Source organism: Amblyomma americanum, chromosome 11 (assembly GCF_052857255.1).
Source record: "Amblyomma americanum isolate KBUSLIRL-KWMA chromosome 11, ASM5285725v1, whole genome shotgun sequence".
Taxonomy (NCBI): Eukaryota; Metazoa; Arthropoda; class Arachnida; order Ixodida; family Ixodidae; genus Amblyomma; species Amblyomma americanum.
The window spans coordinates 57,806,819-57,878,907 of NC_135507.1; the positions used below are offsets into that span (position 1 = coordinate 57,806,819).

The 72,089-nt window shown below is 49.4% G+C and overlaps 2 protein-coding genes across 2 annotated transcripts; both read right to left on the reverse strand.

Annotated features, from left to right (window-relative positions):
- Positions 1-18,045: 18,045 nt before the first annotated feature.
- On the reverse strand, positions 18,046-36,968 carry LOC144109652 (piwi-like protein 1). The gene is made up of 6 exons (XM_077642463.1): positions 36,765-36,968; positions 32,502-33,347; positions 31,991-32,131; positions 27,824-28,396; positions 26,637-27,020; positions 18,046-18,501 (listed from the first exon to the last, which is right to left on the reverse strand). Exons 1-6 carry the CDS (start codon positions 36,966-36,968, stop codon positions 18,046-18,048), a joined length of 2,604 nt encoding a protein of 867 aa, XP_077498589.1.
- Positions 36,969-48,447: 11,479 nt separating this feature from the next.
- On the reverse strand, positions 48,448-56,519 carry LOC144110261 (uncharacterized). The gene is made up of 3 exons (XM_077643104.1): positions 56,178-56,519; positions 50,473-50,694; positions 48,448-49,466 (listed from the first exon to the last, which is right to left on the reverse strand). Exons 1-3 carry the CDS (start codon positions 56,406-56,408, stop codon positions 49,278-49,280), a joined length of 642 nt encoding a protein of 213 aa, XP_077499230.1. The 5' UTR covers positions 56,409-56,519; the 3' UTR covers positions 48,448-49,277.
- Positions 56,520-72,089: the final 15,570 nt, after the last annotated feature.

Here is a 72,089-nt window from a genome sequence, read left to right on the forward strand (position 1 = left end):
GTATCGCCATTTACCTCAAAAACTGGACGCAGCACTCTCAAACGGCTTCTTGGTCTAGTGAAATTTTATTTATTTATTATTTATTTATAAATACTGCGGTGTAAACGAGACCAAGCAGGTGGGCATGTCGTACAACATTTTCTCCCGATTAACATAGGTTATATAAATAAGCTGTTGCGTTTAACATGTGAAAGAAAACAAAACATGGGAAGAGAACAAAAGTGAACAAGCACGCATTTCAGTTATGTAGAATGATTTTTATGTAATCTCACAGAAATGAACTTGCATACTCTACACCTTAGAATAATGATAACCTGATAAAATTACAAAAAAAAAGTCACAGAATGTCACGACGCAAAATACAGCAGCAGCGCCTGGTCAAAATTATCAGTGGAAAAAATTTCAGAGGTGAGACCATTCCACTGACTAACTGTACGAGGAAAAAAAAATTTTACAAGTTAGTACGGGCATGCAAAGGCAGCAAATTGTGAGAGTGACGGTGCCTTGACACGCGTGGCAGGTCACGTTGAATGTATGGCCGTCCATTAAATTCTAGCGACTTGTCATACATCGTGAAAAGAAATTTATGTCGTGCTATAGTTCTTCGCAATTCTAAGGTAGGGATATGGTTGTCAACCATGAGTTGTGACGGGGAATCAGTGGACCTGAACTTGTTGAAAATGAACGTCACTGCTGGCCTCTGAACCATTTCAAGTTTATGTTTATGCTTTAGATGAAAGGGATCCCATACTATGGCTGCGTACTCTGATTTCGGCAATACGTAAGTTCTGTAGGATAGCATTTTCAAATCAGAAGGTGCTGTTTTCAGCTTATGACGCAGAAAGCAGAGTTTTCGAGATGCGGATCCGCAAATGTTATCAATATGTTTGCATCACGAAAGAGTGTTTGTAAACGTTACGCCCAGGTATTTGTTTTCTGTGACTTCCTTTATTTCAGTATTATTGATGAAATATGAAAATAAAATTGCCTGTTTTTGTTCGTGACGCGAAGTAAGACCGTTTTTTTAGTGTTTAGGGTCATAGACCAAGCCGTGCACCATTCATTAAGCGTGGCTAAACTATTGCGCAAGTGAAGTTGATCTTCACGGCCTGTAACTTTTTGAAAGAGCAGACAATCGTCCACGAACAAACTGATGTTAACATGAGGATGACCGGCAATAGTTATATCATTAACATAGATTAAGAAAAGAATTGCTCCCAGCACGCTTCCTTGAAGGACTCCGGACGAAACCAGAAACACATTGGAGGCATGGCCATTGACATCCACGAACTGAGTGCGGTTCGCAAGGTACGCTCTTATCCAGTTTATGATGAATGCAGGAAGACCAAAATTAGTAAGTTTTTCAAGAATTTTGCCGTGAGGAATGCGCTCAAACGCTTTGCTAAACTCAAGGAAGATAAGATCAACCTGCCCAGAAGGATCAAGTGTTAGAGTGATTTCGTCAACAGTTGTTAAAACTGGGGTACATGTCGACAAAACCCTCCACAATCCAAGCTGAAATGAAGAGAGTAAGTTGTTAGCTTCAAGAAAATTTGTTATGTAGTGAGCGATGATGTGTTCTAGTGTTTTGCAGCTCGTAGATGTCAGTGAAATTGGGCGGTATTTTCCACAAGCTGCCGGTCACCATTTTTGTGGACTGCTATGACAGGGGCCACACGCCAATCTTGAATTAAAGTTGCCGTGCTAATAGATAAAGAAAAGATAGCTGTTAAAATGTGTGCAATAGGCTCGGCGTAACGATGATGGAAGGAATTCGGTATGCCATCTGGGGCTTCAGATGATTTTTGTTTAACCTTTAGCAATAATGAAAACACGCCTTCAAAAGACATGAAGTCTGACACGTGGTAGCAAGAAGACGAAGCCTCTGTGACACTATCTACCTGGTTGAATACAGAATGAAAATATTCATTATGTTGGAAATTTTCTGTTGATCAGAAATCACATTTTCGTGCTGCCTTATTTCTTGCAAGTGTGTGCTCTTATTTCCAAGGTACCGCCAAAATTTATCAGGGCTAGTTTTTATGTAGTTCGGCAAGTTACTCGAAAAATATTTCTCTCGGGCTAGCAATAATGCATCAGAAAAGTTGGTTTGCAGTTGGCGAATATCTACGGAGTTTCTCTTCTTCCGCTTTTTTGCGCGTTTTAGCCTACGCTTGAAATGTATATTTTTTCTGTCAACCCATGGGTTTGTTCGCTGTGCTTTAATGCATTTGGTCGGAACAAAGGCACCGATGCAGTATTTACAGCAAGTTACAAACGCCTGCCATAATGAAGTAATGACAGTTTTTGGTAAGTTGTCAACCAGCTTCCATAGTTCATCAAGGACGGATTGATCATTGACATGACTGAAGTGTTTAATAGTTTTACAACCTGTAATGTATTTTGTCGTGCAGTTATCAAGGCTGCAACTGAAGAGCACAAGCTTGTGGTCCGATATTCTCTCCTCCACGCAAACCTCGAACTCTGTAATATTCTTGCTAACAAATACAAGATCCAATATTGAGCCAGTGTCACCATTATCGCGCGTGTTTTCAAGTATGATTTGTTTTAAGTCGCATGCAAGCATTATGTCGAAAACAGGGCTATCAAGCTGTATTTCAGGCCTATGTAGCCAGTTCACTGCATTCAGGTTAAAATCACCCGCCATAATTGCCGGTTTTGCAGCGCAAGCATGTAGTCACGTAGTGAAATCAAGAACTCGGGAGGGTATGGCGGTGGCGTACAAATTGCACATACCACAACTACGTGTCCTCAACAGTTAATCTTAACAAATAGATTTTCATGGTTATCAATCTGAGGAAGTATTTCGGACGTAATTGTGCTTTTTAAATGATAGCAATACCACTGCCCTTGATTCACGATCCCGGCGAAATATCTTATGCGATGGTGATACCAATATTTCGTCACTAAAACCATCGTTCAGCCATGTTTCTGTGACTATTGTAATGCGTGGGTAATAGTAAAGAAGGAATTCAAGCTGTTCAGCCTTATTTGCTTTACTTCCAGCTTTGAAATTTAGAACTCTCAGAGTTTTAGAAACGACGCAGGTGTTGCGTCATTCTTTATCACAAGTTTGGCGTTCGCGGCTGATGGCAATTCGTTGATTTAGATTATCATCCCAAGCATAGAAGCAGCCATCAATTTTCAGTTTATTATAGATAAGAAAAGCACGTTCCCCGCTGTCGACATCTGGTTTAGCAGTTTCCCATAGAAGTTTACGCTTTCTCAATTTCTTTGCTGTAGTCATTCTGAATAGATATACCGCTACCATTTAGCTTACGCACGTTGCGAAAAACAGCCTCTTTTTCTAAATAGTCCTGAAAATGTACAATAACAGGCCTTTTTCCTCCATGTCTTCCAAGGCGGTGAATACATGCGACAGACCTGCAGGACTGTTGCAGTTTTTCTAAAAATATGTCACTGATGACAGCTTTACGCAACGCCTCATCATCTTCGTGATTTTGCTCTTTGACACCGAAGACAACTAAGCTTGATCGGTCTTCGAGATGAGTCAGTATTTGTACTGTTTGCTAACTTTCTCATTTAAGGCTATAACTTTGTCTTCTAATGTTTGGATTTGGGAGGTTTTCACGCGAATTTCTAGCAGCAACTTGTCAGTTAGATTCCGTCGAGTGTTAACAGTGGTAATAGCTGGTTCATTTGATGTAAGACGCTCCCGAATACCAGCTAGCTCAGTTAATATGTTTGCCTGCCCCATCTGAAGGTTAGCAAACATCTCTTCAAATGTGGGTCCAGGATGTTCTTCGATGTCACCACAAACGAGCAATTTACACCTACATAAACAATCGTAAGCAATTGACATGCATACCTTTGGTCACGGCAGAACTAACAATGTAACATCATTACTGCGGATAGTAGAGAAAGGCAAACTGACCTGGGGAAGCAACACAAATTGTTTGGTGAGCGACATGGTTCCTCTGGTTACGCCGTGCCCACTGGAGAACTGTTCTAGACAGTCTTTTATAGAGCATCCCGATGCGGTGGCTGATTTCACGTGCGCATCGTAGCGCACTTTGTGGTCGGCAGGTGGCAGAAGGCGAGGAAAATGGGGCGGTAGTCTTCCACGTCACGCACGAAGAGCACTGTCGATGAGCATGCTTTGTACGATGAAGCGACGCTTGCAAGCACAAAAACCTGGGGAAGCAACACAAATTGTTTGGTGAGCGACATGATCTCTCTGGTTTCGCAGTGCCCACTGGCGAAGAACTGTTGTGGGCGGTCTTTTAGAGGGCATCCTGATATGGTGGCTGATTTCATGTGCGCATCGTAGCGCACTTTGTGGTCGGCAGGTGGCAGAAGGCGAGGAAAATGTGGCGGTAGTCTTCCACGTCACGCACGAAGAGCACTGTCGATGAGCATGCTTTGTACAATGAAGTGACGCTTGCAAGCAGAAAAACCTGGGGAAGCAACACAAATTGTTTGGTGAGTGACATGATCCCTCTGGTTTCGCAGTGCCCACTGGCGAAGAACTGTTGTGGACGGTCTTTTCTAGGGCATCCCGATATGGTAGCTGATTTCACGTGCGCATCGTAGCGCACTTTGTGGTCGGCAGGTGGCAGAAGGCGAGGAAAATGGGGCGGTAGTCTTCCACGTCACGCACGAAGAGCACTGTCGATGAGCATGCTTTGTACGATGAAGTGACGCTTGCAAGCAGAAAAACCTGGGGAAGCAACACAAATTGTTTGCTGAGCGACATGATCTCTCTGGTTTCGCAGTGCCCACTGGCGAAGAACTGTTGTGGGCGGTCTTTTAGAGGGCATCCTGATATGGTGGCTGATTTCATGTGCGCATCGTAGCGCACTTTATGGTCGGCAGGTGGCAGAAGGCGAGGAAAATGGGGCGGTAGTCTTCCACGTCACGCACGAAGAGCACTGTCGATGAGCGTGCTTTGTACGATGAAGTGACGCTTGCAAGCAGAAAAACCTGGGGAAGCAACACAAATTGTTTGGTGAGCGACATGATCTCTCTGGTTTCGCAGTGCCCACTGGCGAAGAACTGTTGTGGGCGGTCTTTTAGAGGGCATCCTGATATGGTGGCTGATTTCATGTGCGCATCATAGCGCACTTTGTGGTCGGCAGGTGGCAGAAGGCGAGGAAAATGGGGCGGTAGTCTTCCACGTCACACACGAAGAGCACTGTCGATGAGCATGTTTTGTACGATGAAGCGACGCTTAATAAATAATAATAATTGGTTTTTTTGGGGGGAAAGGAAATGGCGCAGTATCTGTCTCATATATCGTTGGACACCTGAACCGCGCCGTAAGGGAAGGGATTAGAGAGGGAGTGAAAGAATAAAGGAAGAATTAGGTACCGTAGTGGAGGGCTCCGGAATAATTTCGACCACCTGGGGATCTTTAACGTGCACTGACATCGCACAGCACACGGGCGCCTTAGCGTTTTTCCTCCATAAAAACGCAGCCGCCGCGGTCGGGTTCGAACCCGGGAACTCCGGATCAGTAGTCGAGCGCCCTAACCACTGAGCCACCGCGGCGGGTGAGCGACGCTTGCAAGCACAAAAACGCTTGCAAGCACAAAAACCTGGGGAAGCAACACAAATTGTTTGGTGAGCGACATGATCTCTCTGGTTTCGCAGTGCCCACTGGCGAAGAACTGTTGTGGGCGGTCTTTTAGAGGGCATCCTGATATGGTGGCTGATTTCATGTGCGCATCGTAGCGCACTTAGTGGTCGGCAGGTGGCAGAAGGCGAGGAAAATGTGGCGGTAGTCTTCCACGTCACGCATGAAGAGCACTGTCGATGAGCATGCTTTGTACAATGAAGTGACGCTTGCAAGCAGAAAAACCTGGGGAAGCAACACAAATTGTTTGGTGAGCGACATGATCCCTCTGGTTTCGCAGTGCCCACTGGCGAAGAACTGTTGTGGACGGTCTTTTCTAGGGCATCCCGATATGGTGGTTGATTTCACGTGCGCATTGTAGCGCACTTTGTGGTCGGCAGGTGGCAGAAGGCGAGGAAAATGGGGCGGTAGTCTTCCACGTCACGCACGAAGAGCACTGTCGATGAGCATGCTTTGTACAATGAAGTGACGCTTGCAAGCAGAAAAACCTGGGGAAGCAACACAAATTGTTTGGTGAGCGACATGATCCCTCTGGTTTCGCAGTGCCCACTGGCGAAGAACTGTTGTGGACGGTCTTTTCTAGGGCATCCCGATATGGTAGCTGATTTCACGTGCGCATCGTAGCGCACTTTGTGGTCGGCAGGTGGCAGAAGGCGAGGAAAATGGGGCGGTAGTCTTCCACGTCACGCACGAAGAGCACTGTCGATGAGCATGCTTTGTACGATGAAGTGACGCTTGCAAGCAGAAAAACCTGGGGAAGCAACACAAATTGTTTGGTGAGCGACATGATCTCTCTGGTTTCGCAGTGCTCACTGGCGAAGAATTGTTGTGGGCGGTCTTTTAGAGGGCATCCTGATACGGTGGCTGATTTCATGTGCGCATCGTAGCGCACTTTGTGGTCGGCAGGTGGCAGAAGGCGAGGAAAATGGGGCGGTAGTCTTCCACGTCACGCACGAAGAGCACTGTCGATGAGCATGCTTTGTACGATGAAGCGACGCTTAATAAAAAATAATAATTGGTTTTTTTGGTGGGAAAGGAAATGGCGCAGTATCTGTCTCATATATCGTTGGACACCTGAACCGCGCCGTAAGGGAAGGGATAAGAGAGGGAGTGAAAGAAGAAAGGAAGAATTAGGTACCGTAGTTGAGGGCTCCGGAATAATTTCGATCACCTGGGGATCTTTAACGTGCACTGACATCGCACAGCACACGGGCGCCTTAGCGTTTTTCCTCCATAACGCAGCCGCCGCGGTCGGGTTCGAACCCGGGAACTCAGGATCAGTAGTCGAGCGCCCTAACCACTGAGCCACCGCGGCGGGTGAGCGACGCTTGCAAGCACAAAAACGCTTGCAAGCACAAAAACCTGGGGAAGCAACACAAATTGTTTGGTGAGCGACATGATCTCTCTGGTTTCGCAGTGCCCACTGGCGAAGAACTGTTGTGGGCGGTCTTTTAGAGGGCATCCTGATATGGTGGCTGATTTCATGTGCGCATCGTAGCGCACTTTGTGGTCGGCAGGTGGCAGAAGGCGAGGAAAATGTGGCGGTAGTCTTCCACGTCACGCACGAAGAGCACTGTCGATGAGCATGCTTTGTACAATGAAGTGACGCTTGCAAGCAGAAAAACCTGGGGAAGCAACACAAATTGTTTGGTGAGCGACATGATCCCTCTGGTTTCGCAGTGCCCACTGGCGAAGAACTGTTGTGGGCGGTCTTTTAGAGGGCATCCTGATATGGTGGCTGATTTCATGTGCGCATCGTAGCGCACTTTGTGGTCGGCAGGTGGCAGAAGGCGAGGAAAATGTGGCGGTAGTCTTCCACGTCACGCACGAAGAGCACTGTCGATGAGCATGCTTTGTACAATGAAGTGTCGCTTGCAAGCAGAAAAACCTGGGGAAGCAACACAAATTGTTTGGTGAGCGACATGATCCCTCTGGTTTCGCAGTGCCCACTGGCGAAGAACTGTTGTGGACGGTCTTTTCTAGGGTATCCCGATATGGTGGCTGATTTCACGTGCGCATCGTAGCGCACTTTGTGGTCGGCAGGTGGCAGAAGGCGAGGAAAATGGGGCGGTAGTCTTCCACGTCACGCACGAAGAGCACTGTCGATGAGCATGCTTTGTACAATGAAGTGAGGCTTGGAAGCAGAAAAACCTGGGGAAGCAACACAAATTGTTTGGTGAGCGACATGATCTCTCTGGTTTCGCAGTGCCCACTGGCGAAGAACTGTTGTGGGCGGTCTTTTAGAGGGCATCCTGATATGGTGGCTGATTTCATGTGCGCATCGTAGCGCACTTTGTGGTCGGCAGGTGGCAGAAGGCGAGGAAAATGTGGCGGTAGTCTTTCACGTCACGCACGAAGAGCACTGTCGATGAGCTTGCTTTGTACGATGAAGCGATGCTTGCAAGCAGCAAAACCTGGGGAAGCAACACAAATTGTTTGGTGAGCGACATGATCCCTCTGGTTTCGCCATGCCCATTATTCTTTCTCAAGATGTCGCCTTCTTTAGAGTCGCGCTGCGCAGGCGTGTAAGCTCCCTAACTCCCTAGGATCCCTAATCGCCCCACTCTCGACTGCGGTGACGGTGCGATTAAAAAATGTGGCCAGTAAATGTGCCAAAATAGAATTGAAGAGTAGCCACAAAGAAGCCAGGAAGCCAAATTAAGCATTTAATTTCTAGGCAGGGTTTTAATTCACCAATTTTTTGGCGTGCTCCTCCGAAAAGAGCCACATTTACTTCCCTTTTTCCTGAAAATAAAGCTTAAAATATGCATGGCACACATGAGACACATGGCTACATGGAACTCACCGTGCTTGGAGTGGGTCTGCTCTGATAAGCGCCTTCTATATTTTCGAGTGTTACACTGAAGTTCCCTTTGCAGAGGCAATGTAATGCTTAGTCTCCTCACTTGCTGCTGCATGCACAATGCTCGAACAATTAAAGTTTCGCCGTTTTCCTTGTGTCTAGATGACGGAGCGCTTGTTGAGCGACATAGGGGGCTCGCATTTTTATGACATTTCAAAACTATTTATACACCGAGTTCTACTCCACGGAATATTCAAGATTCAATAGGACTAACACTATCGGATTTTAGTAGCGTTTTAACGTGGTTAAACCGTGTAGACGTGCAAAACCCGGTATTCATTCTCGAAAAGGAGGGGACACTTAAGCTCTGCCTTGAGGGTACGATGCGATATCTACAGCGTAAATACAGAATTGGTAATCATCTACCTGACGTTCATAGATGGCGGCGAGCCTTCCTGCCACTATCAGTGCTTTGCCACAGCGCTTTAGCGATGCGCCACATCACTGGCAGGTGGCTGTTCCTGGTACAGCCACCATAGGTTTATGGTTTATGGGGGTTTAACGTCCCAAAGAGACTCAGGCTATGGTAGACGCCGTAGTGAAGGGCTCCGGGAATTTCGACCACCTGTTCTTCTTTAACGTGTACTGACATCGCACAATACACGGGCCTATAGCATTTTGCCTCCATCGAAAAGCGACCGCCGCTTCCGGGATCGAATCCACGTCTGTCGGGCCAGCAGCCGAGTGCCATAACCACTTAGCCACCGCGGCGGCTCTAGACACCATAGTGATTGTGCAACCAATGTTTCTCTTCCCGAAAAACTCGCGCAGCTGGTGTTACGCTCCTCCCAACTTACCGGAGCTTGGGTAGTAACTCCTCTTTCTAGGCAACGGCACAAGAAACGAACGGGCAGATGCCCACAAAAGTTTTCGGAACGCCGAAATTAAGAATAACGTCAATTTCCTTTCTGACTAGAAGCGCAGCCAGGCAATGAGTAATGCGTTGTGCAGTTCACGCTGGGAAAATCAATGCACACCCTTAAATTCAATGCTGCATATTCTTAGGCTGCCCAGTAATTATGCTTAATTGTAATTTTCGTGTTCCGAAAAATTTTGCGGCTACCTATACGTACGTACGGTGACACGATTCTTGGCTTATGTGAGGGGTTGAGTGCTTTCTGACTAATACTATGCGGAACATTCTTCGGGTCCACACAGAACTTACCATTTTTGCAAACTATAAGGCAGCACTGCACCCTTTACGTGTTGTTCTGAGCCCACTGGTTTCATGCCACTCTCACGGCAGTTGCAGACCGAATGCGTTCACAGTGCAACTCCTCACTCTGTGAAACTCTCTCGCTCGCAGGACATGAAGAGTCGCCACGACATTGCCTATTTCGTCGAGCGCTTCTCGGAGACCACCGGCCTCCGCTGGGACACGCTCATCGCCAAGAGGAGCCCCCAAGAACTGGTCGACGTGATGGTCGCCATGAGCGCACGATTCTCCGTCTCAGTGGTAATCAGGGTGGTCACGCTCGAGCTGAAGTACAGCTTCGTCGTGTCTCCGCTCGAAGACGACAAGCTGATCAACCCGTCGAGGCTGACCACACTGCTTGAGACGGTGGTCGTCCTGGTGAACCGCTCTCTGGAAGGAGATCCACAAGGAATCACGAACCGAACGCAGGAACTCCACCGGAAGGTCCTGGAAGCATACAGCAGCCGCGACCGCAACGAGTCCAGGCTCCTCGGCGACGCCAAGACTGCCCTGCCCCACCTCGGACTCGGCGACACTGAGAGCTGGCTGCAAGCCGTGGAAAGACACACTCGCTTGAACGTCACCAATGACTCGACGGTGGCCTTGGACGCTCCCAAGCTGCTGAAGACAAGCTTGCAGCTGTTCGCCCTCGCTGACGACACGGCCCGCTCGATGTACCTGTTCGCGCACGTCGTGAATGCTGTCTCAGCCGTGTACGACCTCAACGTGAAGGTAGACGGCCGGCCCGATGTCGCGAGTGAGACGTGTCTGCTGCGGCTCAACGCCAAGGAACTGTCCGCTGCTCGGCGCTCCTTCGAAATATCTACACTGGCTCCGCAGCGGACCGTGATCGCCATCAGGGAGATGATGACCTTGGTCACGCTTCAGCTCGTCAAGCGGGTCTCTCAACCGGCGTGTCGAGACCTCGGCGCGGATTCTGCTCAGCCACAGCCTGCGCTCGTACTCTTACAAGAGCGTCTTCTCGGGACCTTACCTCAACATGAGCCGTCTGGAGAGCGCCTACAAAGCGTTTCCAGCCATGCCTACCCTCTACCAGGAGAGCATGTGGCACGCACACTTTCTGGTGCCCGAAGAACTGCTCGACACCTGCGTGGATGGCAAGCTGCTCGACGACGTGAGTCAGGAGATGTGCCTGTCCCTCTACGTCCTGCTCCCGCCCATGGCGTACGGGGAGGCGGACAAGTTCTTCAACTACGCCTCCCTCGGCTTCTTCATGGCCACCAGAATAGTGCACGCCTTCCTCTCGCCCAAGACGAGAACCGAAGAGGAAGAGCGCGCCGTCACCTCTCTATTGGAGACTGCGACCGAGTGCCACAAGCAGGCGGGTGACGCCAAGCACGCGTCGGACGTGGTGGACGCCCTGAGCTTCGCCTTGGGGCTCCGCGCCACCCTAGAAGCGTACCGCACTTGGTCGACATCGGCGGTAAAGTCGGGGGAGAAGACCTCCATGCTCCGGACGTTCTTCCGAAGGGCCTGCCTCACGGTCTGCTCACAGTCGCCGTCGGGACACCGACCACACGGGGGCAGCTATGGACGCTTCAGCTCCAGACAGGCGTGCAACGTCGCCGTCAGGAGCATGCCCGAATTCTTCGTCGCGTTCCAGTGCAGGATCGTCCACAATATGAGCAGGAACGGCATCTGCACGTTATTTTAGTTTTTAGTAACATATTCTTCCGCACACGTGCCGTCTAGGTTCGCTTTGAGAAAAGTTACGCGGAAACAATCGGCCATATTTAGTTGAAAGCGTACCGTGTAAAATATATACCTCGAGTACATTCTCGCTAACATCTAAATTAAAATAATCTTTGCGTGAAAAGGAGTATTCAAAAACCGATACAAACTGGCTCTATGGGCATCCAATACTCTTTTCTACACCGTCCGTCGCCAAAGTGACCAGGGCTCTGTAGTGAACTACGAACCAGCGGCAATGCGTTTCATAGGTTTCTTTAAGCACGGAGAAAAGTAACCTCCGAACAGACTGGCTTATAGCCGAGCTCTTGAACGCTCGTGCTTTTGTTTTCTGTCTACGTGCTTGAATTCTGCTTTGTTTAACGAATGCGGGACTGTCGACGCATTCATAAAATACGCCGGCACTTGCGAGCGATCAACTGGATAAAATGCGGTCATTTAAACACGTTAGTTGCAAATGCTACAGTTGGTGCTATCATTAGGCGACGATAACATGTAACTTTTGTCTTTCAGCAACTGATCTTTATCGATTGGAGTCCAGCGCCCGTCCTGTCTACTGTCTATTTGTGCGTGTTTTTTAGCGCTGTATAACTTTTAAGTTTATTTAAGATGGCTTGGAACTGGGAGCAGAAATCATTGTATGATCACGATTTCGAACGATAAATGGATTCGATAATAGAATTCGGTTATTACCTGACAACAAGAAACTGCCAAATTATAACGATACGGAATAACTTGGAGCAGGAAAAGCAGATGTCATGTCAGCGATGATATCTTTCGTCATTCGGAACGTATATGGCTGGTCCACCGTAACGGCTGTCATCTCGGAGGCAAAATTTCGCGTGATATTGCGGAATATTCTACCTGTGCAAACCATTATAAGACAGGTTTCGAAGAGACGTAGAGTCACTGTTAAGTGGTTCTGGAGAAATACCACAAAGGATGCAAGGCCACAAATTGGCAGGCTTGAGGCGAACGGCTGAGCGTCGGCTTCCTCGCCTGGCGTGGAGGTTACTGACTTGGACTGAAGATCAATAACTGCGGCATTTTCTGTTAAAAAATTCATGCCAAGGTTGACGTCACGGGAACTCTGGTCGAGTACTGTGAATGTTGCCAGGGACGTCTCTTGTCGAAACGTTACCTTGGACCTGCTTGTGCAAGTCGGAGTGATCAAGTGACCTCCGGCAGCAGAAATATGCGGGCTCGTACAAGGCGTAGTTACATCTTCGAGTTGTGGCGAATGGCCCACTTAGAACAGAGTACTCGGCACCGGTGTCTGTAGCAGTTACAACGGTCATGCCCGAGTTTCTCGGGCAGATTAGGCCCACACAGCGAGGGCGACTCACGTGCTATACTCAAACGGCTGCGACTTGGCGATTGCCTAGCCGGTTTATTATTCGAAATTATTCCGGAGCCGTCCACTACGGCACCTCTTTCTTCCTTCAATCTCTCTGTTCCTCCTTTATCTCTCCCCTCAAGGCACGATTCAGGTGTCCGTCAAGATGTGACAGATACTGCGCCATTTCCTTCTCCCAAATAACTATTCAAGCGAAAGCTTTACACTGTCCGCGAACTTGTGGTTACGCCGTGGCTGTGCTCAGAGGAGGCACGTGACGTCACAACGCGCGCCTCGCGACGGATATTTCTCCCTCTCTCCCGCTCCCTAGACACTACTGCTCATACGCCACTAGTAACACCGAGCCACAGGTGTTCCGCCGCTGCGCAGCGCCGCGCCTCTCAATTTTCAGTTTTTTCTTTCTTCTTTCCCTCCCTCCTTTATCCGTTACTTTACTGCGCGGTTCGGGTGTCCGCCGAGATATGTGAGACGGTTACTGTGCCATATTTCCTCAAAAACCAAACAAATCAAGTGAGCCAACGGCGTTCATAGAGTTCATTAGCGTTGACAACTTAGCCAAGGCCGTTCATTTTCGCGAAAGCAAAGGCGCACAACCGGCTCCATGGGTCAGTGGAGACCTCAATATCGCTTTCATGTGCGTGGCATTGGTGTTCAACTGCAAAAACCTGCTTTGATTGTGTTGCGCACACTGGATAGGCAGCGCACCCTCCCTGTCACCATGGGAGGGGCCATGCAGTTAATGGTTGATCGCGAGAGATAGATCACCAAATGAACGCTGCGGCCCAGCTATAGCTGCAGTGCCGCCTATCAGCCACAACGCTGTCAGCGCTAATGCATATAGGCCACATTTCTCTCTCACCACTGCCACATGTATCAAAGCACGAATGACGCATCCGTATATCCAGGTAGCCACATATGCGCCGTTCTTTTGCTCAAAGCCATCGCCGTCTAGAACATTCTCAACACCAATGAACAGAGCGAACGCCGACATTTTTCGCTTTGTGTATCCTGGATTAGCTGAGCTAGACTGCACTAATTTTTTTTCTGGTTGCAGTGGAACAGCCACTCCTCAAATGTTGCCGCTTCTGGTTTTCCCTACGGGGTCTAGGCCACCTTCTCCGCTTCAGACCGCCGTATATAGGAAAGTACGCGGAAAAGGCGAGCGGGAATAGTTATATGCTAACGGATGCGGCCGCTGACTGCGCAGCGCTCTTGGCGCGTTGGGACAAATTCCTAGCGGAGCCATTCGTCGGTAAAGGCAGTTGTGGTACTCGTGAACAGCCCCTCAGCAATGGCAGCACAGAGGTCGATGATCGGCAATGTGTCAGACACCGCTTTTGCGTGGGCCGACACGACAAACGGCTGCGGCGTATGCCACTGAGAACTGAAAATTGGTTTTGAAGAATAGAAATGACGCCGCAACGCTGTCATGTTTTGGTGGACACCCAAACCGCGCCTTAAGGAAAGGGATAGAGGAGGGGTAAAAAGAAGAAAGGAATAAACAGGTGCCGTAGTGGAGGGCTGCGGAATAATTTCGACCACCTGGGCATCTTTAACGAGCACTGGCATCGCACAGCACACGGGCGCCTTTTGCGTTTCACCTCCATCGAAACGCGGCCGCCGCGGTGGTTCGAACCCGGGTTCTCCGGCTCTGTAGACGAGCACCCTATCGAGTCAGCCGCCGCGGCGGGTATACCATGACCTGTGGCGATTTCGGTTGGAGAAGTTCGGGTTGCGTGAGCGCCTTCTGCAGATCTTTACGAATAAAGTACAAGGATGAAAACTGCGGCGGCCAGCTGTGTCATCGAAAAGAGCTCCTCGCGTGCTACGCCCGTAAGACAACGAAGATTTTGCTCTTGATGCCCATTGTCAGATAACGGAATTGCAGTGCGAAATCACTAGTTCAGACGTCAAACTAGCTTACCGGTATTGTGTGAAGCTTGACCTTTTGCAAACCTTAAATAAATGAAATAAACATTGCTCCACTGCGATTCGAACTCTCGAGGGCGCGAAAAGATCGGCGCAGCTGGTGCAGTGCACGAAAGCACTGTAATATCACCGCAGCCGATCAAGCCTAAAGAAAAAGTTGAGGTGCGATCACACACACATGTGATCAACACACACACGCGCGCACACACACGCACACACGCATGCATGTCCGCACGCACGCGCGCACACACGCGCACGCGCGGACGCGTGCACGCACACACGCACGCACACGCACGCAAACAGAGACAGAGGGAGAGAGAGCCTTGCAGCACAGTCTCGGGCTGAGAATTTCACATCATTATCTTCGTCAATGCTAATGTCAAACTGATGTTCCTATAGTGACATATGTGCGCAGCATGCGATAGCGTGGACAGTGTTGTAGCAGGAACACGGCACATGGACCATGCGGGTTGGCGTAGACATTGCTGCGTAAACGCTGTTTTTTTTTATAATTGGTAAATTGGCACGATGGTGAAAAAGCTCAAGACGCGCATAACTTGCTCCATAGGTCAGTGGACACCTCAATCGTGCTTTCACGTACGTGACGGTGGGGCCCACCTGCAAAGAACCATGCTTTCCCAATGTTCCGTATGCTAATGTTCCCAATGCTTCCCACAATGTTTCGTACTTAGCAATACTAAACCACCAAATTACGTGTAATTTGTTGTCTAAATTTGCAGGATTGTTTAAATTCAGCTATCACGCACTTTTATTTCCCAAAAATCCGGTTTCCACAGCTTCGTTTCCTGCCAGGCTGCACACCGTCGGAACCAAGCTGGCCGTAGGGTGCCTCAAGGCACCCAAGCTGACGACTGGGGTATTCAGAATGATCGCACCGACTGTGCGCCAATGAGCCAAATTTCTTGGAAGCAGGTCGCAGTAGGTCTGCGACGACAGCGACGCGAATTGGTGTCGCAAAACGGCTCATATACACTGCGCTGCGTTGACAATCGCGCTATGTGAAGCGGGCTTTAGGTATCGAAAATGAAAATTTGTTTTTGAGGAAAGGAAATGACGCCGTAACTGTCGCACCTATCACGGTGGGCACCTGAACCGCGCTGTAAGGGAACGAATAAAAGAGGAAGAGACAGAAGAAAGGTAGAGGTGCCTTAGTGAAGGTCTCCTGAATAATTTCGACCACCTGGGTATCTTTAACGCATGGCAGTCTTTCTCGTTTCACCTCCCTGCAGAATGGGAGTTTTGACCTAGAATACCGACCCGGCATGAAAAACACGCAGGGCAGCTAACACAAGCGGTCATGCATCTTTCTTGGTGTTCCAAATTTTGGTACGAACAAATGAAAATTTCAGCGTGGGTAAGTTTCACGCAGCTTTTGAACACTTCACATTCCTATCTCTTTAAGCACCAGAGCTACAAGTATCATGCAATACCGTAACACTACACAACACGAAGCGAAGAACCCAGCCACGTAATATTTGCATAGACAGCAGCCATGAAGCCAGAGTACTTGTCCGATACCAATGCTACGTCAATGAAGCGCAAGTGTTCAAGCGGGAAACCTAGTATGAATTTTATTGAACACACTGCAAATTATATCCTAAAGAATCTGTTTGTCCAAATCACCAGAAGTGCACAAAAGTAATTTCAAGCTAGGCAACTGCTACATATGTATGATATCCCAAATAAGAAAATAGCATTATGCAAGAAGCATTTCACTGACATGAAGCCGAACATCTCGATACCATTTAAACAACCTTCAATGCTTTGACTGAGAAAGTGGAAGCTACACACCTGACCTCCCATGTTACACACCGCATCCGATATAACACAAACTCGGTTAACTGCCAAGTTTGTTGAAACATCGGAGAAATATGAAACGTTACGCTATACATCGTTCAATGAAATAATGCACACGTTGTATAAATCACATAACTGCACTTTTGGCATATCCCAATTCCACTTAACACCCTTCTTTCTGAAGCAATTAGCATTTTTAAGTCCTTTATAATTTGAGAATTTTATTCCGCATACAATGCGTGCGACTCAGGTTGGTTGCTTAGTTTCTAATTTTGATAATTTATGCTAAGAAAAGGCCTCTAAGCCAAGAATTTAAAGATCCCTATGCTACATAGTAAACCTTCCATTGCCATCTGCCTGCTCCTACTGACATACTTAGCCCTTTTCAGGCATGAGCGTTGAAACCCATATCGTAAACTATGATGTTAAGGTAAAAGATCGGGGAAATGTCATAACATTCGACATGTAGAAATCTGGAAGCACTCGGGGGGCTTTCCTGAGCATACAATACTGAAATTACGCGCCTATCCTAGCCAGACCAGTACTACTGTTTTTCATAAAGTGTTTGCACTCGCAATTCAAATCAAAATATCTAAAGACATCATAAATTTATGCCGGATAATAATTCCATGCCCAGATGCTACATGGAAAAAACTTCAATTTCAGATCCTTACACTGCTTGGTGTAGCACCATTCTTCCGTTTTGAAGACCTAGCTTCCCCTGCCCTCTGCCTATTTACTCTCACACAAGAAGTTAACCCCTCTTGAGCGCATGAGTGTTCCAAATGGTCCCTTCAACTATGAGACCCAGCAAAGCAGCAAGCAGAGGAATGGGGTTGGTCATCAACTTCTCATGTAGGAACCTCGCAGGCTTCAGGGGGCTTTTTTACCAAATGGTAACGGCACAACTTCCCCAACCAAATCAGTTTCAGTGAAGTTTTTGTGACAACATTTACAAACTATAAGTTTCAATACAAATTTAAAGGAAACCATCATGTAAACACAACAGAACCAAAAAAATTGCTTCAACAACTTTTAAAACCAGACCATAGAACAACATTTACGAACAAAAAGTTTCAGTACAAAATCAAAGCAAACCAACTTGTCAAGACAACACAAACACAAAAACTTCTTGCACAACTTTTGAAAGCAAACCAACCATCTGACAACATTCACACACAAAAACTTTCAATACAAATTCAAAGCAAACCAATATGTAATGACCACACAACAAACAAAAAGTTGCTTCAAGAACTTTTGAAAGTAAAGCAACTGACAGCATTTACAGGCAAAAATTTATGGTGGGTGAACAGTGCAACAGAGGCGGGACAAAGGCACAAAAGGACCAAGGCACAAAGGCCCTCCCTGCTTCTGCCGGCGCTTGGTTCATGAAAAGCCATGGCAACATGCGGTGGTCGATCACACACACCTGCTTAACCCCTTTCCGTACTCCTTTGATGCTGTGCGCAGGAGTGCAGAAGAAAGCAGAGGGCACAAGCCTCCCTTCCCACCTTCCTCACACCAGCGAACGTCGGCAAACCCCGAACGCCAGCAGTTTAGAGGTAATACAGAGTAGAGGAGAGGCGCGGGTTGTGCTCCGCGTGCATCGATTGGCCGGCGAGGAAGGCCAGCTTGTGGGCGTACTGGCACGGGGCCGGCACGCGGATGGTGCCCGGCCAGTTGAAGTACAGGTGGGTCAGTTTATAGGCCAGGCGCTGCATGTGGTCGGGCTTGAGGCCCGTCGTGTCGTAGATGACGTTGTAGAGGGTCGGGGCAACGGTGCCCTGGCGCACGCTCTGCGACACCAGGAAGAAGTCGTACCGCTCGGGGCGCGTCACCTCGCTGTTGACCACGGTGCCCGGCAGTGGGTTGGTCATCACGTGCTCACGGCCCGGGAGGAAGAAACGCGTGGAGATGTGTTTGGTCACCACCACGAAGGCCAGCTTGTGCTGCACGCCCGGGAAGAGCGCTTGCAGCGAGGCCACGATCTGATTGATCTCCCACTCTTTCACCTGCGCCGCGCACACCCGAGACACGCTTCAGTCGCGCCCGCTGCCGCCACCAGCACCACCTGCCAGTGCATTGCTGCTGACACCAGAGGACATTGGAAGTTGCGAGAAAGTGACTGAACGATTGGTGGCTCAAAACCAGATAGGTGGAATAAGGTGAAAAGTGCAGAACTGAAAACGGAGAATTTTGAGACCAATTTATAACAGTTAAACAAGATTATGAGATCACTGCAGCACCAGCATTGGAGGAATTCATAAGCATTGACGCCTCTTCGCCCTCTTTCCCACTCTTTGGCTAAATTAAATTCTATCATTGCAAACTTTGATTTTATTAACTTGGTTCCACGCTTCGTTTCCAAATCTGGCGCCATGCTTCGCTCCGTCTTCACTTCCGGTTTTTTCGGATTTGGCGGCACGCATTAGCTCCGTCCACTTGCTGTGATTTCGAATTTTGCGCCACTTTTGCCCCGACCCCGCCCACTTTCGGGATATTTTTGGCTCTAATAAATTACCCTACATGCACCTCATTACTTCCCCTGCGAGATTTTTTAATGCTGAACGTTGTCAAGAAAAAAAAGGTCGCCCTTTTTCACGATAAGCTAAAAGTGGATAAAGATATGTTCGTCTGGGATGAATCCTAAAAAAAGCGCGTAAAAATAGCCTCCTCAAAACCTAGAACACCTCAAGAGGACGAGGCATGACGTCACTCGGAACAATGCAAGCAGCTGCGCGTAGTGAACCTTAATGCACGTAGTTTAGTTAATAAAACAGCCAATCTTGAAATAACCTTATCACAGCATGATCCACACATTACAGTGATTACGGAGACGTGGCTTCACAGCGAAGTGAACGAATGATGATGTATTTCCTCCCGCCTCCACTGTATTTCGAAAAGATAGAGAATCTAGAGGTGGTGGCATAGCTATCCTCAATAAGAAACAAATTGCGGCCGTCTTGCAGGACGAGGTACCAGAAATTGAATGCCTATGCGTAAAATTGTCTTGTTGGGGTCATAACTTCGTTTTATAAGCTCTGTATAGACCTCCCGATTCTGGACCTGACTGCTTAAATAAACTACACAATCATATGTCACAGCACGAAAATAGCAAAATTTTGTTGATGGGAGATTTCAACTTGCCTTGTGTGGATTGGGAACGCCTTGAGTGTTTTGGTGCTAACAGTAAGCATGCAAATAAAATGTTTAAAATAATGCTAACTCACAACTTGATGCAAGTAGTTCACAAACCAACCCGTCAAGTTGGTTCCACGAAATCATTATTAGATCTGTTGTTCCTGCCTCGCAATCTTGTAAGGTTTACTGTCACTGTGGAGCAGGGGCTTTCTGATCACTGCCTAGTTAGTGCTTCCTTGCCTTTGGTACAACACACTAAAAACAAACAATCATCACTACTGTAACTAAGCATCTAGAAACCTGCTTTCTTGATTTCGTTGATACTGATGTCTGCGCACTCTGGGACCGGTTCAAAAAAATTTGTTTTTATTGCATCGAAACTTTTGTGCCAAGCAAATATAGAAAAGAACGTAAGGAAACCCCATGAATCACACGTAGCATAATTCAACTCCGGCGAGAGGTAAAACGGCACAAGAAGAAGCACACACACCCTAAACAGATTAAACATTTGCTCGACAATCTAGCATGCGCCATACGTGATTCTAAAGAGTATTTTTTTAACACATCACTTCAAAATTTCATAAAAAACGAGCCAAGTAAATTTTGGAATTACATCAGTGAGAAAAAGAAAACCGTGTCACAAGTTTCGGTGGACAATGCTATGGTATGTGATCAGATGGCTATTGCCCAGCATTTTAATGAGTACTTTCAAAGCGTATTTTCCGCTCCTAGCGCGTGTACCGCGAATAGCCGGGTGTATCATCTTTCTGAAGTGAACTTCATATCTTATTCAGGTGTCTTTTCTATGTTATTAAACTTAAAAACGAAAACGTCATGTGGTCCTGATAGTGTTCCAAATGTATTCCTTCGTCGTTATGCTGAAACCCTGGCGAAATTCCTCGTGATCATGTTTGGTGCTTCTTTGCTGACAAGCAAATTACCTGATGACTGGAGGACAGCCCGAATTGTCCCCGTTTACAAAAAAGGAAATCGTCTTTTGTTGCAAAACAATCGTCCCATATCATTGACTTCATCGTGCTGTAAGCTACTAGAGCATATAGTTGCACACTGTGTGAATGAATTTCTAGAAAAAAATTTGGTCATAAACGAATTCCAACACACATTCAGAAGGGGTTTCTCGACAGTAACACAACTGGTTACGGTAATTAACTCATTTGCTTCCTGTATAGATAGTAAGGGCCAAATTGATGCAATTTTTTTAGATTTCAGCAAGGCGATCGACAAAGTTCCTCATGATAAATTAATTCTAAAAATGAAACATATTGGCATTCCCGAGATTTTCATAACTTGGATAACCCCATACTTAAAGGACCGCAGGCAGTTTGTTGAAGTTGGTGGACAATGTTCGGGCTCTCTTCCAGTTTCGACCGGTGTACCACAGGGAAGTGTCTTGGGCCCTCTGCTTTTTCTTTTATATATTAATGACATTGTTCAAGTAATAACCCCATCAGTGCATATTAGATTGTTCGCAGACGATTGTATATTATTCAAAGAAATTACTAATAAGGATGACCAGAATGTTTTGAACAATGCTGTGAACAATGTTTTGAAATGGTGCGACCAATGGGGCATGGTTCTAAATGCTGACAAAAGTGTGTATCTTCCGATAACAAGAAAAAACATACCACATAGTTACACATACAAATTAATTTCGTCCCCTCTTGAACAAGTATCTAACTACAAATACTTAGGCATAACTATAACTAGCAAATTAACGTGGAACTTGCATATCAAAAACATTTGCTCTAACGCATTTCGCAAATTGTGCTGCTTAAGACATAAACTGAAGAACGCGCCTCCTAACATCAAGCTAATTTGTTATTCTTCTATAATCAGACCAAAACTCGAATATGCATGCGTAGTGTGGGACCCGTATACTAAATCTAACATAGCCAATTTGGAACGAATACAGAGAAAGGCTGTTAGATTCATCTTTAATAAATATGCAAAGACTGACTCCCCCACCACTTTGATGGAAATTAACAAAATTGAACGATTTGAACTCCGAGGAAAAAAGTTCAGGTTAGAGTTTCTTGCGCTTTTATTAAAGAACAAATTGGTCTGGACCCCTCATTATACTTAAAGCCGTTATCTGCCAGACAAACTCGACATTACCACCCTAGTTTTCTAACCCCTATATTCGCCAAAACAGACACCTACAAGTTTTCATTTTTCCCATGAACTATAATAGATTGGAATCAAATAAATCAACCATTGCCCCATGAGGTCTAACCAATTAGTGCTATTTCTGACTATTTTCCAGTGTTATTTCTTTCTTATTTCGCTCACTTGTACGCCCACTCTGCTTGGACTTAGTGTCCGCAGTATTTCATAAATAAAATAATAATAACAAGATCATAATGACACGAAGCCGTGAAAAATGCCATGCAATTCTTACCCTTTAAAGAAAAAAACTGAGCCAGAGCCAACTGCGCATGCGCTACCCAGGGCTCCAGGTAGCAGCATATAGTAACCAGGAGTTTCACCAGGAGCTTTCATCCAGGCCCCAGTGGCAGCCATGTATGTGTAGATTTATGAAGCATGGTGGAATCCCGCGCGTAAGTCCAATCTGCTTATCGCCACTCGCTCGGGCTTCCAACATCCAATTTACATGTTTCACATCAGACAGCTTCCGTCATCTCATGTGGAAACCAACAAAAAACATTATGCTAAAACTTTCGATTGCCGCACTGTATTGCCGCGAGCCTGGTCCCGAGCAAGACGTGCATGCCTGTCACATACTTTCTAGCCATGATGGCATCCTCATGGAAAATTGACCGCCCACGCAGATGCCATCTGCAAAGTTTCCAATATCTGCAACTTTTTTCATGCTATTCTGAACTCCCGGGAATCAATTCATTGCGCACGTACATGGCAGATGCTCAGAGCCCAACCTCTTGATTCCTAATCCTACTCTATTAGTCCGAAATCCAGCCTGCCTTGCTACAAAAAGTTACCGTTCTTGAAAAAATCTAAGTTTACTGTGGAATAAAAGCTTTCTGTAATCACTGCAACACATCGGCAAAACGTTAAGCGTGGTCCACTACAGCACTTTCCTGCTTGATCACACTTCCAACACAGAGGCCGCATCATCTCCAGTGGACACGAAATGTGAAAACACTCGCGTAGTCTGAAATGTAAATGCAAGTTAAACTGCTTGTAAATATTAATTAGCCACCAGTGGTCTAAATTATCTCCGGGCCCTTCACTACACCATATCTCGCAGCTCTCATGCAGCTTTGTTACGCTCAGTGCCAAACGTTTTTAGGGGATTGAGTATACATCTCGTTTGGTCGAAAAGCCGCCGTCGTATTCGGCCCCTAAAAAATTGGGGCTGCGAAAAACAAATCTTAGCATGCCAAGCGTTTTCCGCACAATGTTCCGGATTGTCTCTTATGATTCAACGTTTCGCGCAGCATCCGGCGTTTTAAAATCGGTGCTGCGTAAAAAATCCTATCATGCCAATTTGCGGTTCTAGTGATCGACGATTAACTGGTGTGGGATAGGCGATGAGGAGTTCAAGAAATAACTGAAGTTAATTGAAGAACTGGTATATTAAAGAAAAGAATAAAATGTAAGAAGTGGTGTTTAAATATGTCAACATTCTCAGAATTATAAGCCAATGCTTGACGATGCTAATTAACACAATTTAGGGTGTGTGACTGATCGATTATTTAACTGAAACAACTGAAAAAAAATGAAAAATGCGTTCAAAGGTGGTAAACTGCTGAGAATGGAAAGCCTAACCCACTCCGCTATCGCGTTATACCATTAATGCGAAGCTTAAGTGTCCTCTCCAATTTCTTTTAATGTGATAGCATTAAATGAACCATGAAGGCGAAAAACTCGCCAGCAGTGTCTACGTGAAGCATCCAACTTAAAGGGACTTCCCTCTCTCCACCCTCCACCTGTCAACTGTCCTCCTGCAGGGGAGAGGAGCAAGACGTGGGTCGATGGATGAGGAGCAGACCCCCGCTCAGAATATATAGCCTCCCAAAGAACGATGCGTGCGAAATTGAAGCTTCCTGAATCCATTCCTTCTCGCACAGCTCAGGAAGAACAACATGGTTCTCAAAGGCTGCGTTTGAAATGGCCACCTTCCAATGCAGAGCTATCCCTTACAAAATTTTTTTAGACAGTCAATAGACTGACCATTTACTTCTGTCTATAATGTCTATAGACTGTTTATGAACAAATGATATAGACTGTTCACAGACTTTTGCTATAATGTCTATAGACTGTTAATGGACAAATGCTAGAGAAAAGTCGGTAGGCAATACTAATCCTTTAGGTAGTCTATACACATTCTATAATTTTATGGCCATACACTTTTTGATGACTTTTGTCTTCAGACAGACTATAGACTATGAATAGACAAAAAGAAATATCTATATGAAGGCAATAGAGACTATAACAAGTTTATAGGCTATCATAGACAATTTTTTAAAGGCCTCATATCGCATAACCACTCCCGCACTGCGCTGGTAGTGGTAAGAGGACTCGCCGCAATCTCAGATTTTGCATAAAAAACAACTGGAGTAGACTGGGTAGTGGGAGACAATGGACTCAGAACTGGAATAGAAATATAATTAGAATAAAATGAAAAATGAAATAGACTGGTGAGGCAAAGAAGAATGCTGTCATATTTCTTCTGCATCGATCCAACTGATCGCTCTAAAATGTTTTTTTCTTCCCTGCTACGAAACACGCTATAGCAAAAATGTTTATCAATAACTTGCAGTTTGACGGGGCCAAAATGACGAAGTCTGTCTCGCCATGACGTTTTAGCACCCGCAAAATGCTTGCCGAGATGCAATGAATCCTCGAGCTCATGTATTTATTACCAGTTCTGACGAACGCCACAAAACAGGTCAATCATGTTATTATCTAGAAAGATGGTTAGACATATTCTTTCTGCGACCTTCAAAGGCCGGTCCAGACGGGAGAGATAAGATGATGAGACGCCTGCACCATCCTAGCCACGAAGTTTTCGAAGCCATATTGTGCCATATACCAGGCCATAATCACGTCTTCGAAATTCGATTTTCTAGAAGCCGCAAAGAGAATGTGGGTGTGCTTCTTGACCAGCAAATGTTGGAAACTCTTAATAACTGACATCCCCTGCAGAGAACTTCTGCACACAGTAATAGATTCTCGATGTATTTCTACTGAAAGTCGACAGAAACTCTTGGAATTTTTTAGGGGATGGCATTAGCATCGGCCAGCCACTTATCTTACATTGAGACTATCTGAATAACCACAATAGTTATGTAGCAAGCGAAAACAATTTAACTAAGCAGCTTACCTGTAAACCTGATTCGCTTGTATTTGGAAGTTTATTGTTTACGGATTACATGGGTTTAACGGCACAAAGCTACTTAGGCTATGAGGCACGCCGTACTGAAGGGCTCTGGAAATTTTGGATGTTTGCCACCACTACAGTTACAGCGCAAAATGCCTGCACTACGAACCTGCAATACACTCTACATGCATCTACATTATTTCATTTTATTTACATAATACTGCAGAGCTTGAGTGGCCCAGGTAGGATGGGCAAAGACTACAAAGAATCAGCATTCTTAAAGCCAAGAAATAACAATACAGGCCACAGTACAATTATTGGAGATAACATTTAAGCTCCACCTTAACGATATGACGCGACAGCAAAAAAAGTTTATTCCTATATATACAGAAGGTCATTTTCTACATTCAGAGAACCATGGGACTCCTCATACCCCTCCTGGCGCAGTGGTTCAGCGGTTAAGCAATGAGAAACGTGCCTGCGCCCTTGTGCGCCCCAGGTTTCTCTTTATGAGCCACCAATGATTAACTGCCATCTGCGATAGTGCGTAGCTTGCTCCCTATCCGGTAGGCAGCTTGCGACGACGCCGCAAGGCCACGTGACCTAGATGGCCCACCTGCCTCCTGGGTTGCTCTGTGGGCGCCACCTGCCAAAGTCATGCTCGTGACTTTACTTACGTTTGTCAAGGACGCGTCCATATGCAGAGAAGGTCAAATTACCACGTGACCTCGCTACATTACAGCAAAAGTGGGTGCGTAGCGCCTGAATACATACCTGTACTTTCGACTCGTTATATATGTGCTAGTAGAACGGCACCATTTGCATAAATTTTAGGGGCCACGAGCAAGATGCAGAATCTTCAAAGTGGTGCCAAATGACCTGACATGTTCCGAAGGACAAAACTGCTAATTGAGATGAAGCCCAAAATATGTGCCAGATTTGCACCGATGATCTTCCCGCCCCATACCGTACATTACGAGGATGTTCAGGCGGCCATTGCGGTCGAACCGCCTGTCGGAGGGGGTTCCGCTTGGTGTCAAACGATTCATCCTGTTGTGCTGCACACGTTTTAACGAGGAAATATACCGGATATAGCAAAGCTGGCTGTAAAATGCAATAGTAGTGCAAAATCCATGAGGTAGACGGCGCTGCTTGTGTCTTGTGCGGAGAGGAGGAGGAAACGGCTGAACACTTGATACTTTTCTGTAAAGGGCTTCACCCTACAGTGGAGGGCAGCGGGGCTGACTTACCCAAGGCATTGGGGTTTAGGGATAGTGAAGGGAAAGTGGATTTTAAGAGGTTAGAAGTAACCAAGCGAAGGTTATCTGATTGGTGGCTAAAAGCAAGACAGGAGTAAAATTTCACAAGACATGGCTAGGTGGCTTGAGCCACCGCCCGATGTAAAGGGTTCAGCCGTATCCATCCATCCATCCATCCATCCAAGGGATGTTTCCGAAGAAACATTCGCGAACATTCGTATTTACTCTTCTTCACGTTTGCTGATCAGCACACCGATGCAAATACGAAGCTCCCGTAGCTAACACCATGAAGTCGTACACTGGGGCAGCGTTGGCGGAGAATGTTTTCGCTCACAAGGCCAATGCCTGGTGTTCTGGGTAACAATGCCTCTGACGCTATCGCGTTAAAACTGCAGGTAAACAGAGTACCACCAGAAATGCTCACCTGGGGGATCTGTCCGTCGGACACCCCGACGCGGAAGAAAATGATGCGGTCGGGTGAAGCGCCGTCATTGCACTGCGAGTACTTGCACAGCGCGTCACGCAGAAGCGAGGCAAGCGAGTGGCCCAGCCCCTCGTGGGTGTCGTGGAAGGAGACGCGCGAGTACCACCGCGTCAGGCTCTTGTTTATGCTGGCCACGAAGGCGCCCGCCGAACGATGGGGTGAGCTCGAGTCGCGGTAGGTGTCGCAGCCGATCACCATGGTGCTGACCAGAGGGATCTCCAGGCACCAGGCCTCGCCGCCCAGCTTGCAGTTCAGCTGCACCGCAACCTTGGTGGCCACCGAGCGGATGTTCTTGCGGTTGCCGATGGTGCGGGCGAGGATCACCTGGGAAGTGTAGCGAAAACAATGAGGGCCATCGGCACCATTATGCACTGTACTGCTTTAGCCATGGCTTTGCTTTCTTCAGTCTACTTGCCCCATCTGTCCCAGTCTACTTGCCTCATCTTAACCCACAGCTCCTTGCTACGTTAACACTTACATACACGTCGACCAACTTTCACACCCAGACAGCCCTCGCATCGCTCTTGGCGTAACTGTTTACAGCGCAGCGAAAAGAGGCAACAGCTAATCTTGACAGTAATATAGATTACAGCACGACCAACTAGACAGTGATGCTCCTAGCCAGAGAATTGCTCGGTGCTCACCACGTCAAATGAAGTGATTATTCTCTTTATGCACAGCGTTCCCGCCAGTTATGACTAATTGGAGCCTCCATTTATACAAATGAAACCAACCGAAGAACTGAAATGAGGTAATTATAAATTCTTTGAGTCTTGAAAAGCAAATCACATCAACGCGCACCACACCTTCCCTCTTTTGCACACAAAGGGCGAATCGAACACTCATTCCAAGTGATTACAATTGCGTTTCAAGGAAGCTGGACTCGGCGCTCTATAATAATGATAATAATAACTCTTGTTGGCATCAAATACAATTTAAAGGAAGCCAGAGGTCTGCAGAAAAAGCTGTAATGAGGATAGCTTGTTGACGCCGCAGGCCCCCTGTACAATGGTCATCTTACAGAACCGCAAAAACAGACTCCGGAGATGTCTTGAAAAGTAAATCCAGAGTTTTTACTGGAGCTCGCTACCCGCTTCGGGCGACAAAGAACAATAGCCTCGGCCGACCTGCGTGTGGAGGCCGAGGTCGACGCAGGCCTCCTTCTTGATCAGGTCGTAGCGGTCCTTCCGGTTGTTGGGAAGCACGATCAAAGCCAGCTGAATATTGCCCGCTCTGGCAAGCTGGCGCAGAGCTTCCACGAAGCCGCTGGGCCGGTCATCGTCCAGCAGCACCAGGCGTGGTTGGCTGATCTTGACGCCCATGGGCGGGCACACGGACATCAGGGTGCGCACGAACTCCGTCACGTTGGCCTCCTCGCGCCGGTGGCAGAGGACGATCCACGACTCGACGGCGACGGCGACGTGCAGCGGCCGGTCGCGCGTCTCGCGCGAGAAGTCGGCCGTGGCCGCGCTGTAGCGGTACGCGTTGCTGCCCTGCATCACCTTCTCGGGCGGCAGCACGCGGGCGTCGATTCTGACGAGCGAGTCGTCGAACCGGATCCCCCAGCTGTCCATATCGTTGCGGATAGCGTCGTTGTTGTTGATGCGGTCCATGAACTCGAGCAGGTTCCGCACCCGTTTGGAAGGCTCCACGCGGGTGTGCTGAGCCAGGTCCCGCATCACAGAAACGTTGGCGCGCATCTGCGAGGCAATTAAGGGCCCGTTAGACAGCAACTGTGGTTTGCGGTCTATGGCCGCCCCAAAGCAACTCAGGCTATAAGGGAAGCCGTAGTGGAGGGCCTTCGGATAATTTCAACATCTTGGAGTTCTTTAACGCGCACTGACAATGAACGGTACGGGAGCCTCCATAAATTCGCCTCCATCGAAATGCGACCGCTCCGGCAGGGATCGAGCCCGTGTCTTTCATGTCAGCAGGCGAGAACCATAACCACTCAGCCACCGCGGTGGCGGACAGCGACACTTATCTGGGTAGCTCCAATGGTTCAGAGTCCGCCAAAGATTTTCGGTCGGGTCCCAGAAGGCCCGTATACCCATTATATGCTAAACCACTTTTAAAAATGGCGCAAACTAGACTTTGTACGAGCACATGTGCCCTTAGCGACCACGATACAGCGCGGGGTCCGTAATCTTCAAGTTCTCACAAGCTGCATACATGCATGTAGGCATGGCTTAAACTGGGCACGCTTTATGGTTCTACAAGGAACGGTAAAAGATGCTGACGCCTTCCCGTCCCCAAGCCCGTTGCTCCAAAAAGGTTTGTAGCGCATTCAAATCAATTCGAACACAAACCTTATGAAGAAGCACAAACCTCCATTTCTGCTTTCCAACATTTCAATTTTAAATTCAGGTTTTTAGTACATACTATGTCCTATGCATTTTGCGGTACCAGTTTTGTAATGCAGTAAAACCTCGTCAAGCCAATTCAAGGCGTACTCGCATGAGCAAAACGTGCGCTTAGGAAGTTCCAGCACGAAATGCCCGCGTCCGCTTCCATTCAGCCTCATATCTTGATGCCCGTTCACGGCGTAGTGGCTTATCGCGAACGTTTCATTTAACGCGTACTAATCGCGTAAAAGGTGGAACGGATATCTCGTAGCACACCCACGAGTACGCCGCGCGTCGTAACGAAGCAAGCTTCACGGATAATACGTTGATGCAGATACAGCGTAGCATGCTTGAAGCTGCTGACACGCTCGGAGAGCGATCACTTATGTTACCTAACAAAACACCTCTCCTTCGCCCACGGGGTGGGAGGAAAAGGAGCGAAGCTCGGAATGCTTACCACCGCCGAAGATAACGCCTGCGAAGTACTCGAAAATGTTTACGCCGGAAAGGTACTCTAGAAACTGTCGCCTTTTGCATGCATAGAGACAGACAGTCCATTTGAGGCGTCACTATAGCGTTGTCCGATAGGGACACTGTTGTCTCTGTCACTGTCGAAACGCCATTTTGAAAAACTTAAGACGGGCTTCGCCTGTTCAACCAAAACGGCCGAGGACTAGCGGTGAAATCAGCCGGCGTCTAGTGGGGAAATTTAGAGCCGACTGAAATACCCTGGAAGCTGCGCAAGTATAGCCTCCAGGCATATAATAGAATAACGAATTTATGTGGTCATGCGCGAATAAAAATGAGAGAATTTTCACCTAAATTCTTTAAATGTGGGGAATCAGAACTGCATAAACCCTAGCTAATGAAATGCAACCGCATGAAAAGACACGGCACGGCATGAGCTGTTGCTCACGTGATTCCAACCCTGACGGCTGTAGCGCGCTGTGTGCGGGGATGGCGAAGCGCGCAGGCGACGCGTTATGGGTGAGAGTATTGGCCAAGTGGTGGCGCTAGGATTGTAAACGATGGCGGCACCGTCGACAGTGATTGCACAAAGCCACAAACAGCGCAAAACCTTGCTCCAGGATAACCCATCATAATAGTGTTTTCGAACTAAAACGGTACAGTACGGTACTTGGGGTTTAACGTCCCACAGCAACACAAGCCATGAGGGAGAGCGTTATAGAGGGCGCGAAGTAATTCACATCACCTGGTGTTCTAACGGCGTCCGTGTGTTCCGTCCTTGGTGCAATGACCCTATTATTGATGCAGTACTAAGTTCAATACCATAGTAATATGACGTAACATGAAACAATACGTCAGGTGTCGCCACGCAGCCGTCACGCCCGTGTTTCGGGATGGAACCAACCGGTGCGGACCGAAGTGAACCTGCATGTTCCGTGAACACCTTCGGAATACAGCCTCAAGTATCCACGCCACGAAGTAAAATGTAAATTGTAAATTGAGGGAGTTTAAGCTCCGCATTAATGTCGACCACTTGGTTTTCTTTAACGCCCGCTCACATCGCACAGTACCTGGGCACCTTCGGCGTTCCGCCCCCATCGAAGCGCGCAGCCATGAGCCCAGGTCTTAAGGCTCAGTAGCCGAGCGCTCTTACCACAGGGCCACCGCGGAGGGTGGCGTAGCATTGCATTCACAGCAGACGCGCTCTACTCTAAACAGGACGACTGGTACTTCAGTAGAGTAGACCGGCGCATTCGATAGATGACGTCACGAATGACGCAGTGGCAGATGGTAATGCACTGCGACAGCCATGTTCCCGTTGTCTCGAGCGCTCTCCTGCCTCAGGTGGCACTGATTCTATACACAGGTGGCACTTATTCTATATAAGCTGACTAAGCAGAGCTACCCTGACCAGCTTAACCACTTAATCGGTGAAAGCTGTTATTCCTTTCGTTTAGCTCTGCATTTGGCCCTGGAATCTCCTTTGTCAATCATAAGCGATAACCTATAGTCAAATATAAGACAAGAAAAAAGCGTTTCTCCCCCGTCACAGGACCGCCTTGCGACCACTGGCATCAGCCGGTGGTTCTCACGACCTTGTTAGCGTGACAATGCAAGGAGTCGCAAATGAAAAAGGGATAGTTTCCTCACTGCACTGTGGCGCCGCTCACTCTATTGTCATGAGAATCGGCCGACGCCGTTGGCTGGAAGGATGTCCTTTGACGGGGAGAAGCCGCTTTGTTCTTGAGGTGTATCCGACTGTAGCCGTGGTGATGAGAATAAGCGAATTCTTATCTAGCGACCCATCACCTCCCAGCTTCTCTACCATCCCTCTACTACTTGCCCAGCCCCTCTCCGCTTTATGCTGAAAGCTGGATTTCCCCATTTGCACACTGCAACCTGTCAACTGTGGCAAGCAGGTAACAAGTGAATTGATTTAAATTAAGCTCCTAAGGCTGACGCTGTTGTAGATCACGCGGTAGAATGCAGGGCTTTATGACCAAACTACATCTATATCAGCTGCCCCTTTAACAGCTGACGCTGACAAAGAAAAAAACGAGTGACAAACAGCCATATAGGCATTGTTGGACTGGAGTTCCTGGCACTAGGGCTTGCTGATTAGAAGTGCCATGAGGTTTGCCACATGACAAATTGACAAACGTTTCCGTTTGCCGCACATTAAAAGAGAACACAGCTGCAACTGTTACGGTGTTCAACTTAACACACTTTCCCCTTACTGCACCGCGCCGTCACTGCAGAGCCCTATGCGTCGTGCCGCGGTACCTCATCCTCTACCACCACTCTGCGTTGTATTTTCAAGTTGTTTTTCCACGCTCGCCGAGCAGCGCATCAATGGCCTGATCCCTCCCCGCCTCCAACTTAAACCCCCGGCCAAGTCGCGAACGCAGGAGTTATACCCATTATAAACAGCGGCCGCCGTAGAAAAGGTCAAACAGCACTACATTCAAACCGACTGCCCACCTCGTCAGTGAGTCCCGTCAGGACACACAGCTCCGGCACCAGGTAGATGTTCTGCGTGCGTCCGGCGCGCAGGTCCTTTTCCTTGGGACGGACCACCAGCAGCGGCTGGCGCATGTCGCGGATGCGCCTCTCGTACTGGTCCTGCACATGCATCGCCCAAGGACAGACGAGGTCAGTCGTACCAGCAGCTATACTGCTAAGCACACCAACCCTCAAATACGCTGGGCTTTGCAACACAAGGATAACTGTTTGAGGAAACTGAATGAGCTGCATGCCAGATAGGTAGTGGTTTGTCACAGAAAGACGACATCAAAGGACAGAAAACGCGATTCAGACAGAGGTGGCTGAGCCAGATGGAGAGACAAACATGGAAACATTCGGGTACCACTTCGGAATGGACCCTCCTGGCATAATATATTGGAAGAAGCTTCTGATGTGATGGCGACGACGTAACCAGTTAATTGACCACTTTGCACAGAACCTATAACATGCCACTAGTAGCAACACGTACCCGGTAGTAGTCGGCGTACGTCTTGGACCCCTCCTTGGTTTCAAACGTGCAGGCCGGGTTCTCGTCCCAGTCAATGTCGTCCACCCTGTAGGTCTTGTTGTTGTAGGGCGTCATGACAATGCAGCCGGCCACCCGTTTCACGCACTCGTTCTTGTAGTTCGGGACGTGCTGGATCTGAGACATGAGGTCGAAGACGCTGTCGCGACGCAGCACCTTGTGCAGCGTGTCCGTGACCAACAGGACGCCCGCATCGTGCTGACCAATGGCCGTGACGAGCCCCTGCCACAGCTCGAGTGCGTGCTGCGGAATGCTCGCCACGGCGCGCTTGTCGAAGAAGTACCGGTTGATCTGCACAAAGTCCAGGCGCTCCAGGTTGCGGCGCATCTGCGTGTTGAAGAGGCGCAGCAGCTCCGGGTTGAACGGGGCCAGTTCCTGGACCCACTTGAAGCGGACGCAGATGATCTTGCCGTCGGTGCGCCGCTGCGGGAACACCTCGGTGATGTCTTGGTTCAGCCGGTTGGGCGACTTCAAGTCAGACATGCCATCGAACACGAGGTACTTGTCGAACATGTCCATGTAGTCCACGAGCAGGGCGCGCCGCATGCGACTAGACTCCACCGTCGGCGTGAACTCCACATGGTACTGGTGTATGCAGCACTGGGGCATGGAAAGCAGCCGGAAGTAGTTGGCCACAACCTTGATGGGGCTGCCCGAAGTGCCCCTCTTGTTGTCGATGTGCGCAGGTAGCGTCTCGACGACGGCGAACTCGTCGCGGCGACGCCGGGTTTCTTGGCGGCCGCAGTCGCCACTGTCGCCAGGTGTAACGGCCGGTGCGAACTGGAACTGCTGCAAGCAGACATACAGAGAGAGGGAAGGAGACAGCTTTGCACACAAAGCCGCCGCTCACAATAAGGATATACTTAAATTTACACGAATGCGCAAAGTCTGCTGAAGAGCACAATTACGAAACCCTAACCCATGTCCTCTGTTCTTCCCTCGATTTTTCACCCGCCGCGGTGGCTGAGCGGTTAGGGCGCTCGATAATCGAGCAGGAGTACCCTGGTTCGATCCGTCGTGGGCGGTCGCGTTTCTGTGAACGCGAAACGCAAACGGCGCCTCTGTGCTGTGCGATATCGGTGCAGGTTAAAGATACAGAGGTGGTAGAAATTATTCCGGAGATCTCCACATGGCACCTCTTACTTCCTTTCTTCTTTCACTTCCTTTATCACTTCTCTTACAGCGCGGTTCGTGTGTGCGCCGAGATATGTGAGACAATTACTTCGTCATTTCCTTTCCTCAAAAACCAGCTTTCCCTCTATTTTTCAGTATTTCTATTATTCGTCGTTACTTTTGTTAACTTTTACTATTTCGTTTTTGTAATTTGTTCTTTTTTTGTTTTATTTCTCTTTTTATTTTAACGTTTTTGTTTTCTTTTATTTCATTGCAAATACGTTAATTGCTTGTAAACTGTTGCTTACCTTTCTGTTTATTAACCACACAACTTTTGATTGACAGTTCGTACTAAAAATTTCCGTACACAACTTCCGTCCACGGCACTCAGATAGGCTTGCGCCTCAACTCATACTCCTCTTGAGGTGATCAACGAGGTGATCTTGAATACTGCAACAACCCGTACAACCGTTACATCAGATACGCGCTGGTGTAAAAACTCCTGCTCTTCTTCACTGCTGCAAATAGGTCCAAGCAATATAGCTGCCAACCACATCGAACTAAGGCTCTAAAACAATAAAAGTGCCTACAGTGTGGGCATCGCATATTAAAAAGCTCAGAAACACTTTCTCGCGATGCTGAACCTCTGCACCCAACCTTCACGAAGAAGAGTCGCAATTTTGCACACCGTGGTGCTAACACTTCGGAGGGGACCACCCCCTTTCAATACGAGGTGCTCTGTCCGACAGCGGAGACCGAGTTAGTATACAGGCGGCCTATGGTCACCGAATTCCTCTTCGATGAACGCTGGTCCGTACCCTTGCGACCGACATCCATTATGACGCGGAAAACCCACAAAACTCAACCTACCTCACTCCATAGCACTCCGGTCGGACCACACCTCAAGTGATCGCCTGCCCTATCCGCACCTGGACACAGATAGGAAGGGGCACCGACACTCGTCCTGCCTCATGCGGCAGCTTTGGTCCTCAGTCATACGGCAACTTGGGCCAGACTATAACGATTTCCAGTGCAAATTACCTCACCGCATCCCCCTTCCCGATCACTCCGGATACCTGCGCAGCGGAGCAAGCGGACAGCAGCTGTGGTCTCACCATCCAATCTCACATTCATTAATTGAAAAGCTCACCTTGTTCTAGTGTGGGCTGCCCAAGTCAACACCTGCTCAGCCAAGTATCATCCTAGCCAGGCACCATCCTGACCTTCCCCCTGGCTTTGTACCACCCAAGTTAACTTCATCCAACAACCCTTCATCAAGTACTTGTCTCGAACAGCAATGAGCTGTCTTTAAGGAGTGTTTGGCATCATACGAACAACAAATCTCCTGCATAACGCAAAGCATGACCAGCCTGAAATCAATGGTCGCGAACATTCTCAAAGTCGTAAATCCTCTCGTATCCCGCATTTTCAGGATACGATCTATATTTTTTGAGGACACAGGCAAGATTGAGATAGGGCGGCGATTGTTTATGTAATCACGCCGGCCTCCTTTATGTATAACTATGACTTTAGCTATCTTCATGCTATCAGAGAATTAAATCTTCCTTACCAAGCAACAACTCACACGGCTCGCTTCTGCCTAAGCAATTTACACGAAGCTTCTCTCCATCTCCCCAGTCAACATCAGACTACATGACACCGGTCTCTTCTACCTCTTACCTGCCTTCCTGGCGTTCACCGGAACCGACAGATTGCATGATTGCCCGGCGCCTTCCAAGGGACCCCTGGCTACTTCGTCATTTCAGCCTTTCCCCATTCGGTCTCTCTCTTCACGTTACCAATACCCACGCCTCATCTAACCTAGTATTTGCCCCCTCCCCCATCGCATGACATCAAGGCTAGACGAAGACAGGCGGCTCGTACGCGCGACACATCACACAACTCCGTGCCGCAACCAGATGGTGGCGTACAATGATGCGGTGGTCTCATATTCACAAGGACTGGGCACTGCAACGTACGCGATGTGTACAGCCCCACACGCTCTCGTTTCACATATACGCCTCCAGCCCATACGGTCAATCTCCTAATGCTTCCACCCTGGAAACTATCCCAGCTGGGCACATCATCATCTCCTTCACTCAATTACCCCAGCATCAGTATGCACAATATAAACTGGCAACAAGGATATGCTACTCTTTCTCTTCGAAGCGCACAATCTCGGCGGGCATATACGGCGACCTCAGTGGAGCCTTCCGTACCCCATACACGGTGACAGTGAGGTAGATTTCTGGCCATGCTTGGACCGCAAGAAAGGAGGTGATACTATGAACAGTATCGAAGTCTCTTCATTTTGCCCGCGAAAACAGACGGCAAAGGCGACACCTGCGCTCCACGGCCACCATCTTAGCGTAGAAACGCTCCGTTTCCAGTTGAAGCAGCTTCTCGTCTTTAGATTAATGCACTAAGACGTTTAATGTATACGGGCGAACTTCGGCAAGTTGTCTTCTGTGTCACCACTGTGAAATGCCAGACTGAGGGCCAACTGGGGGGTTATCTTCATTTCATTATATAGAGTTAATGAATTTGAGAGCAACATGCATATGCGCATAGTTACAGAGTAACACTTAAGTTCTCGTGTAGCACTACGACGCGAATCCCAGGTAACGGGCCTTTAACAGATGATGTTAAGAATTGAAATGCCCCCGATTGCATATTCTTCCGCTCTCTCTATACTTTGCACATTCCCCGTTCACCCTCCCCTGCCTACTGTAGCAACTCTTCGGACGGTTTCCGTGGAAGCCATCTTTCAGTTGCGAATTGCTACTACTACGACCCAAAACCCAGGGGTGCCGCCGCGGTGGCTCAGTGGTTATGGAGCTCGGCTGCTGACCGGAAAGACGCGGGTTGGATCCCGTCCGCCGTGGTCGAATTTCCATGGAGGCGAAATTCTAGAGGTCCGTGTACTTTGCGATGTCAGTGCATGTTAAAGAACCCGAGGTGGTCAAACTTTCCGGAGCCCTTCACTACGCTCATAGCCTCAGTCGCTTTGGGATGCTAAACCCCATAGACCTAGGCCTAAAATATAGGCAACGGCCCTTTAAGAGCTGTCGCTGTAAATAAGAGATAACTCACCGGCGGCAACACAGCTGAAGGCGCCATCGACGCCATCTGCTGGTGGTGCGCCCCGTGTCCGATGGCCACCCTGTCGATGGGGAACGACCGGCCCTCCACGCTGCCGAGGGCGGCCATCGACGGCGCCACCGAAGGCGCCGGCAAGGACACCGTCGCAGGCCTCAAAACACCAGGCGTCCTTGGCAAAGCCGCTGGCGGCGCCATGGCAGCAGGAAATTGAGGCACCGTAGGTGCCGCCTGTGCTCCGGGCAATACGACCACGGCCCGTGCCCTGCCGCGCGAACGGCCGCGAGCGCGACCGAGGGGCGGAGGTGCTTGACCGCCGCTGTTTTTGTCCATCTGGCTCTACAACGAACCGCTGATCTACAGCGATGCCCGCTCGTTGCGGTGGTGTTGAGGACAAGACCCGCCAAGGGCGAGACGGCTTAGGTCTATGTGCTCGCCTCGTTGACTCGAAAGTGGGAATGGTGCGCAGCAGAAGCCCTGCGGCGACGAACAAAGACACGATCGTCACTTTCAAAATGCACGCAGGACAAAAGGAGCAAATATGGGGAGGCAACTGCATGGCACCTGTACACGAGCGCTGATGTTCAGAACACGTGTTTTTTTACCTTCAAGGGATAACACAATCTGCACATCAGCCGCCGCGGCGGAACTGTGGTTATGGCGCTCGGCTAATGACGCGAATGACGCGGGTTCGATCCCGGCCGCGGTGGTCGAATTTTCATGCAGGCGAAATTCTAGAGGCCCATGTACTGGGCGATGTCATTATACGTTAAAGAACACCAAGTGGTTTAAATTTACGGAGCCCTCCATTACGGCGCCCCTCATAGCCGGAGTCGCTTTGGGACATTAAACCCCATAAATAAAACCAAACCAAAACAGCTTTACCTCAAAAGGCATGATATTCCGTTCGCTGAAGTGAGACAGGACACAGCAGCAGAGAGACAACAGCAACGAAGCTTACTCACGTGACATCATGCTTCAAATGGTGACATTAACGGCTCAAGAGCGCTACCTGGGCGTCCAACCGGTTCGCTATAAGGCCCACCGAAATATGGCCTTCCGTGTGCGCCTCAGCTGATTTTAATTCAAAAGAATATTATTTAGGCACTACCTGCACGTTGCATTCAGGATAGTTTGCGTAGAGGTACAACGCATCCAAGGCGTTGGCTGCGGCGTTTAATTCCTTCCCTAACGAGCATACCTCAACTGCCACGTCACACACTAAGGTCCACTACAGCTTGGTACTACAGGAACGCTGCGCATCAATGGTCTGACAGTCGGCCCTCGCTCTATACTGAGATTTTTGTTCCACCAGCCAAAACATATAAGCATCCAGGCAATCACTGAAATGCACTGCGAGGCTAATCGTTTCGGCGGATATCCTTCCTGCGAATTAATTACGACGGGATGGACTGCGCATTTACACGTGTCTAGTTCGACGGCTCCTCCTCGTTTCCACCATGAGATGTGGCTCTGAACAGCGCACCGATAGCTCAAGTACGCGACGGCGTTGCTGCGCAGATACTCCTTTTCGTCTCGCATGAAACACGCCCGGGATCCACGAGCGCTGCACGCTGCTCGCAGCTACGTACAGCGTCCGAGAGGCGTTTCAAGCGCGTGGCAGCGTCTGACGAAAAACTGCCCGAACAGCAAAGCTCGGGGTGCACGCATTCGGTGACCACGTGACCGCGTAACGGAGTAACGGGTAACTCGGCAGGAGAGCCGTCTTCGAGTGAAAGAACGCCAGCGACAGAGGATCGACCTCGTCTGTTTTAACGAGGTAGACGAATAAAGTTAACGTAGCATAGAAAATAAAAGCATTGGCCAAACAAATTTAACAAGGCAGCACAAATACATTGGAGCACGCTTAAGCTTCTCCTTTAAGAAAGGAACTCGACATTGTGTTGCAGATCTGCCAGGGAGTCCACGGAACGCCTTCGCCCGGCCAGCGCAACGCCTTGCTCATGAAACAAACGGCCCTGAGTCTCTAGCAGGCCTCTGAATAAAGCCCGTCCGCCGCCGAAAGATGTCCGAATGGGCTGCGGAGACGCTGCCCTTAATTGGGCATTGCGCGTCTCTGTTGCGATTTTAGGGGAAAGGAAAGGCGCAGTAACTACCTCACATATTAGTGGACACCTCAGCCACGCCGTCAGGGAAAGGCGGAAGTATGCAGTGAAAGACAAAGGATGTATTGGAGGTCTGCGTCCTCTCTTGCGTCGCATTCGTTCAACACAAGGGCACACGGACAACAGCTACATGACAGGGGCTCGGGCGGTGCGCGCACCACGACATTGCAATGGTTGGCCCACGCAAAAAACATGACGCACGCTGGTCCGGCTACCGCTGCCTGCCTGTCTGCAAAGACCGAAGAGGTCGCGATGTGTTGCACCCACTCTGCCACGCGCAGGGGCAGAACCGTCATGTTATCACCGGGCTCAGCGTTTGGACCAGTTGACGTCTGCAATGATTTCGTTTGCTGGTTCCTTAAATTGAACTCCACAACCACTATACGATGTCAGTCCACGTTATTAACTCCAGATCGGCGAAATTACCGAAGCCCTCTACTACGGCGTCTCTCATAGCCTGAATCGCTTTGGAACGCCTAACTCCATCAACCCAAACTCATAACCCAACTAAAGCCCCTTGATAATTTGATCAAGGACCTTTAATCCCAACACGGCCATTATGCCAGCTATCATGCCTCAGTGCAAGCTATTTGCATTTACTTCATCTCTTTAACATAGATGGCGCTGCGTTCAAACAGCTTACGTGAGTAAATTGAAATGCATTATAAAGCAGAACGCGATTTTTATGGGGTCCCGTTTAAAAATTTGCACACACATAATTATTCATGAGCGCATCAGTACACGTAGACACTTCACGAAATCAGAGACCACAACGTATTCACTAAGTACAAATTCTATTCAGTTCGAATCAACGAGCCTTCTTAGCGCGTTTGCCCGTACTCACCTCGCAATCTGAGCCCTTGGCTCCATTCCCACTGTCTAAGCGATTTTTATGGCGAAAGCCTGTATAGGCTCATGACTCGCCAGCGGGGATGTAAGCAGAAACTTGTCACACTATATCTGTCAATCAAACTAAACACGTAAGCATACTAAAACCGAATAAAAAGCAATAAAAACCTTTAAAATAAATGAAAAAATAAGAAATAAAAGGAAAATGACAAACATGGGTAATAGAAATAAATAAAAAATAAACAAATTGAAATGACAAATAGAAAACAAAAATAACAGTAAAATGTTTTTACACATACAACGCCTACTGGAGTCGTGGAAAAAAACCCAAGTTTTGTTCTTTGCGTTCGCATTATCTGCGCGTAAGCAGAATTAAGTGGTCTCAGAAATTTTTATTTGTACATTCTCGTATTTCGTGTAACAACGCCAACGACCCACAACGCCGAATTTTCTCCGAAGCGAGCTCCTTAAAGCCATCGCGTTCAACTCCGAACGGAACGGCACAACCAGCCAAGGGCATGCAGCGTTCGAGGAGGATATAGCGCGCGCAGTACTCGAACGCAACAACGCCAAACGGCATCTGGATCCAGGGGTTTAGGCAACGCACAACGAAGCTTTCGGCCATAAAACAGTCAAGATCACACATTGCAAAAAAAGTACGTAGGGCACCGCACGAGTGCGCGGAAAACTCCACGAGTGCCGTCAGCCGAATACACCATAACAGTTTTATGCGTTACATTGAGAACGTTACCTGTGACAAAAGATGCGTTTCTTTTTTTACATGCCTATACATATAACTAGTATACACTGCCGCACTTAAAGCACTTTGTGTGCTGGCGAGACAGGCAATCGGTAGTGGAGGGAGCGGTAAGCGGTTCCTTGAGCAGTCTTCCTGGTACTGCTGTTATTAGTAAGGCTGTTAAGCTGACAGCTTTCGCCGATTCGGAATTTCGATTAGTACTGCAGGGCATCTGGCGCTGCCCTAAAGTTGGCTAAGAGGAAGTACCTTGTAATAGTGCGCCTTTCAGCTGTCATCTACGCATCACGGACAGTGCGAACATTCGCATGCTTGGTGCCGAGTGCAATTCATATATGTAAACTGATTGTTGGGAAATGGAAATGGCGAAATATCTGTCAAGGAAGAAAGAAGTGCCTCCGCGCGGCGGGCCGGTGCCACTCCAAACATGGGTGTACTGGAAGACCTCACTACGCTCCATGGACACGGCAAGAAAAAAGGTCGTTGCCAGCCACGCTGCCAGCGTCATGGACCTTTTAGGCATGAACGTTTGTGTGCTGGAGTTGTGCGGGGACCCTGAATCCTGGGAGGCCGGAATCCCTTTCCACAATAATTTTTGTTTCCCTCTCTCGTAGTGGAGGTCTCCGGAATAATTTCCACCACCAGGGGACCTTTAACGTGTACTGACATTGCACAGCACACGGGCGCCTTTGCGTTTTGCCTCCATCGAAACGCGGCCACACCTTCTCCCTCCCACACCGCACACGGGACCTCATCACCATTCACCCCGTCCCCAAGAACATGCATCCCGAGCATCACGCGGCTCGTCGTGCTGCTCGGGCTGCAGCCCTACACAAACACTATGGCGCACAACCGCAGAGCGTCTACGTCGACGCAGCCTCTTACACCTCCTCTTCCGCCTTTGCCCTGGCGGTAGTGTCCAATTCGTACACCCCTATTACGGCAGGCACTGTCATTGCCTCCACTCCTGCGGAACCGGAGGAGGCAGCCGTAGCCTTAGCTATCGCTACTACATCGGCGACCCACATTATCAGCGACTCAAAGACCGCGGTCCGTAACTTTGCGAAAGGCCGCATCTCCGAACCCGCTTTCCGGCTTCTAAGCCGGTCTCCCGCCCCTACCCAACCTATTCAGCTTCTTTGGGTCCCGGCCCACGCCGGCCACCCAGGTAACGAGGCGGCTCATTCTTTAGCTCGAGGTTTCGTCAGCCGAGCAGGAGCCGCCGACGCCTCGGGAGACGCTCGAGATCGAATAGTCGCGTATCACGAGATCACTCTACACTACCGTGAGCACCGGCTAACGTATCCCCCTCCGCACAAGTCTCTCACTAAATTGCAGCAGGTGACGTGGCGACAGCTACAATCCCGCACCTTCGTCACCCCTGCCCACTTAGCCCTGGTTCACCCGGGAATGTTCACGCCAGTACGCACCCTCTGCGGCGCTCTGTAAGCGGATTTTGTACACATTCTTTATTCTTGCTCTGAGCTCCTTCCACCAGCCGATTGGCAACTCACAGACCTCGAGCGATGGAAGGCTGCGGTGTCCAGTTCTGACCCGGCTGCACAACGGCAGCTAGTGGACTGGGCTTTGGAAGTCGTTGAGAAGCATCACCTTCCGGCCACGACACGCATCCAAGAGAAATCCCATAACTAGGATGTAACAATTAAGGCTTGCTCTACTTTATAAATTTTTTCACCACCACCACTGTGGTCGGACCACGGGTTCGAACCCGGATACTCCTGATCAGTAGCCGACAATTACAAGGGTCTTAATTGCGGGCAGCCCTAGTAGAGGCATGCGCAGGTTTTTCCCGACGTACACTGACTGCTCGCAGCGACTGTCTTGCCATCCGATTTCGGCCTGAAACTTTCCGCGCGTGCCAATGCTTGCATCACATGGTCCTCTCAGGTTTTCTGCTTTGTCAAGATAATGCAGTATTCCTGGGAAAGTTTCCCCCACGACCATGACTTCTGCTCCAGTATCAACTTTCATTTTCACTTCATGGTCATTTATCTGTATCGTCACGAATAGCGCAGACGCCCTGTTTTGTTGCCGTGTCGCTGTGCCGAAGAATTGGCCACCGTTATCAGGTTCCTTACCCCGTCGAGTTTTCTTTCTCGGCTCTTAATGCGACAAGCCTTTTCGAAATGCCCAAACTTCTGGCAGTAAAAGCATTTTTTGCTGTTTCGCTGGACAACTAGTTCCCGGGTGCGTTTAACCTGCTCAATAATTGCAACTTTTTGGAGAAGCGTGCTTCGGGCGACACGCAGCTGTAACATTTCCTTCTCTTTTCTGTTTTCTTCCTCTTCTTCATCACTGCTGGCACGTATGCTTTGGCACTCGTACCTTCACGCCCTATAAAGTCTGCTTGCTGCCGCTTTACTGTTTCGCTTGTTCTGCCTTTCGCTAGTGCGGTGGCCAGTGTTAGCTTGGGATCCATTTGAAGCTCTTCCGACAGTGCTTCGTCCAGAAGGTTAACTACAAAGCGAACCCTAATTAAACGATTCTTCATGATACTCAATTTGCATCGTTCTGCTAACTTGTGGAGCTCGGTTGCAAACTCGGGTACAGTTTCCCCTGGCTGTTAAAGATATTGACTAAAACTGGAGCTCTCATGAACGGTATTCTTTGTGTGCACGAAATAGGCTTCAAACTGAGGGTTTATGATCATGAAGGACTTCAGGTTTTCGTCTCTGACAGCTAGGCGACCGAAGAACTTCTCTTGCCTTCCGGCCTATCGTGTAAAGAAGGTTCCTTACTTGAATTTCTTCGGTTTCCTCGCGGAGGCCGGATGCGAAGCTGTAGTCCTAGAATTCCTCAATCCAAGTGGGCCAGTCTTCGGCATTGTAGAAATCAAATGGCTGCGGAGGCTTTATCCCCCCCATGGTGATTTGATGCTTGCTGCTGCCGGTACTTCCGTTAAGACTTGCACCGCTTGGAAGCTGCTGCTCCGCCCCGCCGGTCTGCATATGCCTCTGACGTTCTATCTCGGGAGCGAGCCTCCCACTTCTGACAACATTTCCGACAGGCATCGTTGGACGGTGGTAAAGAACTGCCTTTTCGTTTAATACTTGATAATTTTTGTGAAAGACCTGTTGGTTGTTTTACATGGTGGGAATTATGTGTGCTTTGTTGATTAGTTCTAGTACTGTTTTCCTTGAAGTATTAAGTGTTTGTTGTAATGCTCCTTTATTATTTCTTTGTGTAATGTTCTTTTAGTGCTGTATTTGTAGTTGCTGCAATGCAATTCTCTAGGTTCGATGTCTGTATTTTTTTTTATCTGAAAAAATGCAGTTTCCGAACAAAGAAAGGGTACAGGGACCTAGTCAGGTACACAGTACCTTTTGTCCCTGATCCTTTAGCTTTCTGTACGCAGAAAGGTAAGAACAAATGAAATGAAATGCTTAATATATACAGAAGCGCTGGTCACACGACTTCTGTGATAACGCTAATGTCAGAGCGAAAGAAGCGTGCTCATTCTTATGAACAGGCTGACGTCACAACGATCAGAAAGTGATACCGAGGGATCGCTAACGCATACTTTCGTTTTTTTTGTGCGCTAGCTCTTATAGTGGCCATTCCCAACATTTAGACGTTGTGTGTTTGTCTGTCTGGAGCCGATTTTTGTGGCATTCTGATCACGTGCCCACGAGGCCTTGTGTAACCTGCTCACCGTGTCGGGAACAAGGAGCACATTTAATCGTGGGATTCTGCTTGGAAAGAGCAACCTGGGTCGCAACCAAACGCAAGCAACCCAAGTCACATGAAAACACCTGCCATAGCACCTGCCCTGCGCCACTGTGCCACTGGTCACCTGCCCGCCGGGTGGCTTACGTGTCAAGGTGTAGCCGGTGGCAACCAGGCGAGAACCTGAAGTGCTAATCAGGCGGCACCGCCCCTAAGCGCAGAGAGCTAAGCGGAATGAGCAGCAGCGGTTAGGAGGAGAACTTGATTCGAATGATGCTTGTATACACTAGCTAAACGGAAGATGTTGGGGTAGTAATTAGGTGGTAACCTGTCACCACCTAGTAGGTGGTAGCTGCAACCTACAATTGACGTCATGCTAGCCCACGTATCCGCATTTGGCCCAATTACCCAAATCGACTCGCATTATTTTTATTTATGACATACCACCCGAACAATTCCTATGTACGACAGCTTTAATTCCGGTATAAAACCTTGGTTTTATCGGAGAGCGGGACGTACAACCTAGGGACGACGCGATGGAAGGCCGATTCTAAATATATTCCCTCAAACCAATGTTAACAGAGAGCCTTGCGTGACCGACACAAAGGCACCGGCACGAGAAAGGAAATTCGTACACGACAGCGCACAGTGTCCAGATATTCGCATGGAGCACAGCGTACATCTGTACAATTAGCCTCGGCGCGTGGCTTAATCCTGGCCCTCCCTTAGTCGCCGCAAATAAGGTTCGCAGCCCGTTGAACGATGCCACGCTGCAGGATGCACCCGTCAGGTGGTTCTACGCTGTGTCGCGACAGACTTCCCAAGGTAATCAGTTTCCCTCTCACGCGGTAGCGTATACAGCGCCTTCGGCCGAAAAGCTGTTGGCGTGGTATAGTAGTCAACACCGGGTGTCGGAAATAATCGGGGGGCTGCGTAACAAAAATCGTATCACGGTAATTTGTGGTTCTAGCGATTGATGATTGTCTAGTGGGTGATAGTTGATGGCGAATTAATGATATTGTAACCAATCGATTAATTAAAGAAATAAAATAATTGAAAAAGGCGGGTTCAAAGCTGTCGGAATGCTAAAAATGAAAAGGCAATGCTTGATGATGCTAAATAAGAAAATTTACAGACTTTAACTAATCAATTAATTAATGGAAACAATAGTAAAAAATGAAAAATGCGTTCAAAGGTGCCAAACTGTTCATAATGGAAAGCCAATGTGATGCGAAGTATCGGTGTATATCGTCGTCCTAATAAAGGAATCTTGAAAAAACAAGTTCTGAAGAGTTGCATCAGCATCAGATGGCGCACCAAACAGCGTAAACTATAGCGTCAACTCATGGGCGCAGCATGGGAGTCCTCCTTCGTTTTTTCTAATCTCTTCGCTGCATGTGGGTCACCGGGTGTGAGCTATACTTTACCGGCACTGGTTCCATGTGCAGTTCACTGCCCGTTCCCGCAGCATTGCCCGATGGCTCAAGTATTCTGACACTGTGTTTGGTGTGCTCGACAATATCGAGCTCCCGTTGTGTAGTTTCACAGGCCAAACGAGCGGAAAACGAAAGCGAACGCTGCTGTCGCGATCGGGTTCGAACCCGACCGCGGAGGCCGCGTGTTGACGGAGGCGAAACGCTAAGGCGCCCGTGTGCTGTGCGATGTCAGTGCACGTTAAAGATCCCCATAGTGGTCGAAATTATTCCGGAGCCCTCCACCACGGCACCTTTCTTCCTTTCTTGTTTCACTCCCTCCTTTATTCCTTCCCTTACGGCGCGGTTCAGGTGTCCGCCGATATGAGACAGATACTGCGCCATTTAATTTCCCCAGAAACAAATTATTATTATCACACGCACTGAAACTGTTCATCTTTTTCTGATACGGACCTCTACACTTCTGCGTTTTACATTCTTCTCTAGGGCAAGAATTTTGTAGCGATAGTTATATTACGATAGCATTTCGAGCCTTCAGCGTGGCAGCGCCGCCACACTGTCACGTGGTACGGAGCACCTGCCGGCGGTGCGGCGCAGTGGCTGATCACGTGGTTCTTCACGTGGCTGGTCATCAGCCACGTGGTGCGGAGCAGCTGCTGCTGCCGGCGGCTGGCACTCGGCGAGCTGTAGCTATCGCGTTACTCCAGGTTTAACCAGAGCTAAACCACCGCTAATTTTTTTATTAACGTCGCACAAAAACTATTCCGGAGGTTTGCCGAGGAATACGCAGAATGAAAAATAGGTATGTTATCGTTAACTTCTCAAGGAGTAGTTATAACCTTTCATTAGTGATACCTATTGTCAACTGCAATAGTGACTTGTTCTGTGTCGTACATACAGAAAAGATACCGTTACTGCAAGTAAGGTGGTGGAGGACGGTGTAGCACCGTCCTGTGCTCGTCTTTCTTTGTCCCGTCTTTACGCTACGTTTTTGTTAAGAGCGGCCGATGAAAGGGGATAGTCCTCTCCCCGCATTGTCACGCCAGCCGGGCCACGAGAATTGGCCAACACCAATGGCTAGAAGGGAGTACTTTGAATTACCCGCCGCGGCGGCTCAGTGGTTAGAGCGCTCAGCTACTGATCCGGAGTTCCCGGGTTCGAACCCGACCGCGGCGACTGCGTTTCGGAGGCGAAACGCAAAAGGCGCCCGTGTGCTGTGCGATGCCAGTGCACGTTAAAGATCCCCAGGCGGTCGAAATTATTCCGGAGCCCTCCACTACGGCACCTCTTTTTTCCTCAGAGGAAGCAACTCTCCTAAAGGGTCGAAAGCTCCCCTTCGCGTATCTAGATACGCACCCGGACAAACTCACTATCTTGAATTCATTTACATTAAATTCTTTACCATCTTCTCTCGACTATTTCGGTTATTTGGGTCAAAGGTTATTCATGGAAGGGAATATTGCTGTCAACCATACTGACAGAAAAAAAAATGCTTCAAAAAGCGCCGTGTTGGTTCTTTGCCTACCTTCATTTTTTTTCAAGAAATTGAAAAAAAGGCTGGAGGACACTTATGCTGTGCTTATGAGTTGACGCGACAGCCTACGCCGCTCGGTGCGTCATCTGATGCTGCTGCGACTCTCTAGATTTGTTTTTCTTTGAAGCGATAGCTTCACTACGTCATGTAAAGCCAAGGTCACTGGGCCGAGCCGGAGCCGTTAATGCGCATGCGCCTAGCAGGAGGCGCGCCGCACGTGACGGTACTGGCTTCCGCAGCCTCGCTGTGCGCGTCACGCATGCGCAGTAGCTAGAGGTACGCTGCGCATGCGCAGTTGGGCAACAGATGCGCGGCAGTGCTCGGCCACTTTACAAACAGAGGGTGCGAAGCGCTCGTTCTTGAGATGAGACATGAGTGAAGAAGCGGAAAGTTAGCGTGTATACTGCAACCTTCATCGACGGCGACTGCGGGAAGCCGCGTCGACGGATCCCGAAGCTGTGGCGTGGTATAGGGCGAGTCGACAACGAGCCCAAGAAGCCAGGAATGCCAAGCCGAGACAACGATAGGAACGGCTCGCCAAAACGACGCCGTCAAGAAGCGAAGAAAAGACATCGACATGCCGCGAGCGAAGCTACGTCAGCTTCGTGTCAGATATCGCGTACGCACTAGGTTTAACAGGAGCTAGACCATCAGCATTTTTTACAAGATTATTTTAAGGCGAAGGCCTTTAATGGCTCGTGCTCACGCCCGTCCGTTCGCTACGATAAGAAAAAAAATCCTTATGCACCGCGTGATTCGAACCACTATCCCTCTGTTCCGCAGCCGAGCGTGCTAACGACTACGCTCCTTCCTGCCGAAGCATATGTAGTTCTCCTTGTCTAGGATGCTGGAGAGTGTTTGCAGAAAGGCGTCGAATCAGACGGATGCCTCCCAGAAGCCCTCCAGTGTCTCCAGCATTCAAGATTCACAAACAATTAACATCTTAACCACACATCAGTGGCACAAGCAGCAACACCGCACTAAAGTTTTTGGCCTCACCGCACTTTAGGTCAACGAAGTCCCCCCCTGAATTTTTTTAGGACGACGATATACACCAATAGTTAGCATCAGAAAACATTGGCTTTCTATTCTGAGCAGTTTGACACCTTTGAACGCATTTTTAATTTTTCGATTGCTTCAATCGATCACTTACGCACTAAATTTTAATTCGCATCATCAAGCACTGGCTTTTCATTCTTAGCATTTTGCGACCTTTGAACCCCCTTTTTCCGATTTTTTCATTCATTTATTTATTCAACTAATGACAATTTCATTCACTCGTCATCGCCTGTCACACATCAATTTATCATCACTAGAATCACAAATTACCATACAATGTTTTACACAGCCCCCGATTACTTCCGACACGCAGTGCATACTACGCCGACGGTTTTTCGACCAAACAAGCTGTACACGCTATCACGTGAAATCTTAAAAAAATTCAGCATCAATAGGCAATATGCACTGGGTGCCTAGATGTCCGCGCCCCCGCGCAAGGTGCTATCATTCTTTGAAGAGCCCCACGCCGCCTCGGCCAGCTGTGACCCATAGCAACCACCATTGCACACCCCAAGCTCCTAGACAGCAACAAGCCGCTGGTCGCTGGGGACGCGTGCATTGATTCTTATGGGGCAAGATGACGATGGTAATGTGTGTCGCATTGAACGAACTGCTCCTTTATTAGCTAAAGGATGTGTAGTTTCCCAGCACAACCCAAAGGTGCGAATGCACTGGCTGTTGACGTCAAACGTCTGAATCTGCAGACACATGTTAGGCCTTGGGTGCGAAGAGCAATCTATACGTGTTACGTTAAATTACATTGAATTCGCGGGTATATGACCTAAAATTTACCTGTATACGTATTCTCGATTGCTAGGTGCATAAGCGTGCGTCCGGCGTTGCTTTTTAGAGCGAGTAGCTACTACAGAGATGGCCTCCGTAGCTTAATTGTAGCCCCGGCCCAACGCTCCCAAACAATACTCAGACTCAACATCCGAGGTCAAACTTCACAGTACGCTACTGCCAACGGGACAGCTTAAAAAAAAGCAATGTCAACTGCCCGCTGGGACATGTCCATTCCAGGTCGCATCACCGGGGAGACCTGGAATAGAGGGGGCACAATTATCGACCAGGCCCTGTCTCAGCGATGGTCTGGAGCAGTGGTGCCTCCATGTCGGTGTCCTTGCATTGCCTGCGGGGGTCATCGTCCAGGAATACGTCGAACACCGCCACGGGTGCCTCGCCAAAGCCTTCACCGTACGACCTCAGCATGCGACGCTTCAGCTCTTGAGGTCCCGCCAGAGCCGCCACCTGCAACCACACAGCAGTCCATCAAAGACAGCGTGCGCTGGACAGAAACATGCAGCGAAAAAGTGTATCCGTCCATTCATGACACATATTTCGGCAACGTGTAGTTGCGAGCGTAGTTAAGCTGCGAGTTCCTGAATATCTGACTTTGCTGAAATGCAAGCCGTGCGGTAAGCCTAAACATCGTGTAGCACTGAGCAGCGTAACACCCAGGCTACAAGGAACTTGCCTACGTGTTTTTTCTCAAAAGGCTACTTTCATGCTCGTTGTTAACCCTCAAACAAAATTACAACTTAAGGCGCTTGTAAGAAGTTCTTGGTAGTGAAGAACCGAAGAGCTTCGCGGGTGTTTTTTGTCACGATTAGTAGGGACTACGGAACTTTTTTTGAGTTGGGTGGGGTGCAAGACTTCGAGCTTATTTTATTATCTATTTAATGCTCATTTACATATTAATTTTATATTTTCATTATTTAAGCTGCCGTGGTGGCTCAGTGGTTATGGCGCTCGGCTGCTGACCCGAAATAATGGTAATTTAGGAATGTCTTTCATCACCGGAAAAATTCAGATCTGACTTCGGTTCGCCTTATTTAATTCGAAGGGCGAACATATTTAGGCAAAGGAAGAGCCATAAAATATACATACCGTTCGGCCAGGGCGCCCCCATTGAGCCCAAGAAGGGGACGGGACAAGAACTTGGAAGCAAGTTCTGCCCACGCCAGCTGTACACCCCAAATATAACTCTCTATGGCGTAATGCACGGTAGTCCATAACACAAGGTTAATCAAAGCAGCCAGGAAAAAAGGAAAGAACCAAGACCGGAGGATAAACAGGACAGCTGTAAGAAAGGCTCAAGTCTGGCTACAGATATTCAAGAACGTCTAACGAGTATATAAAACAAATGAAAACGAGCGAATTACATGCCGCAGCTGGCCTGCGGACATGGGCTATGACGTGATGGAATCTTTCATAGCAGCCAGGGCTGAAGGCATTCACTCTGAGCATCACCCACCTCCTCAAGAATGCCGTCTATTCGGCTGAAAGTGCTCCGGCCCTTCACGACCCGACACTCTCCATCGGCGTCTTGATCCTCGGTCAACAGCTCACACACGTCCTTGTAGCTTGTCTTCCCCCACATAATTTCTCTCCCGTTGAATACTGAGGAGATGCGCAAAATTGGCGCTAGGTATCTAACTTCCGTCTCGTGCGCCAGATGGTAGATGTCTGCGCCCACCTGGAAAGGGAACAATTCTCAGCAAGTGTAATCTCGCGAGCATGGAACAGCGGCACCTTAAGTGTTCTTTTTTCGACTAATCAGCGATCTCAATGCTAGAGATTATAGATTTGACATGCACTGCAACCTTTGCTGCTTATCACCCTCTGAATGATACTAATATAGCAATACCTAATACTTATATAAAGCATTCTAGTAACCACCTATAGTGCCAGTCTAGCCTTCGGTGTAGGATTGTACTGGACAGCTAATATATCTGCTGTATTTCGAGGCCTATTTGAGCGTACTAACTGATATGGCTATTACTGACAGCCAGCTACAAATCTAACTGCAATGAAGCGCCTAAATATAAGAGTCAAAAAGTTGATTATTGAAAATAAGTGCTGCGTTTTTATGGAGCCAAAACGCCAAGGCGCCCGGGTGCTGTGCGATGTCAGTGCACGTTAAAGATCCCCAGGTGGTCGAAATTATTCCGGAGCCCTCCACTGCGGCGCCTCTTTCTTCCTTTCTACTTCCGCTCCCTCCTTTATCTCTTAACTTACGGCACGGTTCATGTGTCCAACGAGATATGAGACAGATACTGCGTCATTTCCTTTCCCCAAAACCAATTATTATTATTATTATTGAAAATTAGTGAACCAGCTTGGTTAAGGCGCTCGTCTACTGAGCTGGAGTACCCGGGTTCGAAGCCGACCGAGGCCGCCGCGTTTCGATGGAGGCGAAACGCAAAAGGCGGCCGTGTGCTGCGATGTCGGTGCACGTTAAAGATCCCCAGGTGGTCGAAATTATTCCAGAGCCCTGCACTACGGCACCTATTCCTTCCCTTCTCTCAGTCCTTCCTTTATTTCTTCCCTTACGGCGCGGTTCGGGTGTCCACCAAGGTATGTGAGACAGTTACTGCGTCATTTCCTTCAATTCTAAAATTTTCAAATTTTAAGCCTGGAACTCAGCAAAAAGGGAGGACGATTGCTAAACGTACGAGGCTCGTCGATGGAAAAATGAAATTAGTTGGGGAAAGGAAATGGCTCTGTATCTGTCACATATCGGCCGACATCTGAACCTCACCACACGAGAAGGAATAAAGGAGGGACTGAGTGAGGGGAAGAAAGGTGCCGTAGTGGAGGGCTCCGGAATTATTTCGACCACCTTAGCATCTTTAACGTGCACCGACATCGCATAGAACACGGGCGCCGTTGCGTTTCGCGACCATCGAAACGCGGCCGCTGCGGTCGGGTTCGAATCCGGGTACTCCGGATCAGTAGCCGACCACACTAACCACTGAGCTACCGCGGCGGGTGAGCTTTGTTGAAAAATTGGTTTTTCGAGAAAGGACACGGCGCAGTATCTGTCTTACATATAGGCGGACACCTGAACCGCACCGCAAGAGAAAGGATAAAAGCGGGCTTAGAGAAGGGAAGAAATAGGTGCCGTAGCGGACTCCGGAATAATTTCGACCACATGGGGATATTTACCGTGCATTGACATCGCACAGCACACCGGCGCCTTTGCGTTTCGCCTCCATCGAATAGCAGCCGCTGCGGTCGGGTTCGAACCCGGGAACTCCAGATCAATAGCCGAGCGCTCTGACCACTGAGCCAGCGCGGAGGGTCCATGGCAGTAGCCAAGTTAAGCCGCTGCCAATTTTTTATTTTTCAATGATATGATTGAAATGACAAAAGAGCCACTATACCCCAGCCCCGTAAGGCCAGGAAGCTACACCAGTCCCGCAGGCCAACCCATCCTTCATGGGTTTTCAGCACCTTTCTGGTGTTCGTGAGAACCCTAAGACCAAAGGCTGCTCAGGAACACCCTTAAAGTGTTGAACACAGTCGAAGGATGCTAGCCCTGGGACAAGACCGATGCGCCTTTAAGACTTTATGGTGTTAGGATGTTCATGAACACCTTAAAGTTTATAAATCTAAGTGTGTTAGCCCTAGCACACTCTTGTACACATTTTTTACACTTTTAACAAGTGTAGGAAAGCTACATGTAGATTCCTGCACAGAAGCTTCCATGGAAAATTCTAACTTCCAAAAAGGTGATTGAGCTAATCTGAAAAACTGAAAATTGATCATTTGTTTTTTTTTGCGAAACGATAAGGCGCCCATGTGCTGTGCAATGTCAATGCACGTTAATGATCTCCAGGAGGTCGAAATTATGCCGGAGCCCTCCACTACTAAATCTCTTTCTTCCTTCTCTGTTTTTTGTTTTCCCCGCCGCGGTGGCTCAGTGGTTAGGGCGCTCGACTACTGATCCGGAGTTCCCGGGTTCGAACCCGACCGCTGCGGCTGCGTTTTTATGGAGGAAAAACGCTAAGGCGCCCATGTGCTGTGCGATGTCAGTGCACGTTAGATCCCCAGGTGGTCTAAATTATGCCGAAGCCCTCCACTACGGCACCTATTCTTCCTTCCTTCTTTCACTCCCTCCTTTATCCCTTCCCTTACGGCGTGGTTCAGGTGTCCAAAGATATATGAGTCAGATACTGCGCCATTTCCTTTCCCCAAAAAACCAATTATTATTATTATCCTTCTCTGTTTCTCCTTTACCCCTTCCCTGACTGCGCTGTTCGGGTTCCCACCGAGGTGTGAGGCAGATACTTCGTCATTTCCTTTCCCCAAAAACCAATTCTTCCTCAATTTTTCGCCCGCCGCGGTGGCTTAGTGTTAAGGGCGCCCGGCTACTGATCCGGAGTTCCCGGGTTCGTACCACACCGCGGCGGCTGCGTTTTTAAGGAGGCAAAACGCCAAGGCGCCCGTGTGCTGAGCGATGTCAGTGCACGTTAAAGATCCCCAGGTGGTCGAAATTATTCCGGAGCTCTCGACTACGGCACCTCTTCCTTCCTTTCTTCTTTCACTCCTTCCTTCATCCCTTCCCCTATGGCGCGGGTCAGGTGTCCAACCATATATGAGACAGATACTGCGCCATTTCCTTTGTCCCAAAACCAATTAATATTATTATTATTATTATTATTATTATTATCAATTTGTCTTTGAGGGAAGGAAATGACGAAGTAATGGTCCCACATCTCGGTGGACACCAGCACCGCGCTGTAAGAGAAGGCAGGAAGGTGGAAGTGAAAGAGGAATGATGGGGTGCCGAAGTGGAGGGCTCCGGAATAATTTCCACCACATAGGTATCGTTAACCTGCACAGACGTCGCACAGCACACGGGCGCCTTTGCGTTTCGCCTCCACCCCTTCCGACTAAAACCCGCCGCGGTGGCTCAGTAGTTAGGGTGCTGGGCTAGTGATGCGGAGTTCCCGGGTTCGAACACGACCGCGGCGGCCACGCTTTTATGGAGGCAAAACGCTAAGGCGCCCGTGTGGTGTGGGATATCAGTGCACGTTAATAATCCCCAGGTGGTCGAAATTATTCCGGAGCCCTCCACCACGGAATTATTATTATTATTACTTCACTCCCTACCCCGCCGCGGTGGCTCAGTGGTTAGGCGTTCGACTACTGTTTTGAAGTTCCCGGGTTCGAACCCGACCGCGGCGGCTACGTTTTTATGGAGGAAAAACGGTAAGGCGCCCGTGTGCTGTGCGATGTCAGTGCACGTTAAAGATCCCCAGGTGGTCGAAATTATTCCGGAGCCCTCCACTACGGCACCGCTCTCTTCCTTTCTTCTTTCACTCCGTCCTTTATCCCTTCCCTTACGGCGCGGTTCAGGTGTCCAACAATATATGAGACAGATACTGCGCCATTTCCCTTCCCCCCCAAAAACCAAAAAAAAAACCAATTATCCTCTCTCTCCTTAAGCCTTTCCCTTACGGCGCGGTTCAGGTGTCCGCCGATATGAGACAAATATTGCTCCATTTACTTTTCCCAAAAACAAATTATTATTATTATTAGTTCCGACTAAGATGAACAAGGAAAACCATAATGGTGCACATTGCAGGCCCCTACCACTTCTGGGGGAATGGTACACGGCTGCAGTCACACACGAAAGAAAACAGGTAGACGGCCTCACGTTCAGAGCGCCCAGCTCAACGCATGCGGAGGAGGTAGCGATCGCCCTCGCAGCCTTCCATGAAATGAAAATTAAAATGGCTGTTGGGGAAATGAAATGGCGTAGTATGTCTCACATATCGGCTGACACCTGGATCGCGCAGCAAGGGAAGGGATAAAGAAGGGAAAGAAAGAAGGAAGTAAGAGATGCCGTAGTGGAAGGCTCCGGAATATTTTCGACTACCTGGGACCTTTAACGTGCACTTACATCGCACAACACACGGGCGCCTTAGCGTTTCGCCTCTATCGAAGCGCAACCGCCACGGTCGGGTTCGAACCCGGGAACTCCGGATCATCAGTAGCCGAGCAAGCTAACCACTGGGCCACTGCCGACTCTAAATTCATCCTCACAGTCTCCCACGGAGCCTGTCGTAACCTTGAGCTCGGTTGGAACGCTCCCCTTGCTCACCAAATCCTTCGCCACAGTACTCGCGACTGCGACTATCGCTCAATCACATGGGCCCCCGGCCACCAATGCCTGCCAGACAACGAAGTCGCCCATGAGGCAGTCCGAGGACTCACCGGGCACTAGGCATTCCTTGGGAGGACCTTAACCCAGATCACAGCCCCCTCCTTTCTATATTACTAAGCACTATCGTGCCGAACACCGGCGCGACCCTGCTCCTTTGAAGGAAAATCCTTTTCTCCCCCTCAACGCCCCTTCCCCTAGCCGAGAGGACTGGGAGGCGGCCCTGCTGGGCTGCCGGGAAATACCGCCCCAACAGGCCTTGGTTAGGTGGACTAGTCAGGACCAACGGGATCCCGGAATGCGGACTATTGTAAGTGGCGAGACCCACTAGAGGCCTCTCCCCGAGCACGTCTCTGTAAATATAGTAAAAAAATTTGCAGTGGCTTAACTTGGCTAACCCTGGAGTTCTGCGAAAAGCAAGCCCGTTTAATAATCATCTGAGGCTCGCCCATGGCAGCTCCCCTGCATGCTCGCGACAGCCGTTCTATATATATATATATATATATATATATATATATATAACTGCACGACCACGTGGCTATGACGTGGTATCACATGGGCTTACGACAGTCTTATCGGATGTTATCACGTGGCTCCACATCAGCCTATCGGATATTCTTAAGGTAAAAAGAATAACCCAAAGGTAACCCAATGTTAAGGGTCAAAGGTGAACTCAAGGTCAGAGGTGAACTGAAGGTTATGGGTCATGGGCAGACATCAAGGATTCGACCCCATAACTGTGCCACATATGGTCATACACGGCTAACGTGGCTGGGCTGAAGGTCGTTCAAGGTCATTCTCCGGCCTACGCGACCACTGCTTTGCCTGGCGTAGTGAAGCTTTTCGCTTCGATAAACGCTTTTCACCACCACCACCACCGAAACGCGGCCGGTGAAACTGGGAGTCGGAACGCTGAAAATACGTAATGAGCCCGAGACTACTCGGCAGAAACAAATTCCTTGGACACAGAAGCGTTACATGCGCGGAGTACATGTGCTACGACGCACCGATATGCTGTAGGCAAACTTTCGGAGCGTCTCGATGTCGTCTCTCGATTTGACGAACTGGTCCCTGATCTTGCGGAAGGCCACCGCTGCCAGGGCCCGTTCGCCGGTGCACGTGACCACTCCTGGCCGCCGGAGCTTGTGCGTCGCCACGACCACGTACTGCAATTTTGGCAGCACAATCGACAAGTTGTAAGCTTCTATGAATTCGGGCAGCGGCGGCACCGTGAACATTATCTTGTACTGCTTCACTGATGAAAGAAAGTCGATCAGTGATTGGCTCCTTTGGAGCGAGTTTCCGTGTCCGACGCATGCGTCTCCCGGCCTGTTCCAGTCGAGATTGATGCCCTGCGATAGGGGAGACAACAGAACAGATGGCAGTGGGCTCACGCTGAAAGCGGTGGACAATCAATAGCTACCATCCTATCAGTTTATATGCGGTATAATTGAAAGTCCCGATATTAGACAGCTTAAGTATCACGTACAGGGTCGGTAAAAAGTTCCCAGGCCACAGGGTCTGCTCTTGAGCAGTACAGTAAGCCAGTTGCGACACCCCTGCAGCTCAAAATCTGTAGAGGCTAGAGGTTGTGTCGGTACAACATCTCATAACCTTGACAGCTTTCGTCATCATTTATTTTGTGAATCAATACATCAAATCTTTATTGAACCCACAGGCAGCTCGGCTAGTGAACGGTCCAAATACAAGATATTCACTGCCAGGATATACCGGCGAAAAGCAAACCCTTTGGCCTGAGATTTTTTGACCAACCCTGCACGTAGAAGCTTCGCGTACGTAGCGCTCTTACGTATGACCATTGCGCATGCGCAGAATGCAAATGGACTGCGTAAGTCTCACGCACGTACGTGAGAAATGGATTTTTAGCTTGCGGTCACGGGACAGGCTCACTGTTACACCGTGGTTGCGGTATTTGCGTTGCTTCCGTACGTAGCCTTGACATCAAGGCGGCGCCCCACCCGCCCGCTTCATAGTGATTATAACAGCTTCGTTGATAATTCTTCGATTCGATTTCGGCATTTTAACTGTTGTATTCGCCCTCAATTTGCCCATACTTACGCACGCATAAAGCTTCAAGCGACGAATGGCTTTTGTTCTTCCAGACAGAAGGGCGAATTCTCAGCTGTGAAGCCTGGCGAAGTACCGTTGGTAGTCGTCATAGCAATGCTCCGACGCAGTTCGACAAACTTGGTTTTGACTCGTCTTGTATTAGACTGGCTACAGCAGTGCCTGTATCGTTTAGTGTATATTACTAGGAACACGCGGTGTGCGTTGCGTACGTATAACTGTACGGGATTCAAATGACATGCGTGTAGCCTACGTAGAAAATTAAAAATCGGTTTTGGGCGATCGCCCCGCCGCGGTGGCTCAGTGGTTAGGGCGCTCGACTACTGATCCGGAGTTTCCGGGTTCGAACCCGACCGCGGCGGCTGCGCTTTTATGGAGGAAAAACGCTAAGGCGCCCGTGCGCTGTGCGATATCAGTGCAAGTTAAAGATCCCCAGGTGGTCGAAATTATTCCGGAGCCCTCCACTATGGAACCTATTTCTTCTTTCACTCCCTCCTTTATCCCTTCTCTTACAGCGCGGTTCAGCTGTCCATCGATATATGAGACAGGTACTGCGCCATTTCCTTTCCCCAAAAACCAATTATTATTATTATTATTATGAGGGGATGGAAATGGCGGAGTATCTGCCTCACGTCTAGGCGGACACCTGAACCGCGCCGTAATGGAGTGGATAAAAAGGACTGAGAGAAGAACGACAGAAAGAAAGAAAGGAAGAAAGAAAGAAAGAAAGAAAAAAAGAAAGAAAGGAAGACGGCCCGTAGTGGAGAGCTCCGGAATAATTTCGACCACCTGGGGATCTTTAACGTGCACTGACATCGCACAGCACACGGGCGCCTTTTGCGTTTCGCCTCCATCGAAACGCGACCGCCGTGGACGGGTTCAAACCCGGGTACTCTGGCTTAGTAGACGGGCGCCCTAACCACTGAGCCACCGCGGCGGGTCCATTGCAAGGCGCACATCTATGACTAGCATTTAAGGTACGATCAGCTAAGGCATCATTCATTGACAGGCTTCAGGCACTCCTGAGGGTTTCAAACAGCCCATGTATTGCGAAGGCTTTAAAAGTTAACAATTACAGGGTGTGTCACCTGATATGTTCTGAAATTAAAAAAAAAATATGTGTCTTGCTATAGAAGAGCACTTTTTAAACATAGCATTTTTTAGCTTTTTAAACATAGCTACAGCCAAAATGTGGTAAATAGCAGGCTGGTTGACTAATATTGAGTAGGAAACTTTTATCTCGTACTGTTAGTCGCCTTAGTTGTTGAGGGGTGCATATTTGAAAATAAGTAATTAGCCATATCAGTCTTTAGAATTTCGATAACGCAGTTACAATCGGCACTGTGGCCCAATAAATTCTGGTTATACTGTGCCAAAATAGATGCATTTTCGAAAAAGCTTTGCAGGCAAAGCAACTCTTCCAGTGCACGTAACTCATGGAAACATCCAAAACTTGTTGGGCCACAGTGCGAAAGGTAACTGCGTTTTCGAATTTCTGAAAACTGATATGGATATTGCGGTGCTATATACGTCTCTCGATAATTAAGGAGGCTGACAGCAATATCATAAGTACTCAATATTAGTTAACCAACCTACTAATAAACAAGTCTTAGATGTATTCTGATGCGCTATATCACTGACAATGCTAAGGCGGAAAAGCCGCTCTTGTAACTCAAAAAGCGTACTTATAGAACTTGCAGAATAAAAAAAGATACGGTATATCGCTTGTCACAGATTGGTTGGTTTATGAAGAAAGGAAATAAAAGTATCTGTCTCATATACCGTTGGACACCTGAACCGCGCCGTAAGGGAAGGGATAAAGGAGGGAGTGAAAGAAGAAAGAAACAGGTGCCGTATTGGAGGGCTTCGGAATGATTTCGACCAAGCGGGGATCTTTAACGTGCACTAACATCGCACGGTACACGGGCGCCTTTTGCGTTTCGCCTCCATCGAAACCTGGCCGCCGCGGTCGGGTTCCAACCCGGGTACTTCGACTCAGAAGCCGAGCGCCTTAACCACTGAGCACCGCGGCAGGCGCAGTGCTAATACTGCTTAGTCTAACTACTGACAGCCGTGAGATCGGATTGTCAAAAATTTCGTAGCAACCAGTTGGTGATTGACAAGAAGGTTGGGCGTTGTGCAGAACAGATATAGCGGTCAGCCGATGTCACATGTGCCCGGCTAATGCGAACATAGCTGGACTCCAAAACAACGGTGCAAAGTGGCCGCCGATTTCATCAGCTGTCGAGGGGTGCCCACCGCAAAACTGCACGCCACTTGCCTGAACACCTTGAGCGCCAGGAAGAAGTTCAATGGACGTATGCAACATGTTCGCCTTCAATGCTTCAGAGATTCCCGTGCTGTCATTCCGCGATCCGCCGACGGTCAAGTAGACGGGAATGCTCTGATTGCGGTGGTGGCGTCTGGCTGAGTACACGAGCTCCTCGAGGGCATCTTTGGCTCGATTCCTATCCAGTTTGTACTGAGCGTGGTATCCGAGTGAAATGCCCACAGAGTAGTAGACCATCGCTGTGCAGTAACGATTGGGGATGGCCTTAAGGCTGTAGTGGAAGCCGTTGCTGGATTGTCGACTGAAGATGTACCTGCGGCAGCAAGAAGTGAAAACGCGTGTCATATAGATCGAGCCCATAGACCGCGATCATTACTGCAAGAAGGTCGTAGTGAAACACGAATTTATGCCTGCGTTTACGCACATTTCAAGATTTACCAGAGAAGCGCGCAAAAATTGTAGGTGGCGACGAGGCTTATGGCTGCATTAGTGCGATGGCACTTACAGTTGCCAATCTTTCACCAGGCCACCACCCTGCGGGCAAGTATATATATATATATATATATATATATATATATATATATATATATATATATATATATATATAAACTGACACACTCTTAAAAAGTAAGAAGGATTTAGTGACGCTTCGACTGGTGACCAGCCTTCTTCAGAGTCGACTCGTCCGCAAACCGTTGTTATGCTTTAAAGCGTCTGTGAGTCTAATGTGTAAGTCTATAACTTCTGGTTCTTAGTGCCTTCCTTTCCTCACAACAACGACGTCATCTAAATATACCAGACAAATCTGCCACTTCAGGCCTGCCAGCACTGTATCCATTACTCGCTGAAATGTCGCTGGTGCGGAACAGAGACCAAATGGCATCATCTTGAACCATCCGGAGTTATGAATGCTGTCTTCTCGCGATCTCTTTCGTCGACCTCAATTTGCCAGTAGCCGCTCTTGAGGTCCATCGATGAGAAATATTTGGCGTTGCAGAGGCGGTCCAGTGTGTCGTCGATTCGGGGGAGGGGGTAGACGTCCTTCTTTGTTATGTTGTTCAAGCGGCGGTAATCCACGCAGAATCGAAGTGCGCCATCTTTCTTTCTCACTAGAACAACCGGTGCCGCCCATGGGCTGTTTGAAGGCTGGATGACGTCGTCGCGAAGCATTTCTTCGACTTGGTCCCGGATGGCTTGTCGTTCTCGCGGAGACACACGGTAGGGGCTTTGACGGAGAGGTCGGACGTGTTGATCCGTTATAATGCGGTGCTTGGCAATTGGCGTCTGTCGCACCTTCGGCGATGTCGAAAAGCACTCACTGTAGTTTTGAAGCAGATTGCGGATTTGGTCTTGTCTGTTCCGCTGCAGGGCTGGGTTGATGTCGAAAGTGGGCGAGTTCTCTTGGTCAGGCGGATCTTCTGCGGAGGGGTCGGAGAGGGCGAAGGAGTCTCGTACGTCGGATATTTCGTCGAAGAAAGCAATCGTCGTTCCTCTGTTAACTTGCCGGTATTCTTCGCTGAAGTTAGTGCGCAGTACTTCGGCCTGGCCATTGCGCAAATGTGCGATGCCTCTTGCGATGCTGATTCCTCGGTCTAGGAGCAACTGAATGTTTCCCTCGATGATGTCTTCAGCGTTAATGGCTTTTGTGGCGCCTACGGTCACCATAACGCTTGACCGGGGTGGGACGCTCACTTCTTCCTCCAGGACACTCAGGGCAACGTAATTTTCCCGAGTTTTCATCGATGCGATGGCTTCGTCCGTCGAAAGCGTGATCAGCTTGGATCGCAGGTCGATGATCGCCTGATTCTCATTAAGGAAATCTGTACCCAAGATCACTTCGCGGGAGCATTGCGGCAGCACAACAAAGGTCGCAGGGTAGGTATGTCCTTTCACAGTCACTCGCGCGGTGCATCCTCCTGATGGCGTAATGAGGTGGCCCCCTGCGGTGCGAATTGGTGGGCCGTCCCAAGCCGTTGTCACTTTTCTCAGCTGCGCAGCGAATGTTTCATTCATACCGAGTAATCGGCTCCTGTATCGACTAGAGCGGTAACTTTCCGGCCATCGATAGTCACTTCTGAGTCGGAGGTCCTGGCTCCTGCATTGCATGTCGCTCTCGGCGTCGGGTCACGGCTTCGTCGCGTATGCGAGTCGAGGGTGGGGCGTGTGTTCGAGGCTCTTCTAGGTGGCGGCGTCGTTTTCAAGGCAGTTTGCGTCGTGGTCGGGGTTCTCATTGTGTGCGGCGTCGGTGCAGCGAGTGCCGGTTCTTCATGCGGCGTCGCCGGTGCAGCGTCTTCATGGGGCGTGGTCGGGGGAGGATCTTCGGCGTTTCGCTCTTGAGCAACCTCACCTCCAGAGGTTGCTGCCTTTAGTTTCCCCTACTGTGGCTGGGAGCCCTTCCTCGTACCGCGGCTGCGTATATATATATATATATATATATATATATATATATATATATATATATATATATATATATATATATATATATATATATATATATATATGTATATATATAAAGAGCACTGGACGCGATATTCGGAGGCCATGGGTTCGGATCCCACAGGCGGCATTGTTGTTTTTTCTGCTGCTTTATAAGTAATTTTCTTTAAGCGATAGATTAATAGAAGTAATATCCCTCAGATCATCACTACACATTAAAAAAAATTAAACATTCCCCTTTGCATCTTGGTTTCGGTGACTGTTGGCTTCCTTCATGTATTTGTCAAAAGAGCCCCTCATTTCCCTTAACTTGTCTGCTAATAGCTTAACAAGGGTCTCGGTTCTGGCAGTCTTGATGCTATAGGTAGCATAAGAGGGCTCTCGCACAGTGTCCGCCCTCGCCGTTAGATGACGTTCCACGGCACATTTGCGATAATACAGGACGTGCCACGTCCGCCGCTATGGACGAGGGTAGCGCTGGTGAACACTCTCAAGGTTCGCTTACACGCAATAAACATAAATACCCACGAGAACAGCAGATTGGACGGCCGTCGCCGTAGCTCAGTTGGTAGGATCACCGGACGCGATATTGGGAGGTCGTGGGTTCGGATCCCTCGGCGGCATGGTCGTTTTTTTCTGCTGCTTTATAAGTAGTTTTCTTTAAATCAAAGCCTAAATGAAGTATTTTTCTCCCACTAATCCGCATAATAAATTAAAGAAAAAAAGAAAACATTCCCCAATGCACCTTGGTTTCGGTGACTATTGGCTTCCTTCATGTATTTGTCAAACGAGCCCCTCATTTCTCTTAACTTGTCTGCTAATAGCTTAACGAGAGTCTCGGTTCTGGCAGTCTTGGTGCCATAGGTAGCATAAGAAGCCTCTCGCAGTGTCCGCCCTCGCCGTCAGATGACGTTCCACGTCACATTCGCAGTAATACAGGACGTGCCACGTCCGCCGCTATGGACGAGTGTGTCGCTGGTGAACACTCTCAAGGTTCGCTTGCACGCAATAAACATAAATACCCACGAGAGCAGCAGATTGGACGGCCGTCGCCGTAGCACTGTTGGCAGAAGCACCGGACGCGATATTCGGAGGTCGTTGGTTCGGATCCCACCGGCGGCATGGTTGTTTTTTCTGCTGCTTTATAAGCAATTTTCTTTAAGCAATAGATTAATCGACGTAAATTGTCCCACTGATCACATTAAAAAAAGAATTAAACATTCCCCTTTGCACCTTTGTGACTGTTGGTTCCTTTTATAAGTTTGTCAAACGAGCCCCTCATTTCCTTATATATATATATATATATATATATATATATATATATATATATATATATATATATATATATATATATATATATATATATATATATATGAACCAGAAGTTATACACTTATACAGTAGACTCGCACACGCTTAAAAACATAACAAGGGTTTACGGATGTTTCAACTCTGAAGAAGGCTGGTCCCCAGTCGAAACTTCACTAAATCCTTCTTACAATTTTAAGCGTGTGTCAGTTTACTAGGCAAAGGAAATGAAGGGCTCGTTTTTGATAAACATTTGAAGGAAGCCAACAGTCACTTAAACCGAGGTGCACAAGGGAATGTTTCTATTTTTTTAACTTTTAGTGTTGATCAATGGGAGAAAAATACTTCGATTAATCAGGTTCTTAAAGAAAATTGCTTACAAAGCAAGAGAAAAAACAACCATGCCGCCGGTGGGATCCGAACCCACCACCTCCGAATATCGCGTCCGGTGCTCTACCTACTGAGCTACGGCAACGGCCATCTAATCTGGTGCTCTCGTGGGTTTTTATGTTTTGCGTGTAAGCGAACCATGAGATTCTTTAACGGCGCCACCCTTGTCCATAGCAGCGGACTTAGCGCGTCCTGTACAGAACATGTCGAACGAAATACGTTACTCCCACACTGCCTCAGGTGTGCCTCAAGTTCATTTTTCGCAGTGATCCCGGTAGCTTTCTGCTGTGCTGTTGCCGGTTTGTTTTCATCTTGATGGCTACCTAACGACTTTAGGAGGCTGCGCTAGAACAGAAGATGCTTCCGCAAGCCTTGTGCGAGCCTCTGCATGCTTACTAGGCAATCGCGTAAAGTGCGAGACCCAATCCAGGCCGCTGTAACCGACTTAAATCCAAGCAGCATTGCTGCGTAATGTCAGCTGCGTAATGTCAGGGCAGAAAAAAGAATCTCAGGCAGTCAAAATAATCAGGATTCCTCTACTAAGGATTCTCTCGCGGCCTACCCACGGTGCTGGACGTTAAATCCCATGCACTTCTCCATGATCAAGGTAAAGGCGCTGTTGTGGGCTGCCTGTCCACAACACGTGCTCTTCTTTTTTATAATCTGCCACTCCCTTGGTATCGCCCGAAGAGCGGTAGGTCGTCTGGGTTAACCTGGCACCACCAGTCTTGCACAAGAGCATTTACTGATCATATGACCATTTCATTTATGGATAATAAGTGGTCACTCGTATCATCCATCAAATTACAGCATATGCGGAGAAGCGATAGGACATGCACCATCATACAAATACCTAAGAATCAGCCGAACACAGGATCTAACTTGGACGCCCACATTATGAATATAACAGCATATATATACCTACCTGAAATGCAACATACGGCTTACCGCAGCCTTTTACCTCACGGCAACCTGAACATGCATCAGCTGTTGGGGACTCCATTAAGTGAATCTTAACAAAGCCCTGGAATCCATCCAGAATCGCGCGCCGAATTTCTTATATTCGTAATTATGTTTTTAAAGCGATGTTTATTGCCTGGGGGAGTAAAAGGGTAGGTAATGATAGATGACGAGGATGCTTAAATAAATAAAAAGGTTCGCCGATCTAATGAAGTCGAGGGGTGAACGATGATGTATATGAATCAGGATTGTTCGACGAGAGACCAAGTGCTGTCGGGTGCGAAAATCTCGTCGGCTTCAGCACCGGGAAAACCCACAGCAGGTGGTGAATATCGGCCTCAGTATTTCTGGTCTTGCAGACTGGACACCAGGGGCGAGGTTATAAACCTTGAAATTGCGGCAACTTTCGTGTCACGGCGGGAGTTAGGGCAACCCCGACCGGGATCTTCCGAAGCGAAATCTTCTGTGTACGGGTAAGATGGCGAGGGAGGGTTACCGCACACGGAGGGATTAGAGCACGTGTGCGACGCCAGAGGTGTTCCTTTCTTGCTAAAAGGAGGGCGGTGTCATCCAGAGCGAGGACTCGACGCAAAGACGAGGTCAAGGCGGGTTGCAGAATCTGCACGGCTTTGTGAGCACAGTGCGTCAAGTGGGAACCACTCAATTATGATTCGCTGCGGGATGCGTGCTGCTAGACGATGGACGCTTTTGCAAGTATCTGGGGTGCAACTGACACGTCGTAGTAGGCGTGTGACGTGAAGGGCGTCGGTGCGAATGACAATGCGGGCTGTAGGTAGCACGGGAATGGCGGCCACAGGGCAAAGTGCCTCTTGAACCGCAAGCATCTCCGCACGAGCGGAGGAAGGATATTCTGGGAGGCGAAACCTGGACGTTCTGTTCAGGGCAGGCTTGCAAGGGCTAAAAACTGCAGTTGTTTCGCAGGCCTGGATGCTCGCGTCAATGTACATAACGATGGAGCCATGCGGCAGATTGGCGTCTTGCTCTATAATTCGGTCGCGAAACGACGACGCCGCGGTGATACCGCCGACGTATATCGTTGGTTTTTTTTGTCGCTTAGCTCCAAAAAACGGCAGGGAGAGAGAACTGAGAATGAAGTGCGTTGAAGCATATGCCCTGAGTGCACACGTTCTGTGTGTAAGGCTTGACTTTAGGCAGCGAGCATCGCGTCGTTGCTGCACCAGGTCATCTAGCGGATTCAGCTGCGCCTGTTCTCGCAGCACCACGATCGGGGTGATGCGGGGAAGGCAAGCGATTGTCCTCATTGCCTCGATTAGTAGCTTCAAGGCGATCCCATTGAGCCCTAGTCAAATGCTGGAATCGGGTTTGGTAAAGAAGGCGTGGTTGCACAACCTCTCGCACCAACTGCCAGCAGTTGGCCACCGCAGCGGTGGCGGAGTGGTTGAGCAACCGCCTCGCATGCGGGAGGTGCGTGTTTCGATACCCAGTAGCGTCGGGTAGCCGCCGGTAATACAACGGGTACAGGCGTTCCCCTGGTCTGGTGCTCGGTTTCTTTAGAGTGAAATTCTTGGGAAATGGGTCTTTGACCCCTCCTTGAGCAGCCGAAAATATCTTGTGCCATGGCGCTCCTTGGCCACAGATGCCCTTGCGCCATAACAATCCATCAGCAACTGTCCTGCAACATGAGAGCGGGCGCGACCTGTTTTAGTAGCAATGCGTCTAATCAGACGCAAATGCCTGAATCTATTACTTTTTAGCTCAAGAAAGCCAAGCAGACCCTGTTCCTGATTCTTGTATTGTCAAGCCCACTATTTTTTTTTCCATTGAACTTTCTTGAAGTGGGGTTCAGGGAAGGTAGAGACAAATTAGTGTCGAAGAATGTTTACGGAACCGCCAGCGGTTGGCGACTGTGGGGTTTGAATTGGGGAGATAAGTACTTCTCCCCACTCAATCGCGGCTGACACGGTTGAAAGCCGCCCGGACCCCATCCCGTGATCGCGTACGCTACCGAGCGCACGCCAACCACGGCGGGCCTTGCTCTGAGGGAACAAAGGAACGACACATTGGCTGACACAAACAGCCATTTATTGCTACAGAAACAATAACGCCAGCTAGCAACAAGGTGCGCTAATGAATCGAGGTCGTCTGACTCACCAGCAAGGTTCCGAGCGAATGTTCGCCCGCGCTAGGGCAAGGGATAAATACTCCGAAGGCCGGACGGGACGAGTACGGGAGCCTGTCTCCCCGTCGCTTCCTCGCCCCGCCGGCGAAGAGCGGAGCCGCGAGCGACGCGTCCGCTTGCGCCGACGATCCCTGCCGAAGCCCCTCTGCCCCCTCTCCCGCGCGTGGGCTTTGACAGTCTCCGGCAGCGATGCTGGCGCCCCCTTTTGCCAGTGAATGGAACTCACAAGGGAATGCGCTCAGCCTCGAGGTGAGACCGCCGCTGCACGGTGCCTCGCGGGAAAGCAAACTCAGGGGGCTGCAGGGCAGGTCCCCACATCCCCCAACCTTAAATAGACCCACGCGCCTGAAAGTACATGCTATGGAGGAGTCTCCTGGTCTTCATGTCCTTCAGGCACGTCTTGCAGCGGAGGTCACGCCGACAGCATCCACGCAGACTTCTGCTGTATTCCGAAGGCGGCGTGAAGGTCTCCACTGGGACGACTCTCATGGCCCGCGGACTACCGTGTCCGCAGGCCCGCGAATCGAAGGCCGCTGGGAAAACTGCAGGCCAGGATCCTGCAGTAGTCGCCAGGGCAGCAGCAGCCGGAGGTGACTGCTGACTGGTCTCGCCACAGCTGCCCCGGATGGATGCGGCGAACAGGATACAGGCCGCTCCGAAGCAGCAGGTGGCAGCGAGACGATGTGCACCGGACAGCAAGCCTGGGTGGCTCCACCGAGTCTGCAAAATTGCCGAAACGCTCTCGGCGTGCCTTTAACGTAGGTCACGGGAGGGCAAACGGCATCTGCAAGGGCCTCGTGGCACAATGCCTTACTCGCTAGCAAAACGTGTCGGCGGCCGTGCAAACGCAAAGTTCGAGTGAACAAAGCCCTTTCTTTAGTTGAACAAGACTGCTCAGTTCGTGCGAGGTTACAAAAAAAACGGGCGGGCAGCAAAGTGCGCCCCCTCTCAACGACACGGTCCGGTGGCCGTGTCTCTTTTAACGTGGTGCAGGCAGCTCCGAAAAGCCTCAGGCCTAACTACCACTCCGACAACGACCGTGACCACAACAAAGACCCGAAACGGGTTATGTGCGCGCAGCGGCGAGTTGACGTCAGCTTTGTGGGGTGGTCCTACCCCGCTCACTGCACAAAGCAGCTTCTGAGCGGTCGGCGCCCTACGTATCGGACGGTGTCGGAGCGCCCGGTGCCGAGCTGCAATACCAGCGAGCTCGTAGCGGCACCCGTGGCCCCAGGCCACCCGGCTCCCGTAGCCGCGGCTCCCAGAACCGAAAAAGAGGCAGTAGAGAAAATATATACAGAAACTCGGACCACCCACGCGGCTTCCGTACTCACTCGCTTCGGGCTCGGCGACTCCGCGGGCGCTAGGCCTCGCTCTCCCTCGATGCGGACCGATTCTCACGAAGAAACTCCAGGGAAAAAAATGTGCTGAGCATGTCGAAAAGTTCAAACATGCTGCAGCGCAATAATACACCTCGCACTCAAGAAAGCATGCCGCAGGTCCTAGCGATCAAAATTCATTCTAGGCCTAGCACTTGTCAAGTCCGGACAAAGAGCGTTCCTCGAACCGAACCGACAGTCGTCCAATGTTCCAAGAGCAGGCCCCACGTTGGGCGCCAGATGTGGGGTTTGAATTGGGAGATAAGTACGTTCTCCCCACTCAATCGTGGCTGACACGGTTGAAAGCCGCCCGGACCCCCACCACGTGATCGCGTACGCTACCGAGCGCACGCCAACCACGGCGGGCCTTGCTCTGAGGGAACAAAGGAACGACACATTGGCTGACACAAACAGCCATTTATTGCTACAGAAACAATAACGCCAGCTAGCAACAAGGTACGCTAATGAATCGAGGTCGTCCGACTCACCAGCAAGGTTCCGAGCGAATGTTCGCCCGCGCTAGGGCAAGGGATAAATACTCCGAAGGCCGGACGGGACGAGTACGGGAGCCTGTCTCCCGTCGCTTCCTCGTCCCGCCGGCGAAGAGCGGAGCCGCGAGCGACGCGTCCGCTTGCGCCGACGATCCAAGCCGAAGCCCCCCTGCCCCCTCTCCCGCGCGCCGGCTTTGGCAGTCTCCGCGCAAGCGATGCTGGCGCCCTCTCTTGCCAGTTAATGTAACTCACAAGGGAATGCGCTCAGCTCGAGGTGAGACCGCCGCTGCACGGTGCCTCGCGGGAAAGCAAACTCAGCGGGCTGCAGGGCAGGTCCCCACATCCCCCCAACCTTAAATAGACCCACGCGTCTGAAAGTACATGCTATGGAGGAGTCTCCTGGTCTTCATGTCCTTCAGGCACGTCTTGCAGCGGAGGTCACGCCGACAGCGTCCACGCAGACTTCTGCGGTATTCCGAAGGCGGCATGAAGGCCTCCGCTGGGACGACTCGCATGGCCCGCGGACTACCGTGTCCGCAGGCCCGCGAATCGAAGGCCGCTGGGAAAACTGCAGGCCAGGATCCTGCAGTAGTCGCCGGGGCAGCAGCAGCAGCCGGAGGTGACTGCTGACTGGTCTCGCCACAGCTGCCCCGGATGGATGCAGCGAACAGGATACAGGCCGCTCCGTCGCAGAAGGTGGCAGCGAGACGATGTGCACCGGACAGCAAGCCTGGGTGGCTCCGGCCCCTGAAGCCACCTGACCCAGTACCTCAGGGGCGCAGCCATGGACCTGGCCTCCAAGCCATCGCAGCCGGCGCCAGGGAGGCGGTCGATCGAATTCACCGAAACGGCGCAGCCGCGCGCACTTCGGAAGGCTGTGACAGGGAGCAAGATGCCAAGCTTCATCGTGCGGGAGGCCAAGCCCTCGGAGCGAAGCAGCTGATCGGCTGGGGCGTGGCGCGGCCGTCAACCGATGCACCTGCGGGAGCTGAAGAACTTCGATCCCAGGATGGCGGAGAAGATCAAGTAATGTTGCCCCTGTTTCTGTGTTCGGGAGGCTTCTTAAGGAGGGGAGGAGGATGTGGGATACACAGGTATCCCCTCCTCGTCCCCTGCGCCAGCGGCGACCGTGACTTACACGGGTGCGCTGGCCACCAGGAATGTGGGGAGAAGGCACCCCCGCGACTCTGCTCATTTCCGCCCCAGCACTGACGTGACGTCACGACAGCGCGCTGCCTTCTGCGGAGAGGGTAGCACGCCTAAGCTTCATGGCAACGATTTACTGCCAGGGAGGAAATGCCCGAAGGGATAAAAGGGGGGAACGCGCGGCGGGAAGGGACTCTCGCTGCCGGACCTTACCTAAGTGCCCCACGGACCCCTTCCGCTGCCCGCCGGCCCCCGAACACCAACGCCGGTCGACGTCAACGACTTGGTGAGCTACTGAACATCTATTTTACGGATAGAACATTCTTCCGCAGTGTGCTTTACCTCGCGTTAGGATAATAAACTGTTTCCTAGCGTGCCCTGCCGTTGCCTATTTCGTCCGGACCTGCCGTGGCTGCGACTCTGTGCCACGGGTTGGGGAAACGTTTTTGCTTACTTGAATAACGCCTGCGTGTAGCTTGCACGGAAGCTCGCCTTCCGGGCCGGCTGGACGCAGAGTGACCCCATACGACTCACTCGTATGCAGTTTAGCACACTGAGAACTGAAGACGAATTGAGGAAGCATAAGTCGACGTAATATTCTCACGGTGTTGGTGACAAGACAGGGACCCGGCAAGAGAGGGCTCGGTAGCACGTCCTTCGGTGCGAGAAAATGCAAACTTCAACGTCCTTCAATCCGCGCGACCAGGTCCGAGCGCCGTCGTCTAGACTGAAGTAGAGGTTCACGGGCTGGGCGGCGTCATCCCACTGGTTAAACGCGGAAACTCGCTCGTAGTGCTGCAACCAGTTTTCCACGTCCTCAAAGATGTCGACGTGGAGGGACTTCGTGATGCGGGAGTTCTGGAGCGTGAAGCAGGGTGTGGTCGCGCCAAGCATTGGGGGGGGGGGGAAGTCGCGGCAGGCATTGAGGCGGCGCCAAAGTTGTTCCAAGGACATACCCGATGGTTCAGGCTCAGGTGGTAAGCCTCGAATCCGGCGGTGAGCACGGTGGACGGGCGTCTTGACGGGTATAGGACTGTAGCGCCTGCTAATCGTTGGGGTATGGGACACGAGATCGATCTCACCTCCACCAGAATATCTTTGACTGACTGTAGGGCGGCGGCTTGAGTCAGCAGGTCGTGGTCAGTGCTCCACACCGTGATATTCAGATTATTCGTACCACTCTAGCTTTGCATCACTAAAATATCAAGTTAACCTCTCTTGCCTTGAATCTCGCTGCATTATAACCAGACTTTGCCTTTGTCATAAATTCTACCATTCAGCCCTGAGCACTTCCGTCATCTCCCCAGTCCACCGTGATTCACGCCGTATTAAACCACCCGAAATTTGTGCATCCACCTCTGCCCATCTCAAGTCATTCTTAAGCCAGACTGCCAGAGAATGAACAGCTTACCAATGGAAACTGTGCCATACAGTGCCACGATTGGTTCGAGGCACCACTACAGGAACTAATTACTTAATGCTGATGTAGGCCTACCCCTCATTGTGATGCCCTGAGGCACAAATAAAATAGAGTGCAATTATACTCCGACTAATTGAAATACTAGCGATAATTCGCGCAGCAAAACAGGTGAAAGGCCAATGAACCAGGGTCGTTTACTCACATGGCATCCACAACACAGATAACCGGCCTGAACTGGGCTTAAATGTGCTGGTGGTGGTAGTGGAGGGCTCGGGCGGCATCGTTAAACTTGCATCGCTGGGTGCAATCTCGGCATATGTGCATGCAGGCAGAAGTCCCGTCTCGTCCCTCGTTGTAAGCGTCTTCCTGCAGTGTGAAAATTGACGCACCAACAATATGCACACAGTAAGAAGCTCGCACGTAAAAAGCGCGCCCTATATGAGCAACTATTGGTACTGCGCAATTATAGTACTATAGTTGCGCAGACTATAAAGTATTGTGCATTTTTATCGTGAAGATTTTCAAAAGTTTCCCCGCTCAGCCGGTGGCTCATTTGAGATGAAACTGCACACAGGGCTTGCGTATTATGGTAACTTTTGTATCGTAGCAAGATTGACAACGGTACTTACTTAGTTGAGCCGTGCATGATGCGAAAACGTAATCGTCTACGTAGAGATCGGCGAACTAAAACCCGCAGACGACGTTTTTTCGCTGAATGGCGGCAGCGGCGCCACCTGTTTTTGCAGTAGAAAATTTCACAGGGCCGCCGAGGCGAACATTGCAAGAAGCGCGGGCTGTTTGATTATGCCGTTCCGGCCGTTTCGTCTGCTTCAACTGAAGCGCTTAGAACA

Excerpts from the sequence above, each read along its gene's own strand:
- LOC144109652 (XM_077642463.1), bottom strand. The coding sequence starts at position 36,968 with ATGGCGCCGCCAGCGGCTTTGCCAAGGACGCCTGGTGTTTTGAGGCCT. Across the intron at positions 32,132-32,501 it reads CGTACGCCGACTACTACCGG|GACCAGTACGAGAGGCGCAT; the intron begins GTACGTGTTGCT and ends ATGCATGTGCAG. Across the intron at positions 18,502-26,636 it reads CCGACGGACAGATCCCCCAG|GTGAAAGAGTGGGAGATCAA; the intron begins GTGAGCATTTCT and ends TGCGCGGCGCAG.
- LOC144110261 (XM_077643104.1), bottom strand. The coding sequence starts at position 56,408 with ATGTTCACGGTGCCGCCGCTGCCCGAATTCATAGAAGCTTACAACTTG. Across the intron at positions 50,695-56,177 it reads AGTTTGCCTACAGCATATCG|GTGGGCGCAGACATCTACCA; the intron begins GTGCGTCGTAGC and ends TTCCCTTTCCAG. Across the intron at positions 49,467-50,472 it reads TAGACGGCATTCTTGAGGAG|GTGGCGGCTCTGGCGGGACC; the intron begins GTGGGTGATGCT and ends GTGTGGTTGCAG.